Source organism: Sus scrofa, chromosome 6, assembly GCF_054392235.1.
Source record: "Sus scrofa isolate SSC_HxYL_T2T_F1_AM1 chromosome 6, Sscrofa_HxYL_maternal_Yorkshire_Landrace_v2.0, whole genome shotgun sequence".
NCBI lineage: Eukaryota > Metazoa > Chordata > Mammalia > Artiodactyla > Suidae > Sus > Sus scrofa.
This window is the reverse complement of record NC_139388.1, coordinates 93,621,926-93,682,873: the sequence shown is the minus strand read 5'-3', so window position 1 is coordinate 93,682,873 and position 60,948 is coordinate 93,621,926. Positions and strand designations below refer to the sequence as shown.

Below are 60,948 nucleotides of genomic sequence, written 5' to 3'. Positions count from 1 at the left end.
CTGAGTGAGGCCAGGGATCGAACCCTTGTCCTCAGGGATACTAGTCAGGTTCATTGCCGCTGAGCCACAATGGGAACCCTGGGCTCCTTCTAGTACTACCATATTCAGGAATCAAGATTAAAAGGCTATTCCAGGGAGGACTTAATTCCTTTAAGAATGAAGATTTGGGTCGCCACCCCAGATAAAGAGCCTCATCCAACTGGGGTACTGGCTGTGGGAAAAGGAATTTAAGTAGTGGGGAGAGAGAGATTTATGAATATAAATAATTCATGAAAGGTTGAGAAATAAGGACTATATTAGCATTTCATATTTTCTCCTTGCTCTGATGTGTATATATTTTTAGATATCAACCCATTTCTTCCTCACCTCCCACATTTTCCCTAGTATTAAAAGGTGTGTTGGTAACTTGATCAGTTAGTCCTTAGGTTACAGGTTATTCAGGTAACATTGTGAGTGATCTGGAATGAATATCACCCAGAGCTAGATACATGCCTATTAGGATTTGGGGTCTCTCCTATTTGGAAAGGTTTTTTTGTTTGTTTGTTTTTGTTTTTAAGGCCGCACCTGCAGCATATGGAAGTTCCCATGCTAGGGGTTGAATTGGAGCTGCAGCTGCGGTCTATACCACAGCCATGGCAACACTAGATACTTAACCTACTGAGCGAGGCCAGGGATCAAACCTGCATCCTCACAGACACTGTGTCAGATTCTTAACCCTCTGAGCCACAAAGGGACTCCTAGAGAAGGTGTTTAGATTCTTAAAAGGCCAAAAGGTGAATTTGTGTAGATATGGTGAATTAGTCATCAGCATCCATGCCAATCTCTTTCTCATGCTGCCAAGGCCAAGATATTAAATGCTTCATTTCCCAGAATCCCTTGCCATTAACATTATGCATGGAAATTAGGATCTATAAATTGCATCCATTTATATGAGAGTTGAGAGGAGAAAGTAAGGCGAAGGCCATCTCCCAGCTGTGTGGTTATTGCTCCACATTTGTCGCAACCTTGAGTTATTCCAGCAGCATTCCAGTGTCCAAGTACCAGCCTCATCAAAAAGCAGTGGCGGGCAGTTCCTGTTGCGGTGCAGGGGAAATGATTCCAACTAGTATCCATGAGAATGTGGGTTCAATACCTGGCCTTGCTCAGTGGGTTAAGGATCTGAGGTTGTGGTGAGCTGTGGTGTAGGTCCCAGACATGGCTAGGATCTTGAGTTGCTGTGGTGATGTAGGCTGTGACTGTGACATAGGCTGACAGCTGTAGCTCCGTTTTGACCTTTACCCCTAGCCTGGGAACCTCCATATGCCGCAGGTGCGGCCCCTAAAAAGCTAAAAAAAAAAGAAGAAGCAGTGGCAGCAGCAGCAGAGGTAGCCTTCTGAACCCTAGACTGTAGCCATAATGGTGGGGTGTGTGTTTTAACCATCCTGTTTCTTTATGGAGATATGACTCACATAACATGAAATTCACCATTTTAAAGTGTACAACTCAGTAGACTTTAAATATATTCACAAGGTTGTGCAACTATCACCACTATAGAATTCCAGATCATCACCGTCACTCTCAAAGAAACATATTGTGGAGTTCCCTGGTGGCTCAGTGGGTTAAAATCCTGCATCGTTACTGCCATGGCTCAGGTTGCTGCTGTAACACAGGATTGATCCCTGGCCCTGGGACTTCCGCGTGCTGTGGACACACGCCCTCAAAAAAACCCAAACCTGTTATCAGTCAGTCCCACTTCCCACCTCCCCCCAACCCTGGCAACCACTAATCTACTTTCTGTCTCTATGAATTTGGACATTTATATAAGTGGAATTATACACTATGTAGCCTTTCGTGTCTGACTTTTTCACTCAGCATAGGTTTTCAAGGTTCATCCATGTTGTAGTATGTTATCAGTACTTCATTCCTTTTTTTGGCTGAATAATATTCCATTTGGATATTGCAAGCATTTTGTATGAATAGACCACATTTTTTTTTTTGGTCTTTTGTCATTTTAGGGCCACACCCACGGCATATGGAGGTTCCCAGGCTAGGGGTCCAATCAGAGCTACAGCTGCCAGCCTACACCACAGTCACAGCAGCGCAAGATCCAAGCTGCATCTGCGACCTACACCACAGCTCACTGCAACACTGGATCCTTAACCCACTGAGCAAGGCCAGGGATCAAACCCTCAACCTCATGGTTCCTAGTCGGATTCATTTCTGCTGTACCGCAATGGGAACTCCAAGGATAGACTATGTTTTGTTTACTCATTCATCAATTGATGGACATTTAGGTGGTTTTCACTTTTTGGCTATTGTGAATAATGCTGCTATATATATTGGCATACAGATATCTGTTCAAGTCCCTGCTTTTAGTTCTTTCGGGTATATGCCCCGGAAATGGAACTTTTGGATCATATGGAAGTTCTGCATTTAACTTTTTGAGTAACCACCATCCTGTTCCCACAGAGGCTATACCATTTTACCCACCAGTAATACACAAGGGTACCAATTTCTCTACATCCTTCTTAACACTTGCTATTGTCTGTTTTTTCATTATTGCCATTCTACTGAGCATGAAGTGGTACCTCACTGGACTTTGATTTTCATTTCCTTAACGGCTAATGATGTTGATCACCTTTTTATGTACTCCTTGGCAATTTGTATATCTTCTTCAAAGAAATATCTATTCAAATCCTTTGCTCATTTTTAAATTGGGTTGTCTTTTTTATTGTTCAGTTGTAAAGACTTCTTTATATATTCTGGTTATAAGTCCCTGAACAGATACATGATTTGCAAATACTTTCTCCTCTCCCATTCTGTAGGCTTTTACTTGGTGTAGGTTGGTTGGTTGGTTTGTGGTTTGGGTTGGTTGGTTTGTGCTGTTTTGGCCGTGCCTGTGGCATATGGAAGTTCCCGGGCCAGGGATCGAAAGTGAGCCCCCACAGCAACCAGGACTGCTATAGTGACAATGCTGGATACCTAACCCCCTGTGCCACAAGGGAACTCCAACCTGGTGTGCTCTTTAACACAAGAATTCCAGTAATGGCCTCCTGACTCATCATCTTCATAATTGTGCCAATTAGCAGCTATTCTGGGGTCTTGTTCTGGAAGTCATTTCTGGATCCCCCTCCTCCAACCCTCCCAACTATTTTTTTAAACATCCAGTTCCTTTTATTAAATCCTTTCCTAGATGAAAATAATGAGTGGCTTCTGTTTCCTGCAACTGATCCCTGACTAATAAATAGCACAACTTGAAACCTTGGAGCAGGGATATGACCTGTCATTTTGCTAGAACAGATATGCAGCCAAACTATAATAATAAATTCCTGGAAAGTCAAATTTGGAAGCATCTTTGAAGATCAACCAGTCCAACTCCTTCATTTGTCAAATGAAGGAAGGAAATGTAGACAAAATGAGGAAAACACAAAACCACGAAGCTGAGGGCCTGCATGTCCTTCTGCCTTCTCCTGAGGCCAGCAGACCTGAGCTGACCTTGCTTCGTGAAATCACTGTGATCTAGGTTACATAAACCCAACAAGGCCAGCCCTACCAACTGTACTGCAGCTGATTGGACACAGGATTTGGACCTAAGCCAGATGCTGCTGTGAAAAACCCGGATGTGATGGAGGCCATGCACCCATATGAGACCGTGTGGAAGGGGAGACACAAGTGCTGGGAACACACCCCCCACACATCGCCAGATCATTGTTCCTGTTTTCCAGGGACCTGCTTGCGGCCACTAAGGTGACTTTCCCTGACACCCCGCTTCCTCTGAGTCTGTACCTTGGCCCCCACTCCTGAAAGTCACCTGAGCACCTGAAGAAGCTCAGGAATGTACCCAAACATGGCCACAGATTTCCTGGTGATCTCAGCCAGATCAGAAAAGAAGCAAGGGGTCACTTTGCTGTACAGCAGAAACTGAAAGAACATTGTAAATCAACTATAATAGGAAAAAATTAAAATCTTTTAAAAAAAAAAAGAGGGGTTCCCATCATGCTCAGCGGTTGATGAACCCGACCATTATCCATTAGGACTCGGGTTAAATCCCTGGCCTCGCTCAGTGGGTTAAGGATCCTGCGTTGCCATGAGCTGTGGTGTAGGTCACAGATGTGGCTTGGATCTGGTGTTGCTGTGGCGTACGAAGGCCAGCAGCTACAGCTCTAATTTGACCCCTAGCCTGGGAATTTCCGTATGCCACAAGTGCGGCCCTAAATTTTTCTCTATCCAGAGAAAACCACAACTCGCAAAGACAAATGTGCTCCGATGTTCATTACAGCACTATTTTCAATAGCCAAGACATGGAAACAACCTAAATGTCCATCGACAGAGGAGTGGATCAAGAAGATGTGGTACATATACACAATGGAATATTACTCAGCCATTAAAAGGAACGAAATACCAGCATTTTTAGCAACATGGATGGACCTAGAAACTATCATGCTAAGTGAAGTCAGCCATAAAATGAGACACAGACATTGCTGACTCACAGACATTGAAAAACTTATGTTCTCCGGAGGAGACGGTTTGGGGGGTCAGGGGAATGTGCTTGGGTTATGGGATGGAAATCCTGTGAAATTGGATTGTGATGATCATTATACAACTACAGATGTGATAAATTCATTGGAGTAATTAAAAATAAAAAATAATAATTAAAAAAGAAGAAGAAGAAGAAGCAGCAAGCCACAAACCCAGATTTGGAATTCCAGATATCATGCTCTTCCCATTCCACCTGGCTGTCCCACGTGCAAACACGAGAAGGGGCTTCACAAGTGGAGGGTGAGAAGGAGAGAAGACTGTCGGGGCTGTGCGGGTGAATTCTGAGGTCTGAGCTGTCATCAGAAGGATCCAGCAAGGGCAAGAGAGCCGCCCCTCCTCTTTGGTTCGTTCATCTGCCTTTGTGAGTGGCTTGGGTTATAGTCCCAGCTCTGGATACCTCCTTGGCCTTCCTTGGGCACTGGCCTTTGAGGAAATCCACTCACTGCTCACTACATATGGGCACTGTGCTCTGTGCACGCTCAGTGAAATGAGCACACAGAGATGGACCCAGGCCCTGGAGATGGAAATCAACAAGGGAAAAAACAGCCCTTGAAACCATAGATATGAATGAAAGGGGAATTGAACTTTTCCTTTCATAACCCCCTAACCAGTAAGGGCAGGGAAGGAACAACCAGAAAAGGGAGGAGGAAAACCAGGAACAAAGAAAGTGGTGGAAGCCAAGTGGGATGAGTATTTCAGGAAGGAGAGCAGGCCTAGCTGATGTGTGAGACGGGTCAAGCCAGCCAAGGGCTGGATTGGTCTCTGGGTAAATAAATGGTAACCTTGGAGAAAGCAGTTTGGGAACATGGCAGTAATCAGAAAGTGATTTCATTTATCGGCGTTGTGAATGAAAAGGGAGGAGGTTAAGGAATTCCCGTTGTGACGCAGTGGAAACGAATCCAACTAGTATCCATGAGGATGCAAGTTCGATCCCTGGCCTCGCTCAGTGGGTTAAGGATCTGGCGTTGCTGTGAGCTGTGGTGTAGATCGCAGACATGACTTGGATCCAGCGTTGCTATGGCTGTGGCGGAGGCTGGCAGCTACAGCTCCCATTCAATCCCTAGCCTGGGAACCTCCATATGTTGCAAGTGCGGCCCTAAAAAAGCAATAAAAAAAGAACAGGGAGAAGGGAGAAATGGTAGACGATTCTCTCCTAAGAAGGAGTGGAGATTTTTTTTAAGTAGGAGTGATTCAAGCATGTTTGGAGGCTCAGGAGAAAATAGGGTGAAGATGGAGATAGTGAGAATATTAAGAGAGGAAGCTCTTTGCTGGTGCTTTGTCTTTAAAAAGACAGAGGGATGGGCGAGGCGGGGGGGGAGTAGACAGGATCAAGGGCACAGGCAGGGGGGTTAGCACAAGAAGGGGCCCCCCTGCCCACAGCTTGGAGGGAGGCAGAGACCACCATGAGATTTAGTTTCCTTCCTCAAAAGGGATCATCTTCACCATGAGAAGCTATAAAATGCCCACTACAGACAGATGGTTGATAAATATCAATCCTTTCCTCCCTTTCTTGGCTGTGCAGTTTCAGTCCTCTGAGGACACATGTGACATCTCTGTGGGATGTTACAAGCTCAAGCTGGAGAAATTAAAGGCGATCCCGAGCCTTTTTGGTCTTCCAGGGGCATTGAGGCTGCTTTCCCCTGAGGTTCCAACGCTGGGAAGTTGTAAGCATGGATCTTCCACTTTGTGAACAGAGACTGCCTGATTTCAAAACCAGCCAGGAGGAAGGCAGAGCTGAGACATGGGGAGAGGACAAGAGACAGAGGCACCTTTGAACATACCAGATGACACTGGGGGTTTTTTTTGTTTGTTTTGGGGTGGGTTTTTTCTGGTTCTGCCCATGGCATGCAGAAGTTCCCAGATCAGGAATCAAATCTGTGCCACAGCAGCGACCCAAGCCTCAGCAGTAACAACACTGGATCCTTAACCTATGAACCACCAGGGAGCTCTCCCAGATGACACTATTTTTGTTTGTTTCCTTTTTTCTTTTTAGGGCCAGATCTGCGGTATATGGAAATGCCTCGGGCTAGGGGTCAAATCAGAGCTGCAGCTGAGGCCTGCACCTCAGCCACAGCAACACCAGATCCTTAACCCACAGAGCAAGGATCGAATCCACATCCTCACAGAGACAGTCAGGTCCTTAAACTGCTGAGCCACTGGGGAACTCCCCAAGATGACATTGTTTTAATGCCAGGGTCTAACCACGCCTAAGGCCCCCTTGAACTTGCTCAGAATGTAATCCAACAAATTCCTTCTCCCAACCCAAAGCCCATTTCTGTTAGGAGTCTGTTACCTGCAACTGAAGTTCTGACTAATACAGGATATGTGGTTGTACTAGTGGTATCCCTAACATGTGGGGTATAAATGAGGTGAGGAGTTTCCCACCACTGAGGAAATCCTGCAATTTTCCATTCCTAGGAGGCTAGGAGGTCAGCTTTCCCTGTGATGCCCTGCAAATCCGGGGTGTCCTGAAGCTCAGACCATGTACCTGACATAGGCAGGAGCTTTAAGGGACTTGGTAAAATATGTCAGGTGGTTGGCTGCGTTGGCTATTTTCTCAAGGCTTCAGTTCAAAGAGACTAAGTTTGCAGAGAGAATAATGAAGAATAAGAGCTAACATTTCTGAAGCACTCATCATGTGCCAGGTCTAAGTGCTTTACACATAATTAATTCATTTAATCTTCACAATAACACAAAGAAATGGGTATTATTGTTATTCTCCATTTTCCATTTGAGGAACTAAAGGGCAGAAGAATTTGCCCAAGATCCCAAGGCTAGACAGGGCTGGAACTATGCCTTGAATCTGGGCAGCCTGAGCTCTGAGGTTATGGTCCTATAGCTTTGCTAAGAGAGACAGCCTGAAGCCAGCCATCCAAGCTGATGCAGTCTGATGGTCACATGCTTTGCAGGATTGAAAAAGCTTGTCTATTCATGTCCAAGCTAAAGTGAGTAGGAACAAAGTGAATGAGGCAAGAAACAGCCCTCCCTAGCCCTTCCTACCTGTCCCCACTAAGGGAACAGTCACCCTATGTAAATAGCCTCTCACTGGAATACAGCACAGTGGTCAGGGGCAGCCAGCAGTGCCTTCCCCCAATGCCTGCTGCTCACAATTGCTCCAAGACAGAGAAGATGGAGGCCCTGAGCTGAGGACTGGGAGATCCTGTTGCTAATACTCTGCGTACCAAGATCAAGGTCTGGGTTCAGAGACCATAAAAAATTCATCCTTCTTCTGACTTGGTTATTAGCCCATGGGGTTATCCAGATGTGAATAGCCAGGGAGTTCCTGTTGTGGCTCAGCAATAAAGAACCAGACTAGTATCAATGAGGATGCGGGTTCCATCCCTAGCCTCACCCAGTGGGTCGGGGATCCAGCATTGCCACGAGAGCTATGGTGTAGGTCCCAGATGCGGCTCAGATCTAGCGTTGCTGTGACTGTGGTGTAGGCTGGCAGCTCTAGCTCTGAATCAACCCCTAGCCTGGGAACTTCCATATGCTGCAAGTGTGGCCATAAAAAGGAGGGGGAAAAAATAAGATGTGAATGTCCAGAAAACTTACCCTTGTTCAGTTATAATAGTTCTTTATGTATTCTGGCCCACGCCACAGCCACAGCAATGCCAGATCCGAGCCTTGTCTGCCACCTACACTGCAGCTCATGGCAACACCGGATCTTTAACCCACTGAGAGAGGCCAGGGATTGAACCCGTGTCCTCCTTGACACTGGTTGGATTAAGAACTCGCTGAGCCACAATGGGAACTCCTGTGTTTACTGAAAACACTTTTTTTCTCCTTAGAATCATCCTGATACCCTAGTCAAAAATCAGTTGACCATGTGTATATTTTTATTTCTGATTTATTTCTGGTTTCTTTATTTTTGGACCATCTGTTTTATTCCATGAAACTATCATGCAGCACTATATTGTCTTGATTACTGTAGCTTTGTAGTAGATTTTGAAACTGGAAAGTGTGATTCCTCCAATTTGTTTCTTTTTCAAGATTGTTTTGGGAGTTCCCATCATGGCTCAGTGGTTAACGCATTGGACCAGGAACCGCAGGTTCGATCCTTGGCCTCGCTCAGTGGGTTAAGGATCCGGCGTTGCCGTGAGCTGTTGTCATGTCACAGATGCAGCTCAGATCCAGAGTTGCTGTGGCTGTGGCGTAGGCCAGTGGCTACAGCTCCAATATGACCCCTAGCCTGGGAGCCTCCATATGCTGCGGGAGCAACCCTGGAAAGACAAAAAAAAAAAAAAAAAAAAAAAAAAGATTGTTTTGGCTCATTCTGTTCTTTTGTATTTCCATATGACTTTTAAGGTCAGCTTATCAATCTCTGCAAAAGAAATAAAAAGGCAGCTTGGATTTTGATAGAGATTGCAATGAATCTATCCATCAGTTCTGGGAGAATTGCCACCCTAACAATATTAAGGCCTACAATCCATGAACCCAGGATGTCTTTCCTTGTATTTATGTCTCCTTTAATTTCTTTTATGTAACTGATTATAAGCAGAGGAGTGACATGATCTGATTTATACTTAGAAAGATTACTCTGTAGTATGAAAAAACAACTGGGAGAAAGAGATGATTCATGAACAAGGGCAATAGAACCAGAGATAAAGAGGAAAAGCACTAGTTACAGAAATATTTATGATGTAAATCGGCAGGACTTGATTTTGTATAGAAAGAAAGGAAAGAGGAGAGAATGACTGCCAGGTTTTGGGCTTGGGTAGCTGGTGATGCCGCCAACTGAGAGAGAAAATATACAAAAAGCAGTTTGGGGAGAAAGTTGGTACATGTTGAGCTTGAGGTGACTGGACACTCCGGTGAAATAGGTAAAATAATTGGATATTTGTCTCATCCCAAGGGGAGCTTCTGGGAGAATCATCATGCACAAGGGGAGCCATGAGATTACATGAATTAACCAATGGGATCCATAAACAAAGCAGAAAGGATGCAAGGGAATATCAATATTTAAAGGTTGCGCTGACGACAAAACGTCTACACTGGAGACTGGGAAGGAACTGTCAGAGGGAGCAGGAAAACCAGGAAGGAGGCGTGCCCCAGGAGGACAGAGAGAGTGGCTGATGAGAAGTTATGCACTGAAACGCTTCCTTGGATCCTGTGCAGTTAGAAGTCACTGGTGACCTAGGGCTTCTCCAGCAGAGGCTGAACCACACTGCTGTGGAGGAGGAGGTCGCTGATAAGGTGAAAACAGCATGTAAAGACGAACTCATTCCGGAAGTTTGGAGGGGAAGGGAGAGGAGGTGAAAAAGCAGTAACTAGACATGTAACAGGAGTCAAGGGGAGGGTCTGGTTTTCAGGCTAGAAGAGAATTGGCTCTGCGTATAGGCTGATGGGAAGGATTTGGCAGAAAGGGGGAGGATGAGGGATGGAGGGTGGTCCATACGGAGCTGGAGGAGCGACTGGGAGGAGGAGCAAGGAGGTGAGTGGGTCTAGAACAGAACTATTCCCATTTTAACATGCATCGAGGAGTTCCAGTTGTGGCTCAGCAGTAACGAACCTGACCAGTATCCATGAGGATGCAGGTTGGATCCCTGGCTCTGCTCAGTGGGTTAAGGGGTTGCTGTGAACTGTGGTATAGGTCAAAGATGTGACTCAGATCTGGCATTGCTGTGACTGCGGTGTAGGCCGACAGTCGCAGCTCCAATTCGACCCCTAACCTGGGAACTTCCATATCCTTCTATATCCCGAGGCCCTAAAAAGGAAAAAAGGGGAAAAAAAAAAAAAAAAAGGAGTTCCCATCATGGCTCAGTGGTTAACGAACCCGACTAGCATCCATGAGGACAAGGGTTCAATCCCTGGCCTCACTCAGGGGGTTAAGGATCCGGCGTTGCCATGAGCTGTAGTGTAGGTCAGACTCGGCTCAGAGCCCACATTGCTGTGGCTGTGGCATAGGCCAGTGGCTACAGCTCTGATTGGACCCTAAAAAACAAAAAGACAAAAAAAACAAACAAAACAAAACAAAACAAAAAGACATGTAGGAGTTCCCCTTATGGCTGAGTGGATTCAGAACCTGACATAGTATGGCTGCGGGTTTGATCCATACCCTCAGTGTGTTAAGGATCTGGTGTTGGTGTGGCTGTGATGTAGGCCAGCAGCTGCATTTCCAATTCGACCCCTAGCTGGGAACTTCCATATACTGCAGGTGTGGCTGTAAAAAAAAGAGGGGGGGATGTAAAAGAGAAAATACAAAGAATAACAAACTTCCCTATTGAGGCCATGTAGACTCTGACGTTAGAAACATGCAGAAGTCCCCTGCAGCCACCTCCTCCTCCCAGACAAGCGTGATCACTTGGCTTTTCATTTTACATATGTGTATATACATATACAAAATTGAACACGGTTGAGTTCGCATGTGATTGTTCTACTTACAGGGAAGAACTGTTCTGATAATCAGGGAGGAAAAAGCCTTTCTAAGGTGAAAAAGACTTGTACTGGGATTGAAAGCCTGAACCTCCTTCCCAACTGAGCAGCCCCGTGGAGAAGCTGTGCCCTGGGAAGACCCATCCACCAATGGAAGAGTATCGGACCACACCTGGTTGTTAAATGTTCCAGGAAGGGGAGAATTTCTATTTGTATTTCCCTGGCTAGGTTTCAACCCACTCTCATATCTCCCAAGACTTTTTACCCCTCAGAAATCTGGGAAGGCGATCACTATCTACTTAACAGATGAGGTGCAGGGAGGGCAGCGAGCTGCCAGGGTATCACAGTGAGTTGTGGAAGCACAAGAAACTAGTGGTCTAGCCTGGGCTTCTTCCCAGAACCCCAAAACCCCAGAACCCCAGGCCAGGGTGTGGAAGGGTGAGGCGCAGACAAGGGACACTGGGCAGCTCAGAGGATCGGACTTTGGCCTCTTGGCAATAAGGAAGAGATATGGCAATACCTTCGGGCTGCTAAGGCTGGGCCAGGACTGGGAGGCTGTGCCAGAGGAGAAATAGGTGGGCAGTTTCCTCCTCAGGGCCCCAGAGAGCAGGCCTACTCCCTGGAGGCTACAGCTCCCCTGTCCCTCGTCCCCATCCCACCACCCCCAACACCCAGAAGCAGCCCTCACAGTTAAACAGATCTAGATTCAAGTCTCTGTCATTGATACATGCTGTGTGCTCTTTGAAAAGTCCCTTTAACCTTTCTGGACCTCGATTTTCTCACCTGTAAAATGGGGTAATACTCTTTAACTCTCAGTATTGTTCCAAGGACAGAAGAGAGAACCCTCATTTATGCATCTAAAAGCAGAGACATTTAAAAGGACTGGGTCCCCAGCCTAATTCCAGATGGTCCAAGACTGGCTTAAAGAGACTGCCTGACACTGATAGAGAAGCCATGTGCAGGTCACATGCACATTGTATGCCCAACATACAAAGCATACGCATTCAGTGGACATCTGGTATTAGATGCTTCAAGCCAGCCCCTGCCCTCAGGGCCACTGACCACTGGGGTGGGGGGTACAGACTGTGAACTGATGCTGCCCAGATACCACAGAAGTGCCTCCCAGAGGCCTGCTCTAGGGGCTGAGAGCCCAGGGAAGGAAGCCGCAGCACAGCCACATTGGAGAATGTGGGCACAGAGACCCACTACTCCACCACTTCCCATTGGTCACTCTTACTGAGTCCATTCCTACACGTTGTGGACAAAGAGGACTCGAGTCATCCTGGCACACTAAAGGGGCACAGTAACCAATAGCGGGTAACAGTAAAGCTCCTACTATGTGCTCCTGCTAGGTCTACCCTTCATCTGTAAAGATAATCTAGAGGGTTTTCAAAGCGTTTGATCTCATTTTTGTAGCTCACCACGACTTTAGGGAACAGGAATTATAATCCCTGACTTTCTGACGAGGAAACAGAGGTACTCCCCATCCCCCACACCCCCACACCCCAACACATAGTGAAGTAAAGCACCTTGCTAGGCGTGGGGAACTGAAGGCCAGGGCAAGGACAAAATGTGATTTTCTTGAGGTCACACAGCAGGTGCAGGACAGACCCTGGTTCTCCAGAGAGTTGAACTTCCCCATCCTCTAGAAAGAAGTGGATTCCCAACTTTCACCCTGGGGCTTTCCTGTCCAGGTGCCCCCACCAGGTCATGGCAACCGCGCATCTGGCCCCCATCTCACGCCCCAGCCCAGACGATCGCGGCTCCTCTAGGGCTCAGTTTTCATCTGTAAAATGGGCATCCCCGAAGCCGGGCGGGTTAGGAGCAGAGGGGAGCGGCCGGGCGCCGCCGGCACCCGGGGCTGGCGCGGGGAGGTGGGGCCTGCTCCGTGATTCAGCCGGGCGGGCCAGGAAGGGCTGCCCAGCCAGTCAGACCGGCCCGGGATGCAAACGAGCAGTCAGGTCCCTCCCGGGGTCGGGCCGCCCGGGGGGTGACGGGAAGGGAGGCCGGCCGGGCGCCGGGAGCCCAGGGCTCGAGGCGGGAAGTGGGCGCGGCGCGGGCTGTGCTGGGCGAGCGGCGGCTGCGGACCAGGATGAGAGCCGGGCCGCCCGGCCGCCCGCAGCGTCTGGAGCCCCGCTGAAGCCGCCGCGGGGACGCCGTGCGGGAGCCGAGATGTGCCAGCGCCTGGGTGAGCCGCGGGGGACTGCGGGGCTGACGAACCCGCCCCACATCCTTGGCAGGGGCGGAGCAAAGGAGTGGGAGCCCGGAGCCCCGGGGTTCAGGCCGCCTTCTCTGCATGTCACTTTCTGCTCTGGGCCTCAGTTTCCCCAGCACCGAGCTGGAGCCGGGGTGGGGGGGGCGGGGGTTTGGCTGCCGGAATCTTCTCCAAGTAGCTCCTCGCCCGCCCCCACTTTCCTGCGGACGAGGGACCCCCAGGTGGGAGGAGAGCAGCGCCCCCTCGCTCAGAAGGGAGAGCAGAGGGAGGGGGGTTCAGAACCCAGAGAGTTCCGAGCCCGAGGCTACCTGCTCTTTGCTTCCTCAGCGTCGCCAAGGGCTCCCGCTTCCATAACCCTCCCACTCCCCCAACCAGGCGGAGTGGGAGGGGCCGTTGGCAAACAGGATCCAGGCCGAGGAGTGAGACCGATGTGTCCCCTCCTCTCACTCCCTGGACACAGAGATGCTGCTCTTGGGCATCAGACAGACCTGGGGGTGGGGGGCGTCCCTACTCCAGTCAAGAGATTGTGTGAGCCTTGGTTTTCTCATCTGTAAAGTGGGAAGGGTAGCACCACCTCCTGGGGCAACAGTGAGAATGAAGTTAGCTCCTATGGGGCAATCACGGGCTTGCCACTCTGCCAACCCCATTGCTGAGGGCTCCGAGGGTGGTAACGTAGAAGCAGAGAAGCCTGGGGCTGTCCTGAGACTCTGTCCAGTGCTCCAGGCACAGCTCCAAGCTAGTCTGACCTAGTCTTGGTCGTGAGGCGCTGTTGTTCCTGAGCCCAGCCCTGAGCTGGGTGGTGTCTGGGTGGCCAGGTGGGTGGGTGGTTGGGATAAAGTGGGTCAGGCCCCTGGGATAAAGCTGCCTTGCCTCTTCCTGTTTGCCCAGGAGTTAATCTTTACAATGCCATCCAGTGCCACAGTGCCTGCTCTTTGATTTTCCTGAATGTGATGCAGCTACAGAGGGTCCTGTAGGCTCCCGAGGTCTCAGAGACCCCCTAGACCAACCCCTTCCCATTTTATACATGGGGAATCTGGGGCCCAGAAAAGAGAGAGGCCGGTGTCACACAGAGGGGCTGTGACTAAGTAGCCCCAGGCCTCCCTGCTCCCTGGAGACCTGCTCTTGGCACCTGGCGCCCAAGAACATCCAGTCCAGGGATTTCTTTCTTCCTTTCTTTTTAACTACAGAGTTCCCTTCTGTGAAATATAACCCAATTCTTTCTGCCACAGCTGGGGACACTGAGGTCTAGGAAGGGACGCAGGGATTTCCCAAGGAGTCGCTAAAGGAAGAGCGGGGGGGTGTTTAGCTCTAGGGGCCAGGAGAGACTTCCATCTCACAGAGCTGGCTAGAGTGAGGGTGGTGGGCCCAAGGGGCCAGTATGGTGTGTGTCCTAAGGGCAGAGCCAGGACCCATGGGGGACATTCCAAAAAGCAGATCTGAAACAGCCAGGAAGAGGGCTCCCTGGTCCTGAGGGCATGTAGCCACTTGGACACTCAGAATCTGCACGTGAATGCCTGATGTTTTTTTGATCCCAGCCTCCCCAGCTTACCTTGTCCCTGAACCAAGAGCTTGGTTTTCCCAGCACCCTCAGAGTATGGCCCACTTTGCCATCAATGTCCTCATGGGGCCCTCCTTCCCCACCGGGAAACAGGGGTTATTCTTCCCATATGACAGATGAGGAAATGGAGACTCAGAAGTTTGAGCTTCTTGGGAGTTCCCATCGTGGCACAGTGGTTAATGTACCCGACTAGTATCCACGAGGAGACGGGTTCGATCCCTGGCCTTGCTCAGTGGGTTAAAGATCCGGCGTTGCCGTGAGCTGTGCTGTAGGTCGCAGATGCAGCTCAGATCTCTGAGTTGCTGGGGCTGTGGTGTAGGCAAGCAGCTGCAGTTCTGATTCAACCCCTAGCCTGGGAACCACCATATGCTGCAGGTACAGCCCTAAGAAGACCAAAAAAAAAAAAAAAAAGTTTGAGGAGTTCCCGTCGTGGCGCAGTGGTTAACGAATCCGACTAGGAACCATGAGGTTGCAGGTTCGATCCCTGCTCTTGCTCAGTGGGTTAAGGATCCGGCGTTGCCGTGAGCTGTGGTGTAGGTTGCAGACGCGGCTCGGATCCCGCGTTGCTGTGGCTCTGGTGTAGGCTGGCAGCTACAGCTCCGATTCAACCCCTAGCCTGGGAACCTCCATATGCCACGGGAGTGGCCCAAGAAATGGCAAAAAAAAGACCAAAAAAAAAAAAAAAAGTTTGAGTTTCTTGCCCTGAGTCACTTTAGCAATTATGAATTGAGTATCCTACTGTGTGCCAGGCCCAGTCCACTGCTCTGAATCCCGCACTGGACCTGACCCCCGCCCAGCGAACTAGGGGGCTCTTTGGGGCCTGGACAGCTAGCTCTCTACGGTACCTTAGGGTTTGGTGTGGAGCGGGCAGTCAGTGAACATTGATGTAACGAATGTATGACTGACAAAATCAGTAGATGTGAAGCTTAGTGGAAGGATCATATGTCTTGAGCTAGAGATCTGGGTCCAAATCCTGACCGTGCCACTCATGACCTTGAACACTAATAAGGACTGTTACCCTTTATAAAGTCCCACCTGTGTGTTTTTCCAGCCTTAAGAGTTCCAAGGATGCTCATGAAAGCACTGTGAACCCCTTTTCCTGATGAGGAAACTGAGGCTCAGAGAATACAAATCACTGGCCCCAAGTCATCTGGTAATAGATTTAGAACCCATGTCTATCACTCTTGTCAGGTTCTCAGTTTCCTCCCCCGCCCAGCAGGATGTGCCCCACCCGTGACCCTGACATGGCTGGCTGTCCCTCAGGTGGCCTGAGTGCGAGTGACTTCCGGAAGGTGCTGATGAAGACGGGGCTGGTGCTGGTGGTGCTGGGCCACGTGAGCTTCATCGCAGCTGCGCTGCTGCACGGCACCGTGCTGCGCTATGTGACCGCCCCCCACGATGCCGTGGCCCTGCAGTACTGCGTGGTCAACATCCTCTCTGTCACTTCGGCCATCGTGGTATGGCCAGCCGGGGAGGGACCCGGGAGGAGGGGGCTGCAGGGGGCTGGAAAGGTCTTCGAGGAGTCCCCACCCAGAGCCTGGAGTGGGCAGGCAGAGAGCCCCAAGCACGAACTCCTGTTCTGCCACTTACCAGCTGCACGGGTCACCCAACCTCTATTTGCCTCGGCTCCCTCATCTGTCAGATGAGGATGGAAATGGTGTCCACCTCAGAGGGTCCTAATGAGTGTGGATTTGAAATCATCCACATAAAGGGCTAAGCCTAGTGCCTGGAACGTGGTTAGCACACCCTGCTGTGAGCTCGGATTATTATCACCATAAGGAAATGGTCAAGGCACTGCTGGACAGAAGGAAGGAGCATCCGCTCCATTCAGGAGGGTTCCCAGATGTGGAGGCCCCTGAGGTGGGTTTTGGTGGAGGAATAGCAGTGCAGCAACAGGCTGCAATGACCATAACCCAGGCCTGCTGGGGCCAGCAGGTAGGAGGGGAAGCTGGGATGGCATTTCAAGTACAGAGAGTGGCAGGTGCAAAGGTGTGGAGGCGGGAATGGATACGGTCTGTCCTGGAGACACCGACAAAACCAGTTTAGCAGGAGCTTAGCATGGGGCCTGGTCTATAGTAAGTTCTCAATAAATGGTAGCTGTGGTGATGACCGGATCAATACATGAATGAAGGGGCCTGGTGTTCTCAAGTTCATAAAGCCGTTTCCCACCATCAGAGGGAACATCTGCCCTTCAGTGTCTGCGTTCATCCCTGCCATCTCCTGGCTGAGGGACTTGTTTCTCTCTCTGAGCTGTTTCCTCCTTTGCAAAATGAAGCTTCGAGAGCCCCAAGGCTAGGGTAAGCAAGGAGCACAGGCCCCAGCAGGTAGGAGAGCCTCAATGGGTGGGCCAGAGCCAGGCTGTGCAGATATGTGCATTGTCCCTTGGAGTTACTCTTATTGTTGTTTGTTCCTCTCACCAGCCTTGTGAGGAAGGCAGGGAAAGCAGTGAGCTCGGGGTTAGGAGGTCTCCCAGAGATGGGCTCCAGGCTGGACCACTTCAGGTGTGCCCTTATTTCCTCAGTGAATCCCACAGCTCCCTGCAACATGGGGCCATTATCCCCACTTTACAGAGGGGGAAACCCAGACACAGGGATTCATCCAACCTCCTGCCGATACAGAAAAGCCACGCTGGATGTGAAACAATCTGTGACTATCGCCAAAGCCAGTAACCTTTCCATGAGCTCATCCTGCTGAACGGGACTCAGCCCAAAGAGTTTGTGGCATTTACTTGTGGCTGCACTGGGCATTAGAGGCATTGCTGGGTGCCCCCCCCCCCCGCCCCCATCATCTCACCTGCCTCCTGTGGATCCAGCCCATGCCTAGTAGAGTGATGGCGTGAAGTAGTGAGCCTGGCTGAGTAGAACCCAAAAGATTCAGAGGCCAGCTGGTGGGCTAAACAGTGGGGTGGGTTCCCCTCTGGGGACCAGGGTGGTTAGGGAGGCCTGCAGGAGGAAGAACCGAGCAGGTAAAGAGCAGGAAGGCCATTCCTGAGAAGACTCTGTGTAGGTAGCGTCAAGGGCAGGCTATGAGTGTGTGTCCATACCCGAGATGATAAGAAAAAGAGACCGGTCCAGGATGGAGCTGAGAAACTGATGGGACTGGGACCAGTCACTGAAGGCCTGGTCTAACTTATCTTTTTACTTTATTTTACTTTAGGGCTGCACCTGCAGTATATGGAAGTTCCCAGGCTAGGGGATGAATCAGAGCTGTAGCCACCAGCCTACACCACAACCACAGCAATCCTTAACCCACTGAGCAAGGCCGAGGCTGCATCCTCATGGATACTAGTCAGGTTCATTACTGCTGAGCCACAACAGGAACTCCTGGGCCTGAAATAACTTAAAATACTCCTAGGGATTTTGATTTCTGCTCCATAAGGTATCCTGGTTAATTTTCAAATAACACGTTTGTTTTTTAGTTCCTTGCCAGTTGAGTTACTTAGTCTTTCCCAAAACCTTTTCCAGTCCAGGGAGACATGAAATATATGTCCTGTGACATGGCCCTGTGGATACACAGGTCCCCATTTGAAAACAGCTGTAAGCAGTGGGGAGTCATGGAAGGTTGTAGGCACAAAGTGATTGTGTTTTAGAAACATCACTTCAGGGCATGAAGAGACAGAACCCCTGTTCAGATGGAGGTAATGAGACCAAAGCTGAGCAGGGGCTGGGGGCTTGGAGGGCAGGACTAGGCTTTGGTGGAGTCTTTATTGGAGAGTGGCCCTGCCCCCTGCCCACTCTCCTGCAGCTGGGGGGCCAGAACTGACTTAAGCCTCCTCCACAGGTCATCACCTCTGGCATTGCAGCCATCGTGTTGTCACGCTACCTCCCCAGCAGCCCCCTGGTATGTGGCATCTCCTGGGATGGGGCTGTAGGGTGGGGGCAGCAGCCACCCCCAAGAGCCTGGCCCCCTTGGAGGGGCTGAGGCTGATCCCATGGGGGCCAGAGCTGCCCATGGAGCTGAGCCCAATGTCCGCTGACCAGTGGCCTCTCTCATCCAGCGCTGGACAGTGTTTAGCTCGAACGTGGCCTGTGCCCTTCTCTCTCTGACCTGTGCTCTCGGCCTCTTGGCCTCAATCGCTGTGACTTTTGCCACCCAAGGCCGGGCACTCCTAGCTGCCTGCACTTTTGGGAGCCCCGAACTACTGGCACTGGCGCCTGACTGTCCCTTCGACCCCACACGCATTTACGTAAGTGCTTAGGCCTAGCCTGGGGGACATCAGGTGCTCATCAGAGGTGGGAAGTGTTCTTGGAGTCCCACCCTCCGCTTTGCAATCCCAGGCAGCCATCTCTGATCACTTGTCCCCCCACAGAGCTCCAGCCTGTGCCTCTGGGGCATCTCGTTACTGTTCTGCGTGGCAGAGAGTGTGTTTGCGGTGCGCTGCGCCCAGCTCGCCCACCAGCTGCTGGAACTGAGGCCCTGGTTGGGGAAAAGCAGCCACCACATGGTAAGGCCTGCCACCCCCCACCCCAAGTCCTGACTCCCCATATTTCCTGGAAGCCCCTCCTGGGAAGCCCAGGCCAATCTGCCCCCACTCTTCTTGAAAACTGGGGCAACAGCTTTCTCCCCAGGACCAAAGGGAGAGACTTGGAAGTTCAGAGAGCTCAGATCTCCCAGCTAAGCCATACAGCTGACACCTGGCTCTCCCAAGGCCCAGGATGGGAAGAGGTATCTGGGCTGGAACGGGGGGCACTCCAAGGGTACGGCCTGCCTCTTGCGTAGTGGAGAGTAGTGACGTCCCTTCACCTTGAAGGTCCTCCCAGCCCCGCATGTTCTGGATGTCCTGGAGGAGGAGACCCAGACCCAGACCCAGCAGGCCTGGCAGCCTCCGTTGTCTCCACAGATACAGGAAAGCCCAGAGCCTGTGGAGGACCGTGACCTGCCAAGCTGCACTAGCTCTGGGCCATTGACCCTCTGACCACAAATGCCTCGCCCCATGGCCACTAGGGCCCTGTACCCAAGTCTGCACTGTGATCAGGCGGGGATTCCTGGAGCCAGCCAAGAGGACTCAGCCGCAACTCCAGGACCTGGGTGGGGCTTTCACCCCCCTACTCCAGCCACCCAGCCCACTGCACTGAAACGAGACTTTATTCTGAAGTTAATAAAAACAACAGAGATGCTCCATATGGATGCATGCAGTGGGGGAGGGGCTCAGCCAAGGGGGTCGTGCTTTGTTCCCACACAGGACGCAGAGGGTGGGGCTCAAGGTGTTTATGCCCATCTGTCTGGGGCCTGCGTGCATGTGTGTGTGTGTGTGTGTGTGTGTGTGAGAGAGAGAGAGAGAGAGAGAGAGAGACAAGATATACAGGAGAGGGGTCCGTGGATCTGTGTTCATCCAAGTGCTGAAACGCAGGCAGGGGTTCATGGGATGCACAGCTGGGGGGCTGGAATCAGGAGATTTTCCTTTTGCATCACAGCCTCCAAGCCAACAAGGGCAGGAGCAGGCAGGGTTGGGGCCCTCCTGGGAGGAAGGATGGCTCAAGGAAGGTTTTTCCTCAAACCCCCACACATCTAGAATCTTTCTCTCGGCTCCAAATAAAGAACACACTCCTTACCTGGGTATGATTCCCAATTCCACCAAGGCTGAGATCTACCAGGGTGGGGGTAGACGTGAGGGAGCTTGCCCCATGGCTGGGGAAGGGAAGTCTGGCCTCATGGCTGGTGGGGGCGAGGGAGAGGCTGGAGTTCTGGTATCTAGGTAAGGGAGGGTGGACTCCGAGGGGCAGACCAAGCCAGAGCCTGTGTCTATCAGTGCCAAGGGAGAGACTGACTCTTGAACTGGGCGTTGCTAACCACCGGCTTGCTTGGACGTTGAGGGGACTGCAGGATTCCTTTCTCCGTAGGCTTCCCAGAGGGCAGACCCTGGGGCTGGCAATCTGACCCCAGCCTGGAATAGACACAAGGGCGAGGAAGCTGAGAGCCGGGAGAGGGCCAGTGACGGCGGGGAGGGGAAACCCGGCTCCTCTTGCTCAGAACTGGGAGGCGCTGCTGGGGTCGCACTGCAGCAGACGCACGATGGACGGGTCGCTTTTGGCCCCGCGGATGAACTCCTCCAGGGACAGCTTGCCTGCGAGACAAGGGGCGCAATGATGGGGGAGAAGGCGGCAGCAAAGAGAGGGGACGCAGAGCAGGACCGCAGAAGAGGAAGGGGGAGTGGCGCCCGCCCCGCCCCGGCCTCCTCACCGTCGTTGTTTGTATCCATTTGGCGGAAGATTTTCTCCGTCCTCTTTTCCGGGGTCGACTCGTCCTCTGGCATCTTCATCACGGAAGAAACCATCTTGTAAATGGCCTAGGGGTTGGGTGGGGAAGGCAGGGAGTGAGGGGAGCCTGCCTGAACCCTCCACCCCCAACTTTGCAAAACGCCTCCAGCTGTGCCGACGATCGCTGCTCCCGCCGTGGTGAGGCGGAGGGGGGGTGACGGAGGCGTGGGTAACTGGGGAAGGAGTGACTGGGATGGCTTCCCAGAAGAGGGGGCTCTTGGAGCTGGCCCGGACCAAGTTTCCTCGGGGCACTCGGTGGGAAAGGGATTGCTGGCAGAGAGATCTGCGTGTACAAAGGCCCCGAAGCGGGAAGCTCTGAGTGGGCGCTGGGAATTTGGAGGTGGCTGAATGCAGGCGGTCAGGAGAAATGCTGGAGGACATCGGGGCCCAGATGGCGAAGGGCCTGGCACCCAGGACTTAGGAGCTCTTGCCAAGCGCCACAAGTACCGGGTTAAGTACCAGGTTCGAAGAACTACTCTGAAATTCCAGGGCTCCAGGAAAAGGCCCGCACTCGATGGCCGACAGGGGGCGCTGGTCAAGGTGGGGGTGGTGGCACTGGGCTGCGATGCCACTCTGGCCAGCAGGGGGCGCAGGGTCGCCCTGAGGGCTGGGGGCCTGAGGCTGCTGGGCCCACGGGGAGCGGGGATATAACGCAAATAAACGCATAGGCGCATCTGCTGGGGGCGAGGAGAGCTTGGGCTGTGCTGGGCCCAGGACCGCAGCTGCCAGGTGCAGGAGCTCTGGAGGCGACTCAAAGGAGGGATTTTCGCGGTAAGTGTACACCGAGCACGTAGGGCTTGGTCTGTGGGCTGGGTCCTGGGGCCCAGAGCTCAAGGACCAGACCGGTCATCTCACTCTACCAGCTTTTTACTACTGAAACCTCCAAGAAGTCTGCCTTCTTCTCCTGTCCCATAAACTTCCCTAGCCTCAGATTCGGCTTTGGCCTCCCGCAGTGGTCTCTTCTGGCCTCTCTCCCTCGGGTCTGTTCCCTACGCTGCCTCTGAAAGCGTTTCCCAAACGCAGATCTCCATCAGCAAGTCCCTAGCCCAGGGGCCGCCCCCTCGTTCCCATCTTACACAGGCCTCCCTCCAGGACTGCCTTGCACCCGGCTCCTTCTGGATGCTGCCCCACGCTCCTTCTGCTGCCTCCCACTCCTCCTTGGGGCTCTCTTTACATGGTGCTTTGTTAGGGAGGCCTCCTCTGATCCAGGGTGGGTCAGGGCCCATACGCTGCCCCAGAGTCCCCTTTGGAGACGCCTCGCCGAAGAAATTATGCCTTTGTAGGAGTGCTCCTTGCCCCCAGCATACAGATGAGAACCGTGGACATCTAGCTAGTGCTCAGATCCCCAGAACGTAGGCACAGTGCCTGGCATCTGGCAGGGACTCCCTTGTTTAAAAGCTGTTGGCACCTCCCACTGCCTTCCTTTACCAAGTCCAAACATTTGGCCCTTGGCATTCAAGGCACTTCACACTCTGGTCCCTGCTGACCTCTCCATCAGGCCTCCCCCCGTAAGTGATTTTGCCACAACCAGACACCCCTGTGCCTTTCAGGATTCCCAGCATTTACAGTTTCTGCCTGGAACAATAACACTAGCTACCATTTACAGACCCCTACTATGTGCAAGGGACTTAACATGCATTATTCTCATGCTTGCAACAGCTCTGAAAAGCAGGTATTGAGATCGAGACAAGAAACTGAGGCTCAGAAAGAGAATTGATGACAGAGACCAGATTAGAACCTGCTTCCTCTTAGCGGCTGGTTAGGTGCTTGTGGGATGCTGATGACCCCTCCAAGCAGTGTGTTTGAAGTAAGGCGGACAAGGAGTGGCATCCTGATTCCGCTAATCACTTGCTGTGTAGCCTTGGGCAAGTACTTAACCTCAATTTCCTCATCTGTAAAATGGGGCAATCCTAACTCCCTTATCAGGATATATAGAGTATTAGACTATCCTGATAAGGGAGTTAGGGTTGGATAGTTGGCAAGACTAGGTGGTCAGTAAATAGCAGCTAATATCATAATCATTATTCATCCACCACATCCTCAGGTCCTCCCTGCCCTTCAGTCCCCGGGACTCTCAGATGTCATCTTTTCACTTCTGTCACCGAGCTGGCCAGTATGGCCTGCACACTTGTCTCCCAGCAGAGTGGGAGTTCCAGGAGGCTCAGGTAGAGTCTTTTCCCTTCCAGTGTGCCCACCATCTGACACAGGCCTGGGTTCTGAGAAGGACTGAGCAAGTGACCTAGACAGTGACGGCTCCCCTGTGACAACCGTTCTCCTGGGCCTCCTAATTAATTGTCTGGAATTACTGCTCACTCATTGTTTCTCTGGAGCCGACTTGTAATTAATCAGTCGCTAGGGTTTGCAGAGTTCTGTCTGCACTCGCCGTCTGGGGCCTCTGGGCTGCCATAGAGGAAACCAGGGCCTAGATAGCCGAGGCCAGCCAGGGAGCTTCCTGAGAATGCCCAAAGAATGGTGCTGGCTTGAGTGATGCCCTGGGCTTTGAGCCTCCAGCAAGGCTGAGATTTACTAGCATACGCCAGTGCAACCACATGAAGTGGTTAAAGATATGAACATCCCTCCGAATTGGTGGGTATCCAGCTGCTGCCTGATATCCCTGAATGATCTTCCCCAGAAGGTTGGCTACCCCAACCCTTCCACCAGGAACCCCAGAACTCCCCACTATCCATCAGCTAGAGAATTAATGCCTGGCCCATGGGAGTCATTGACAAACATTAAGGTGTTCCCCTAGCGATAGGCATAGGGAAGATACCACATCTCAAGGCAACCCATTCTACTCTCGCTGGAGAGAGCACATCTGAAAGCCAAAGTCAAGAGTCCAGTAGGGCCTAGATACATGGGGGGCAGGGGGCAGTCAGCAGATTTGAGGGACCAGAAGGGAAAGGATCCAGAGAGGCAGAAGGAAGGGAAGCAAGAGCCTGTACAAAGCAGCACATTCCAAGGATGTTGAAAAGGTGATTCTGGCTGGAGCAGAGACTGTGCAGAGGAGAAAATAACTGACAATCGCTAACATTTACCAAATACCAGTAATATGCCAGGCCCTCTGCTAGAGTCCCTATCTTGCTTTGTTCCCACAATAGCCTTTGAAGAAGGGGGTTAACATCTTCGTTTTACAGGTGAAGAAACAGAGGCTCAGGGAAAAAAGTGAACAAGGTACTGGACAGGTAAAATGGAACCAGAAGGAGTTGCCGCTGTGGCTCAGTAACAAACCCATCTAGTATCCATGAGGACGCGGGTTCAATCCCTGGCCTCCCTCAGTGGGTTAAGGATGTGGCATCACTGCGAGCTGCACTGTAGGTCACAGACATGGCTAAGATCCCACTTGCTGTGGCTATGGCATAGGCCAGCAGCTGGAGCTCCGATTTGACCCCTAGCCTGGGAACCTCCATATGCTGCGATGTGGCCTTAAAAAGACCAAAAAAAAAAAAAAAATAGGAACCAGAGCCCTGATGGACCTCAGTGTTGCTGAGGGGATGGATGATGTGTGGAAGGTTTTCGAGATAAAACTAACACGTGTCAAACCTGTACTAAGAAAAGACACTCCTATCAGGCTCTTGTTTCCCTGTGAGGTCAGCCTCCCCAGCCTCATTGTACAGATGAACAATCTAAGAGTTGAAGCCAACTCCCAAACTGAAGGCCAGACCCCTTTTTAGAGGCAGCTCAGAGGCATTGCAGCCAACTTGAACTTGACTCTACTTAGATGCTGTGTAACGTTAGGCAAGCCACCTCACCTCTCTGAGCTTCATGGGGTTGATCAGGAAGGATGCACTGATCTCATGAGTATAAGCATCTCACTCAGTACTCGGCTCTTAGTTGGAAGGTGGCTGGGTACCCAGATGGAATGTGGGCGATAGAACTGGGTGGCCCATTCCCAGGCTGTGTGATCTTGAGCAAATGTCTTTACCTCTCTGAGCATCCGTTTCCTCCTGAGTAAATGAGGATCAATGAAACATAACTGGCCTGTACTCTGCAGAAATGTCAAGTTTTGAAAAACAAAAACTGAAGAACTGTTACAGATTAAAGGGGCCTAAAGAGACATGATGACTAAATGTAGGGTGTGATTCTGGACCAGGGCAAAAAAATGCTATAAAGAACATTATTGAGACAGTTGGCAGAATTCAATATGGTCTCTAAGTTAGATAATAGCATTGTTTCTATGTTAAATGTCCTGACTTTGATAATCATATTATGGGTTATGTAAGAGAATGTCCCTGTTCTGAGGAAATCTATCCTGATGTGTTCATGGATAGAGGGTCATGTTCACAACAACAAAACATTACACACACACACACACAAACACACTCAATGCTAAAGCAAATGTGGTCAATGTTAATCAGCAAACCCCAATGTTAATCAGGGTAAAGCGTATATGGAAGTTTTCTCAACTTTATATTGGAAATTACTTCCTATTAAAGACTTTTTTAAATGGGTAGTAAGAATAGCAGCTGCCTCTGCCTACCCACAAAGCTCTGGAGAGGATAAAGAGGGCTGGTGGGTGCAAGCTGCTGGGCCCTGCGCCTGGCAGTCTCAGGGGCCCCGGGGGCCCACCTGCACGATCTCCAGCATCTCCTCGCGGCTGATATAGCCGTTGCCGTCCAGGTCGTACATGCTGAAGGCCCACATGAGCTTCTGCTCCAGGCGGCCACGCGAGGTCACGCTCAGCGCGATGATGAACTCCCGGAAGTCGATGGTGCCGTCGCTGTTGGTGTCGAAGGTGCGGAAGACATGCTCGGCGAACTTGGAGGCGTCGCCGTAGGGGAAGAAGTTGGCGTAGATCTTCTTGAACTCGTCCACGTTGAGGATGCCTGTGGGGCAGTCCTTGAGGAAGCCCTTGTACCACTCCTGCAGCTCCAGCTCCGAGAACTCCGTGTTCTCCCGCAGGTCCTGCAGCATCTCTGGCCGCAGCTTGCTGTTCTGCTTGCCCATGGCCGCGGAGCCAAGTTCCACCTGGGTCCCCGAGGGGGTCGAGGAACAGAGAGGAGGGGTCAGGCCCTCTCAGTCCCTTGACAGCACTCCAGAAGGGCCCCCAGGCACCAGCCACCTCAGCCTCTCTTTTGACCCAGGGAGAGAGAGGAGCTGGCCCAAGGTCACACAGCCTGCACACACCCAGGCACCCTGACTCTGCGTCAGCTCCACACCATTTCCCCAGACCTTCTACTTCCCCAGGGGACAGACCTGGAGACAGAGGAAGAGAAGGGGGGTTCACCTTTACTGAAGACCTAGTCAGTGCCAGCCACTGAGCCTCCACAGAGGTACATGTGTTCACCCTCAGAATATGAAGCCTTGGGGTTAGCACCCGTTTTACAGATGAGAAGGCAGGCTCTGGAAGAGAGGTGACCTGGTTCAGGTCACATAGCCATGGAGTGACAGGGCTGACTCCCAGAGTCACCTGGGAATATGCAAAAAGGCCCTCTGGTCCTGTTCCCTCCTGCTCACTGCCCCCTCACTGCCTCACATACACCTGCTCACACAAAAGACACCTGAAGCCCAAACACATGTGTCTGGCAAGAGGCAGCATAAGATAGGTGTTCGCCTGGGCTCCAGAGCCAGACCACCCAGATTTGAATCCTAGCTCTGCTTCTTTCCAGCAAGGTCACCTTGGGCAAGTTCCTTAAACTCTCTCTACCTCCTGTAAAGTGGGGTAATAATAGCCACCTAATTATTATTATTATTATTGCTTTTTTAGGCATTATTTAGGTGTATTGCATATGCCTCCATAACCTGCGGCATATGGAGGTTCCCAGGCTAAGGGTCCAATCGGAGCTACAGCTGCTGCCCTACACCACAGCCACGGCAACACAGGATCCGAGCCATGCCGTGTCTGTGACCTACACCACAGCTCACGGCAATACCAGATCCTTAACCCACTGAGCAAGGCCAGGGATCAAACCTGAAACTTCATGATTCCTAGTCGGATTCATTTCCGCTGTGCCACAACAGGAACTCTGCTACCTCATTATTGTTGTGGGGGTTAAATTAATTAATTCATGTGTAACACTTCAAAAGATGCCTGTACATAAAAGTGCTTCCTAAGTATTAAATAAATAAAAATGATTTACATGTATCCAGAATTCAACCATTAAACAAATGAATATCTACTGACACATATGATACTACACAGCCCACAAATCCACACACTGGGTCCCACGCCACTCACATACGAGTTCACACCCACCCAGGGTCACCATGCCTCCACACGCGACACCATTCCCTCTGCTCCACAACTCACACATACTGACACAGCACCACGCACGCACAACTCCCATACCCTGTGCATCAAGACACACCAGCCCACGACCCCACATGTCTCACACATGCCATCACAAACCAGCTCCTATGCTGACACCTCTCACATGGCCAGCTGCACGTGGGACCCTTCGGCACCCTTGCCATCTTTCTTTCATTACCCAAGGGTGCTGCCAGGTGCCAGAAGAAGGAGCTGCAACCCTTTTCAGAATCTACGAGGGTCCCCTCTTCCAGGGAGACCCCCTAGCCAGTCAAGCCTCCCCCAACACTTACCTTTCATCTAGTTCAGAAAGGTCCCCTCGGTCAGGGCAGAAGGTTAGACTGTGGAGGGCTAAGGGGAAGGCATCGGAGAACAACCAGGCGGTTCTGGGCAGGGATGTAGGGTGTGTGCAGGTGAATCTCACCCCAGCTTGGAGCTTTGAGACAGAGCAAGGGGGTTTCTTGTGGGTGCATGTGCACACGTGGGTGAGCGTGTGTGACTGCATGTGCTCATGTGTGCATGTGTGTCCCTGGCTTCTGCACTGCATTTGGCTCCTTATGTGTTTCAATTCATATCTGTGCATGTGCATAAATGTGCATGTGACTAGACATGCACCCATCAGTGTGAGGGGAATGTGCCTGTGTGGCCATTTGGGGGACCCGTGTGTGTCCTCAGCACTGTGTCACATCCATGTTTCTGTAAGTTAGTGGCCCCCCCTTTCTAAATCAGCCTCTTCTGCCCCAGGCTGAGGACCCACTGAACAAGTGTGTGGGAGGGCACTGAGGAAACGCCTGAGGCTAGGGCGGTGGAGTGTGTCCCTGAGTCCCCTCCTCAAGGTCCAAGGAACTGGGTCATCTGGGCGGGGGCAGAGAAACGTGCTCGGCAGGAGAGATCTTCCAGTGCCCCCTCCTCCCTGCCACCCTCAGAGTTGCCCCTCCCAGTTGGAAGACTTGGAAATGAGGGTAGCGGAAGATTCTGCCGTCTCCGCTAAGACCCCCAATCCCCCAAATGGGAAGGACCTAAGCTCGGGTCATCGGGGAGAAACCCCGCCCCCAGGACCCTCTCGAACCCTTCATTCAACCCAGCCCCAGCTCTCGCCCCGGTCCCCCGGTTCAATCCTTCCGGCACTCTCGGAGAGCGCCGGGCCCGTGGCCCCTCCTCGAGGGGGCGCTCCGAGGCGTCCGAAACGCGACACCCCGGGCTGGCCACTCAGCGGTCAGGACCCTGGAGAGCGCCGTGTGTTTTCCCCGGGGCAGCCCCCACTCCCTGCGTCCCCAGAGAGAAAATTCCCGGGAGGCACAGGAGCGGCGGGGTTGGGGAGCCCTGGACGTGGCCCCTACCTCCAGGATGTCCCCTCCTTGCACCCCCCAGCCCCGACCGAGCGGCCCCCACTCACCCAGCGACGCGGAGACACCGACTGCGCAGGGAAGGCGGCGCTGCTGCGGCGCGCGGCGGCAGAGGCGGCCGGAGGGGCGGGCGGGGGGCGGGGGGCGGGACTGCGAGGGAGACGCCCCGCGGCGTTTGCCCGGAGCCCCTCCCCTGGGGGGGTCTCCGTTCCTCGCTTTTCCCTCCAGCCCTGGGAGTGCCGGGAGCGTCGGGCTAGGCTCCGCCCCCGCCCCTGCCCAGGAGAGGGAAGCGGACGCTCTCAGGTCCCCGGCCCCCTTCACGAGGGAGCACCCCGCGGGGAGAGGAGGATACAGGTCCCCGTCTCCTCAGCATCTCGACTCAGGCCTGAACAGGGTGGGGGATCTCCGCCCAGAGACCTCTTTCCTAAGCCGGGGACAACCCCTCTACCCGCCGGCCTCCCCCATCCCTACCTGGGCTGGGAGCCGCACGTCGCTCCGAGAGCGGAATTCGGATCCTGAGCGGTTCCGTAGGCACCCTCCCTGCCCCCGCGCCTCAACTCCGGAACCAATGGAGCTCTTCAGAGAGGGGGCAGCGCCCACTCCTCCGGTCCGTGAGGTCTGAAGTGGGGGGGGGGGCAGACACGCCCCCCCAACCCACCTCTGCCTTAGAGAGCCCCTCCCCCATCTCTTGCCCATCACTATGGATTTCGTGCCCAGGATAGCTCCGAGAAGGAATCTCACCTCCTAACATTGATCAAAATTGGTCCTCCCACCCCCCCACCCCCAACACTCTAATCAAGAGGACCCCCCCCTTCCCTCTCTCCGCAGCCAATGCCTGCACTGGATTTTGATATGTGAGGACTGGGGAGAACCTGAGATGCGTAGGCCCCCTGCCTGCAGACAGAACTGTTCCTCTCCGGATTCACTGACCCCCATCACAGCTCGTCCTGCCAGGATGAGGGCTGCTTCTTCCTTCGCCCAGCCTCGGCAGCAATCCCAACATTCTGGGCTTGAATTTTGCCCTTTCTCTATCTCTAGGGGGTGGCCCTTATTGTCCCCACTTCACAGATGAGAAAACTGAGGTTTAGAGGGGATAAAATGATTCTTCTAATGTCTCACAGCAAGCGAGACATTGGGCTTGAGCTTGAATCCATGTGCCCTTATCCATTCATTGCATGAATATTTATCGGGCACTTCCCAATGAAGTTACAGGAGTGGACAGTAAGAATGGATTCCTTTCGTGTATTATCTAGTGTATTGGATAAGTGTTTTGGGAAAAGTCGAGATCAGCGTGCAGAGGCTGGGATGGTGGCAGTGCTTAAGACCGTGCCAAGGACTTTAGGTTTTTTTCCAGGTAAGATAGAAAGATCCTGGGGCTTTGAGCAGAGTGGAACGGTATCAGCTTATTCAGCCATTCTGCTTTTCAACAGATGTGGAGCAGTAGGGGCTAGGGTGGGATCAGTGGGCCATCTCAGAGATGACCAGGGTGGCAGAGATGGGTCTGGCTTCTGGACCTACTTTGAAGTTGAGGCTACGGCAATCATCAGCTGACTGGACAGAGGTCCTCCCACTTCCATGGCAGCAGCTGGGACCCTCCTGGCTCCCCAGGGCTCAGACTGCAGCTCCACTTACAGGTTCTCAGACCAAGTCTCTCGGGTGGTCAGGTGGCCTTAGTCTCCCCTGCCCGAGGACAAAAAGGGAGTCTCAGCTGGAAGAGCTAGGGAGCCAGGATGTGGAGAGTGGGGGCAGCTGGGCCCCCCAGAACATCAGTTCCTCTGTGTGCCTTGGCTCTGGTGTTGGGACCCCCATGGAGGCGCCAGACATGCGTGGGTGGTTCCCAGCTGCCTCCTGTGTGAGAACCTGGGGGTGGGGAGAGACATGCCACTCAGGCCCCTCAAGTGACAAGCTCCCTCCCCTCTCCCCACCAGGCCTGGAAGACCCACTCTGCCAGGGGCAGGGAGAGGGACCTGCCCCTGGCCCCTCCCCCCTGCCCCCTCCTTCCTCTCTCCCCTGCCTGAAGCCTAAGAATCTTTCTCCTTCTTTCTGTCCTTGCGGGGTCTTAGTTTTCCCTGATGGGGGCTGCTGAGCCACTCTGCTTCCTCCCACTTCCCCAGCCCAGCTTCACCTCCAGTTAGGCTGACTCCTTGGCTCAGCTACCTACATCTCCCCAACCCCACTGTTTTTCTTCTCTGTGAGACTGATTCTGATGCCCTGCCCTCAGGGCTCTCACTCTGCCTCCTGTCTCCCCAGTAGACTGGGCTTCTGAAGACAAGACTGTGCCTTCTCCTCAGCCTGGCCACCTCGCCTCCCTCTGACTTTCCTGTACCTCCAATGAGTAGGGCAGGTGGAAGGGAGAGGGCAGAGTCTGGGCTCTGCTGGTTACTTCCCATCAGCCACCCCTCCCCTCCTGGGGCCCTAAGAAGTGCTGGAAGTCCCCTGAGCCAATGGGAAGGCTTGGGGCTCCCCACATTGTACACCAGAGCCTAGGACCTAGTGCCCAGAGATAGAGCCCAGCAAAGGAGGGCAAAAGGGCAGCTGTCAGGAGGCCTAGGTCCCTTAGTTCAGATGACCTGAAACAAGTCTCTTCCTCTTTCTGAGCAGAAAGTTTAGACAGGTCACCTGGGTATTTTGAAATCCCCCATCAAAAGCCTTAACCAGGAGTTTCTGTTGTGGCTCCGTGGGGTAAGAACCCGACCATCATCCATCATCCATGAGGATGCAGGTTCAATCTCTGGCCTGACTCATTGGGTTAAGGATCTGGTGTTGCCACAAGTTGCAGCGTAGGTCGCAGATGCAACTCGGATCTGCTGTGGCTGTGGTGTAGGCTGCCAGCTGAAGCTCCAATGGGACCCCTAGCCTGGGAACTTCTATATGCCACAGGGGCGGCCCTAAAAAGAAAAAGAAAAAAGAAAAAAAAAAAAGCAGAAAGTCTAACCAGAGTACAGGCAAGAGAGTCCTCACTTACTGCCAGTCTGGGCCCTGGGGGAGAAACTTCTGTACATGGGCATACCTAGATGAGGCACCATGGAACCCCGCAGACTTGAAGGGTTCTATGAAGGTCAATGGCAGGGGTGGGGTGAGGGGTGACCTTGCTGATGATACCCATCCCCCTACCACCCCAGACAGAGGCATCTGGGAGGAAGGAAAATACAGAAGGGGGTTACTGAGAGAACCGTGCAGGAGAAGAGCCACCCCCCACCTGAGGAGCAAGGCGAAAGGTACAGAAACCAGAGGCGACACCCTCCTCCAGCACTAAAAGGGGACAGACCAGCTCCCAGGATGCCAGAGAGAGAAGCAAGGGAGGAATGAACGGTGAGGGGACTGCGTATCTCTTGCGCAGCTACTGTATACAGAGTGCTTTGCATATGTCACTTCCTTTGATCCAAACTAATCCTGAGGAGTCCGGAATGTGACTGCCATTTTACAGATGTGAAGACTGAGGCTGCCCAAGGAGAAGGGAAGCCACGTGCCCGAGGTAATATAGTGAGAAAGGGACACAGCCAAAATTTGAAATCAATGCCGTGGGACTCAGGAGCCCAGGCCCCTCTCTGGAACCTCTCAGTGAGGTAGGCAGATGTAGCCCCTCCCCAGCCCCCTCAGAGGCACAGCCCCCACCCTCCCCTCTTAGGTCCCAAATGGTTTGGAAAATCCTGATGGGAGCAGATGGTGGGGACAGATGGAAGGAAAAGCATCTCAGGGCTGAATTACACAAACAAACATTGATAAAGTGATTAAAACCTCAAGCCACCCCTTTCCAAAGGGCCCTGCCCACCCCAGCCTAGAGCACAAAGGACTCTGAAGTGGGAGCCTGGGGGTCTCTGAAAGCCACTGCATCTTAGCCCAACCCATCTCAGCTTCTGCCCGCCTCCCTCCCTCCTTGCCGGGGACCACCCCCGGACCAGAGCCCAGGGCGGCACTGCTGCCAGGAGCACAGCCCGGGAGGGGGAGGGGGCGAGCCTGGCTGTTCCCAAGGGAGCTGGGCCGAGAGGAACAGAGGAGGGGGAGGCTGGGGGTGTTGGGGGAAGTCCTGGGAGCTGGAACGCAGACCTGATGTCAGCGGAGGGGCATGGGGGGTGTGGCAGGGCTGGGGACCCTTTACGGACGGGGGGGGGGCTCAGCTCCCATTGAGCAGGGCCCAACCTTGTCCCACCACCCACCTCTGCAGTGGAGGCGGGCAAAGCGCTTCACCTGTGGAAGATGTGGTTGGTTCCTTCATCTGTAACACGGAAACAATAACATTAGCACCTCCCCGGGAAGGGGCTTGTGAGGATTAAGGGAGAGAGAGCCAGCAAGTTCAGGGCACTGGGCCTGCACTCATCGGCTCCAGGGAGCTAATAGGGCCTCCCTGCTGTTGGAGGATCAGGAAGGCTGCTCTCTACAGAGCAGAAGTCTGGGCTTGAAGATCCTGCCCGAAGAGCCCCTGAGGCTGCTGGGCTCTGCGGCAGAGGGATCCTCCTGGGTAAAGGCAGCTGATCCCTCTGCCAAGCGCCCTACCCCATCCCACTCCCCCCCACCCCTGAGAGAGAAAGGGGATGCCTCTTTGTCATTTCTGACTAGGAGCAAACAGACTTTGGAGGGCAAAAGACCCAGGTTCGGGTGTTCTCTGGTGACTCAGTGATTTCAGGATTCAGCATTGTCACTGCTGAGGTTCAGGTCGCTGCTGTGGCACAGGTTCCATCCCTGGCCTGCGAACTTCCGCATGCCATGGGCCCTGCCAAAAAGAAAAAGAAAAAGAAAAAAGACTCAGGTTCAGATCTGATATGATCCCTTCCCAGCTTTGAGAAAGTTGGCAAAAACAACCCCTCTGATCCTCTGGCTCCTTCTCTAGAAAACCTGTATTTCCAGCTGCTTTCTGGACTTGCTCTCAGAAGCCCACAGACACCTCAGACTCAAGCCAGCTGGTGTCCGATTCATGGCTTCCTTCCCAGCCTGGCCTGTGCCTGCGTCCGCGTCCCCCTCCATGGCCAAACAGGCCAGAGGTCCACCATCTGGGACCCGACCCTCCTCATCACCCCCATACCTGCTTCCTTCCCAAGCCTGCCTGCCTACTTGAGGATATTTCTCAGGCCTGCCCTCCCCACTTCTTGTCACCTCCCTGGTCTCATACAGACTGGCCCTGAATTACGGCTTTGGTGGCCCCGCCTTTGGTATCTCTAAATCTAATCCCCTTCCCCTCCGCTTAATAACCTTCCATGGCTCCCCACTGCCTCCCAGAGGTGGCGGACCTTCCAGGATCTCCACGACATGCCTCGACCCAGCCCCCCATCTCAGCTCTTACCCGCCCCCCCCACCTTCCTTCAACCACTGCCCATCAGCCAGCAGTGATGGGAGCTCTCTACACCAAGAGAAGGAATCTAGGATCAAGGCTGGGGTAAGGGGGCTCCCTGACCCCACAACTCTGCATATGGGTTTTAACCTAGTTGAGGATAGGGCGAAGTGAGGCAGGCAGCTGGGGTCATGTTCCAGTCAGCTCTTGCCTGTGCAATACTCCTTCCACTGGTGAAATCAACTCTTAGCGAGAAGGGCCTCCAACTCATCCAGAGAGGGACAGCGGCTTGCCCGAGGTCACCCCCCAAGCAAGAGGAGGCCCCCCTCCCCAAGGCATAAGTGGCCCCTCCTGTGACAGATAAGCATTCAGCTATTTCTCACATATTTTCATTTCTGGAGACTGCTCCTCCTGGTCCATTGCTGACTATTTGAAAGTTATTCCTGGCGGAAAAAAAGAGGATTTCCCTGGTGGCTCAGTGGTTAAGGATCTGATGTCACTGCTGTGGCTCTGGTCAATGCCGTGGTACAGATTCAATTCCTGATCCAGGAACTTCTGCATACTGTGGGCAAGACCAAAGGAAAAAGAAAAAGAAAAAAAGAAAAAAAAGAGGAGTTCCTGTCACGGCGCAGCGGAAACAAATCCGACTAGGAACCATGAGGTGGCGGGTTCAATCCCGGGCCTTGCTCAGTGGGTTAAGGATCCTGGCGTTGCTGTGAGCTGTGGTGTAGGTTGCAGATTTGGCTCAGATCCTGAGTTGCTGTGGCTGTGGTGTAGGCCAGCAGCTACAGCTCTGATTCAACCCCTAGCCTGAGAAGCTCCATACACCGAGGGTGCGGCCCTAAACAAAAAAAAAAAAAAAGAAGGAGTTCCCGCCGTGGCACAGTGGTTAACGAATCCGACTAGGAACCATGAGGTTGCGGGTTCGATCCCTGCCCTTGCTCAGTGGGTCAAGGTTCTGGCGTTGCTGTGAGCTGTGGTGTAGGTCGCAGACGCGGCTCAGATCCTGCGTTGCTGTGGCTCTGGCGTAGGCTGGCAGCTACAGCTCTGATTCGACCCCTAACCCGGGAACCTCCAACCTCCATATGCCACAGGAGCGGCCCAAGAAATGGCAAAAAGTCAAGAAAAGAAAAAAGAAAATTGTTACTTTTTCACAGCAGCAAATGGAATGGTCACTCTTGGAATAAAGGGCAGAAGGCAGAGTGTTCATTGTGACGTTTTTTTTTTTTTTTGCTTTTTAGGGGTTGAATCTGAGCTACATTTGCCAGCCGTGTCTGTAACCTACATCACAGCTCACAACAATATCGGATCCTTAACCCACTAGACAAGGCCAGGGATCAAACCTGCATCTTCATGGATGCTCGTCAGATTCATTTCCACTGAGCCACCATGGGAACTCCCACTTGTGACTTTATAAAGCAATTCTGCCTGGATGTATGACAACCTACATGCAGGACATTTGAGACTTGAGTCAAAATCTAAAGACTCAAGATTTTTAAAAGATGGCTCTTCCTCCAGAAGTCTTCCGACGGCACAGCTCTGCCTTAGGGAGCTGTCCAGGCTGAAAGCTGCACCCAGCACCTGTGGCGAGTGTGACTCCTCCTAGCTGTTCATAACCCAGAAAAGCAGTTGGAATCCCGTCACCTGTGGGTGTGGCTCCACAGGCTGAGGGACCACACATGCCCTGCCGGGCTGGGCCCCAGGGGCAGTGGAGGCCATGGACTTCCCTTCACTGGCCAGCTGTGTCCTCCTAGAGCCTCGGTTCTACTTTTGGGAAAAGCCTCCCTCCTGGAGCTGCTGCGAGGAGCCCACAAGACACTGTGGAGGCTTGTGCACATGCAGGAGGCTGCTCAGTGACACACCAGGGCTCTGAGGTGCATGCTCAGACAGCCCTGAGGGCAGGGGCCCCCAGGAAGAGGACAGGTAACAATCCCAGCTCAAGACTTCTGCTGGCACCTGCATTTACTCCATTTTATAGCAGAGGAAACAGGCACAAAGAGATCAAGTTCCCTGCCTGAGACTGCGCATGGGGTGAAAGCCAGATCCAGGATGGGACCCAGCTCTGTTGCCTGAGCTCTGGCCAGTGGGCCAGGAAGCCTTGGAGAAGTGAGAGCTTCCTAGAGGGCTCAGAGGGATGCAGAGTCCCAGGACCCAACCTGCAGAGGCTCAGGTTGCCAGATCCCAAGGGCCTCACGCTCTGGATCTACGTCCCTGGCTGGGAAGACTGGGACAGCTCTCATTTCTGGCACCTTAGGTTCTTCCCAAGCCTGGGGATTGCCTCTTCGTTTCCATAGTAACAGCGAACAGAGGGGCCTCCCAAATCCGCACAGGGACACTGCACGGCTACCCGCAGGTGCACACGTGCCCCGGGAAGCCCTGGGATGGACAGCCTGAGGTGCATGCATGCATGCATGCCTGCGCACACTCACACACGCCTTTGCACATGCATGCACACCCAGCACACATATATGCACACCTATGCCCACTTGCACATGAAAGCACATGCACAATGAGCCCGCTAGCTGAGAAGTGGGTCAGGACATCCCCCTGCCTGACAAGATCCACTCCCACCCTGGCCCACTCAGGCACAGGGAGTGTCCTGGAGAAACAAGGGACTTCCACTCTATAATAATACATTCACTGATACTTACTATGTGCCCAGTATTGCGTTTTCCTTTTCATATATAACATCTCCTGTACTCCCTACAATGCCACTCTGAGAGGGGTGCCTTGTGAGGAAACAGGCTCAGAGAGGTAGTGTGATTTGCCTGAGGTCACAGAGTAGCCAAGATTTGAGCCCAGGAGTGTTTAGCTCCTGACCTCCCCAAAAGACCCCTTGGTGCCAGACCCAAGCGCACTCACCCTGGGATCCACAAACACAAATGGGGGTGCCTGCAGCAGGTGGAACCAGAACTGAGGCCTCCCAACTAGGATGCCAGTGTTCCTGGGCTTGTGGCTCTGAGTCATTGGATTCCCTCTCTGGCCTCCAGCCATTCCTGAGACGGAGGAGTAAAGGGAGGCCCAGAGCACTGCAAGGCTTTCCTTCCGCTACTTCTCCCAGGCAGCAGAAAAGGAACTCTGAACAGCAAGACGGCCACTGGGAGTCTTCTGCTGGTGAAGCCATCTGGGGGTCCTGGCTCCCCGATTGCTGGGGCCTCTCGGGCAGAACCTAGGGAAACAAGGGGCCCTGAGTCTGGAGGCTAGGCCAGCAGGATCATTCTGAGCAGGGAGTTGTGTGGTGGGATGTCTTCCAGGAGGCAGCTCTCAGCAAAAGTTGATGTGACAGTGAAAATGGGCTGCTGGGTGGGGAGTGAGCAGCCTGTCACTGCAGGCATCCCAAGTCGCTAGGCATTGGAGGCTCCCTGGTTAGGAGATTCAAGATAAATAGTGACTGAGGGCTACATCATTCTCATCATCACTGTCTTCATAGCATCACTGATTGGATACCTTTATGTCAGGCACTTTAAGATATGATACCACTAGAGTTCCCGTCGTGGCTCAGTGGTTAACGAATCTGACTAGGAACCATGAGGTTGCAGGTTCGATCCCTGGCCTCACTCAGTGGGTTAAGGATCCGGAGTTGCCATGAGCTGTGGTGTATGTCGCAGATGCAGCTCAGATCCCACATTGCTGTGGCTGTGGTGTAGGCTGGCAGCTGTAGCTCCAATTAGACCCCTAGCCTGGGAACCTCCATATGCCGCAAGTGCAGCCCTAGAAAAGGCAAAAAGACAAAAAAAAAAAAAAAAAAAAGACTAGAACTGGAGAGCTCTTGTGGCACAGTGAGTTAAGAATCTGGTGTTGTCACTGCAGCAGCTCTGGTCACTGCTGTGGTACAGGTTCAATCCCTGGTCTGGGAATATCCACATGCTGTGGGCACAGCCAAAAAAAAAAAAAAAAAGATGGATGCACCTGCCACCACTGCTAATAAAAATAGCAGCAGCTCCTGGAGTTCCCGCTGTGGCTCAACAGAATTGGCAGTGTCTGGCAGCACCAGGGCACAGGTTCAATTCCACGTCAGGCACAGTTGATTAAAAGCTCTAGATTTTCTGCAACTGCAGCGTAGGTCGCAGCTTTGGCTGGGATCCCATCCCTGGCCAGGGAATGCCATCTGCTGCCGGACAGCCAAAAAAGGAAAAAAGGAAGAAAAAAAAAAAAGCAGCTCCTCTGTATTCAGTCTTTATGTGGTGGATCTTCACTAACTCCTCACAGAACCCTGTCAGGCAGGCACTACTGTTAGGCCCATTTAGAGATGAGCAAACTGAGGCCCAGAGAGGTTCCGTGACTTGTGCACAGTGCAGGGCAGCAAGATTTAGCCTGGCTGCTGAGTCTGTGATCTGCCCACCTGGGAGCTGGCCAGGGGCGCAGGGAGCAAAACCAGAGGTAGGGCGGAAGCTAAGGCTCCAGGTACACTGAGCCTTCTAGGTTCTGGGCAATACTGGCTTCACGATGGCTGAGGTGGGCGCCCTCTGCTGGTCGTACCCTGGTTCTGCAGAGCCACGCTTTTTCAGGCTAAGAGAGACCCTCCAGAACCTGAGACTTGGGAGATGGCTCAAGACTTGGGAGACTTGGACTTGGGTGGCTCTTGAGTCTACATCCTCACTTTTTTTTTTTTTTTGGCCGCGCCCACCGTGTGCAGAAGGTCCCAGACTGGGGATCAAACCTGAACCACAACAGTGACCTGAACCACTGCAGTGACGAGAGATCCATAATCCACCGAGCTACGTGGAAATTCCTAGATCCTCCCTATAGATGGGGGTACCTGAGGTCACCCAGCCAGTCAGGGGCTAAGCTGAAGTTTGAACCTGATGGCTGTCTGATTCTCAGACTCTTGTCCTTCCACCCTTCCCTGGTGGGGAAGTTTTACTCCAGCAGCCTTCATCCTGCCAACGTCCCAGCACATCTGGACCCCCTAAAACAGAGCCTCTAGGATTTCCCGTCATGGCGCAGCAGAAACAAATCCGACTAGGAACCATGAGGTTGCAGGTTGGATCCCTGGCCTCGCTCAGTGGGTTAAGGATCTGGTGTTGCCATGAGCTGTGGTGTAGGTCTCAGACGCAACTCGGATCTGATGTTGCTGTGGCTCTGGCGTAGGCTAGTGGCTACAGCTCCGATTAGACCCCTAGCCTGGGAACCTCCAATCGATTGGATCCGATTGGACCTCCATATGCTGCAGGTGCAGCCCTAAAAAGCAAAAAAATTAAAAATAAAGTAAAATAAAACAGAACCTCTTGGAGTTCCCGTCGTGGCGCGGTGGTTAACGAATCCCACTAGGAACCATGAGGTTGCGGGTTTGGTCCCTGCCCTTGCTCAGTGGGGTAACGATCCGGCGTTGCCGTGAGCTGTGGTGTAGGTCTCAGATGCAACTCGGATCTGATGTTGCTGTGGCTCTGGCATAGGCTGGTGGCTACAGCTCTGATTTGACCCCTAGCCTGGGAACCTCCATATGCCGTGGGAGAGGCCCAAGAAATAGCAAAAAGACATAAAAAAAAAACAGAACCTCTAGTCCCCTGATCTTGAGGGACCTCAGTGACTGTAGTTTGTAGCTAAGAGTCTGTCTCCAAAGGCAAATCTGGGGTTCAGGGTTTGAGGCAATTTTAGGCATAGAGATGCCACTGATTGGCTGTGTGACGCTGGGCAGGACGTGTAACCTCTCTGAGTACCGTCAGATGGGATTCTGTTCCTTTGCAGACGCTGAAGAATTGAAGACAGTTGAGGAGGTCTCCTTTCCCCGGTTAAAACGCCCGTCCTCAGACCCCGCTTTTTCCTCCCCCTCCCCCTCCCTCCTCCTCTTTACCGCCCCTCCTCCCTCTCTGCCCTCCTTTCTCTCTTCCTCCTCTTTTCTATGCCCAGCTATCACTTTCACCACCCTGCGGTGTGGATGGTATCATCTTTCTTTTCAAGAGGAGGTATTTGAGGCTCAGAGAGGTGGAGTAACTGGCCCAGCAACACCCAGCCAGGTTTTAGGCTTAGAATTTAGACTTTGGTGAGCTGACCCGTGCCCTGTTCCCTCTTCATCTCCTCTCCACTGCTCAAATGTTGTCCATCAGGCCCTCCTGCAAAAAGTGTCCCCAAATACTCCATCAACTTCTCTCCCAGTGCCTTGCCACCACCCAGGCCAAGCCCCATCACTTCTGGCCTGGCAACTGCAGCAGCCTCCTCACTTCCTCACAGGTCACCTGGCCCAGTTTTCTGCAGTCTGGTTTACATACTGGAGCCAGTAAAGTGACCCTTTTAAAATGTAAATCAGATCACCTCGCATCTCTCTTTGAAGCTTTTCACCGCAAGTGGAATTAATCTAAGCTCTGTCTCTACCCCCAGGCCTTGTGCTATTGATCCTAGCCACCTTCCAGTCTCACTGTCCTCAGGTTTCCTGAACCAGCCAAGCTTGCTTCTGCCCCAGGGCCTTTGCACTTGTCGTTCCTATTGCTGGGGCACCCTTCCTCTGATGTGTGTTATGCCTGCCCCCTTTTCCTTCCTGGTTCAGATAGGTTACCCCTTCAGACCACACTACCTAACATTCCCCCAGCCAGCCATTCTCACCATATTTCTCCACATTTTCATAGCCCTGTGAGTCTCTGATGATAATTCACTCAGTCATTAGCTCACTTGTTTATTGCCTGACTCTCCCACTGGAATGTGAGATCCATGGGGGCAGAGACCTTGTCATCCTGTTCACAGATATGACCCCAAGACCTAGCACTGGACTTGAGACTTAACAGGTGATCCCTGAATGCAGAAAGCCCTCCCCAGCCTGGACTTCTCTTGCAAGCCCCCAGCACTCTTCCAAATCCAGTCCTGTTTTTCCTGTTCCCACTGTCCCAGCCCAGAGCTTGTAGCAACCCCTCCTGCCCCTCCTTGCCACCTTACTCTGCCTCTCTTGCTTCCCCTCCACAGAGACACTACGCTCTCCCAGGCGTTTTCCCCTCTGTCTTGTTTCCCTCATTTGATTAATTTCCACCTGACCATCAGTACTAATTAACTCAGGTATCACCTCCTCCCAGAAGCCCTCCTTGCTTTCCCTTTAAGTTAATGCTCTCTCCTGGCCCCTGAAGATCCTTGGTCCCTCCTGGACCAGAGGGCAGTCCTCTCCTTGCATTTTAAGAGTGTTTCTCTCCTTAAGGAGTACCTCAAGAACTTGGACCCATCTGGTTCATTGCAATGTCTTTGTTACCCAGCCCCAGGGGGGCCTGGCACAGGCATTCAGCAACACTGACCTGGGCTGGCCTCATCACTGCTGCGATGGAGATTTTGGGGGATTCGATAGGCCAGACCAGTGTCTCCCAGCTGGATGACCCATGGCAAGCCACTTCCTCTCTATGAGACTCAGTCTCCTCATCTGTAAAATGAGTCTAACAATCTCAACCTCTCAGAGTTGCGAGGATTCAAAGGAGGCTTCTCTTCTGTATGTACTGTGCTGGCACTTGGACACTGTTGGGTGAATGGTGGGTCCCTTTTCCAGTATGGTCTTGGGCCTGGGCTTAGCAACGGCCCCCTCAAGTGAGCAGCCAGTCCCCTCAAGCCCTCGGGGAGGACTATGTATATCCTTTAGGGAGCCCTGGGCCTGGGACGCCTGAGGAGCCCCCAGAGCTGAAGGGAGGTGCAGGCAGACTGGAGCAAGCCCTGAACTTGAAGTCACATAACTGAATTTGAGACACAGCTCCGTAATTCACTGGCTGTGTGACCCTGGGTGAGTCCTCCCACCTCTCTGAGCCTCAGCTTCCGGATCTGGAACAGGAGTTAATAACACTCATCAGCCCAAGACTCAAAATAAATGGACAAAAAGCCAAGTTTTGAGTAGGTGCTTAATATCTATATCCCCGAAGCCATCTTCTGCCCTTTTCCTAATCCTTCCTGAGACTTGGAGTGTGTGTATCTAGGGGCCCCCTAGACAGAACCTTGACCATTTTAGGTGATAAAGAGGAGCCTTCCCATTCTAAGGGCTTACCTGCAGCCTGGGTTAGGGGCTGGGGCTCTAAACAGCTCTGGACACTCAGGAGGATTCAAATGCGCTTGACTTCAGCAGCTGCCAATGTGTAAGTGACCAGTCAGCCCCTAAGAGATGTCTGGAGTCCTCCAAAAGGAGATCAGCACAGCTTTGGAGGACAGAGGCCCTTCCCTCAGCCCCCACTCAGATCCCTGTTCATGCATTCATTCACTCTTTCACTGCCGCCTTTCCAGAATGTTGCAGAGTCTGGTACATAGTAGGTCTCAATAAAATATGTTGGAAGAACACGGTTTTGTTTTTTTTTATTCAACACACACTTAGTGTCTACTGCTCTCAGCCCTATGCTAAGAGGTACAGGTGGTGTGCATAAAAGAACTGGTCCTGACAGCACTCTCCAAAGATCACCCAGGGGGCCTCTAAATCTCCCCAGCTTTTCCCACCTGGAACCCAGCTTCCAGGCTTCAGGCATCAAGACTTCCCAGGAGTTCCTGCTGTGGCACAGTGGAAACAAATCTGACTAGCAACCATGAGGTTTCAGGTTTGATCCCCGGCCTCACTCAGTGATTGGGGATTCAGCATTGCTATGGGCTATGGTGTAGTTCACAGACACCACTTGGATCCTGTGTTGCGTGACTGTGGCATAGGCCCGCAGCTGTAGCTCCGATTTGACCCCTAGCCTGGGAAATTCCATATGCCACACATGTGGACCTAAAAAGCAAAAATTAATAAATAAAATGAAAATAATTAAAAAAAAAGACTTTTCCCAGAATCGAGGTAATTCCTCAAGCACTCCATGTATCACGGGGCCTGGGGCAGGCTGCATTCCTACAGCCGCAGCTCTCCAAATTCTGTCTTTCATCCCCCCCGCCCTCCAGCCACGCTTCTCCATCCGTCTCAAGCCCTCAGACGCAGCCATCTCCCCCCTCCCAATGCCCTACATCTACCTGGGGTTATACCCGACACGGCCAGCAGGTGGCGCTAAGACCCCCTTTTCCCCAGCGCTGGACTGGACTCCAGACGCCACCAGGACCCTGTCCCTCCCTCCTTTTCTCCCCAGCAGGGACAGGAGTGGACTCTGTGACCTCTAACTGACCCCTCTCGTCTCTGCTGGCTCCTGTGATGAGGCCTGAGGAGACTCCAGTTGCTCCTGCGGGCCCCTGGGTTGTGTTTTCCTGCCTGGTGGGTGAGGAGGGTCCCTAGGGGCCAAGCTGCAGCTGGTGGGGCGGGGCTGGGCGGGGTGGGGCTGAAAGCAGCTGCTGGGAGAGAGAAGGGAGCGGGGAGAGAAAGAAAACAGAGAGAAGAGAAAAAGGAGAGGGAAGGAGAGGTGTTTTGGTTCGCTGGCTGCTCTCCCAAACAGGTGGAGGCCCCACCTGAGGCTCATCTCAGGAGAAGGTATGTGGCTGAGGAAGCAGAAGGGGCCGGGGTGTGGGGGGGTGTTGGCCTGCCCAGCGCAGCAGGCCTGGGGGCCTGAGGGGTTAGAGGGTTAGGTTGTGCTGCTCAGCAAGGACCCCCTGAGCCCCCTCCCATCTCACCCCTCCCAGGGTGACCAAATGGAAGCTTGGGGGGCAGTGTAAGGAGTCATGGGATGGGCATTGGGAGACAGGGGCGCCATTGCTGCTCCTCACTTGCCCTGTGAATTCGTACCCAGCTCTTCCCATCTCTGGATCTCAGTTTCTTAATGGAAAATGGAGGCAGGGCAGGGATGCTTTGTGGGACAAAGCTTGACAAGGTGTCACCCTTTTCAAAAAGAATAAGGGCTTCTGGACGACCTGAAGGCCTTTAAGATGCAAAGGAATGCCCCTCTAATGGAATTTCAGACAGTGGAGGAGGGGGCTCATTTGGAGAGATGGGCCCCCTGGTCTATGCTTCTCTCCTCAACCTTGTTTCTCTGACTGGGACTTAGGGCGGAGAAGGTCCCTGGGGTGGGGGTCGGGGCTTCCCCAGCCCAGTGCTCCAGAGGGCCTCTTATTAGGGAAAGGGCAGTGGCTGCAGCCTGAGGGCTTTTCTCTGCCACTCCAAGATCAGAAACAGAGTGGCTTAGGCAGGGTGTGTGGGACCGAGGTAGGGACGGTGGTAAGCATATGGATGTCCCCAGGGTAATGAGGGAGGGGTCCCCAAGCCCTTTCTGAACTGTGACTGCTGGCCATGTCGCCAAAGCCCCCTGCACCTTGGAGTCATTAGCTCATTCACTACTCCTAGCCTTCAGCTGCGCCAGAAGGGTGGGGGCAGCGGTATTGGAGCCACTTCTCCCTCACCCAGCTTTTGGGAAGAGACGGTGCCAGAAAGCTCTCTGGCTCCAGAGAAGCTGGCACAGACAAGTTCTAGCATCTCAGGGATCCCTGGGTGGGAGACAGTCCAGTCACGCACACATGGGGAGTCAGCTCAGCCTGTGTTCAAATCCTGGCTCTGCTGTGGGTCCTTGAGCAAGTCAAGCAACCTCTCCAAGCTGCAGTCTCCTATGCAAAAGGCAGACAGCAGAGCGCTCAGTCTTCCAGGGCTGCAGTGAGAGGGGAGGTCATGAATCAAGAACAGCCCCCAGGCACTTAGGAGATGCTGACGCTTACTCCCATTAAGGAGAGAAATGAGGAGCCCAAGAAGGGGAAAGACTGGTCTGGGGTCCCAGAGCTAGGTCCTCCTAGCACCCTCTTCTCGGCCCCATGGTAAACAGCACCTCCTGTCTGCACCCCGGCACCTACTAAGAACTCTGTAGTCACCCCCATCCCTACTAGCATTGCTCCCCTCTGCTCCCTCCTGCCCCAGCCTGCAAGGCCTCGGGACTGGGGCCAAGTGAGGGGTGGGGACCCCCAGCAGAGGGAGGGGAGGTCAGCTTTGGGGTGGGATGCCGTGGGGGCACAGAGGAGCATCTCCGTGCCACTTGCCCTCCCTCTCCCTCCGGAAAGGCCAGAGGTGGGGGCCGGGTCAAGGCTGCGCGGCGGGGAGAGGGACTTGGCACCGGGGAGCGCAGAGAACACCCTCGGGCTCCTGTACCGACGAGATGGCGGGAGGGGGGCCGCGTCGCGGGCTGTCGGGGTTGGGGGGGGCGCGGGGGCGCCCTCCGCCCCTCACCCCGCCCCCGCGCCTCTCCCCGCAGCGGGGGCGCCCCGCCCCCCGGGCGCCCGACGTGGACGCGGCCGCCGCCGCTGCCGCCGCCGCCGCCGCCGCCGCCGCCGCGCGGGAGTCGCTGTCCGCGGAGCCGACATGCCAGCGGCGCGGGGCGGCGCGGGGCGGCCGAGCCGGGCGGGTCGCGGGCCGGAGCGCCAGTGCGAGCGGCCGCCGGGCGCCGGAGCCGCGTCCCCCTGCGCCGCCCCGAGCCGGCTGGCCGGAGCAGCCGCCATGCACCCCGGGCCGCCCCGCGCCGCGCTCCGCCTGTGGCTGGGCTGCGTCTGCCTCGCGCTGGTGCAGGCGGGTAAGGGGGCCCGGGGCGGGGGGCGGGGGGCGCGGGCTGGTATCCTCGGGTCCCTTCCCTGCTCCCTGAGGACCCAGTCTCTGGCCCGCTCACTGCTCCCCTTGCTCCACCCGCAGCCCCTTTCCTGCCTTCTTGACCCCCAGACCTGACCTCCAGCTCTCAAAGCCCTTCCTTTCACCCCTGCCCTGGTCAAGGGTCTTGGGATGCCCCAGTCCCCTCCTCCCATTGCCCTGACCCCAGACCTTTCCCTCAGAAGCCCTAGCTCCTTTCGCTGGCCCAGGGAGCAGCTGAGGACACTGATCTCCCCACCTTGGGCCTCCCTCCCTGTCCCCAAGCCTTGCAGGCCAACTCTGCAGGTCTGAGCGGGATGGGGTTCTGCTGTGTGGGAGGGATGGGACTGGCACCCGAGGGCGCGCTGGGACAGGTGGGGGTGGACCCTGAGCCTGGAGTCTGGCCTGCCCCCGGGGCCTGGCCTCCTCCTCTCCCAGCCTCTCCTGACGCCCTGTCCCTGTCCCTTCTGGCTGCCGCCCGTCTTGCTCATCTCTCCTGCCCGTCTCTCCTTGGCTCAGTGCTCTCTCTGCTTCCGCCCCGCGTCTGTCTCTGATACCCCACTTGTCAGTTCTCTGGTTCTGTGTCTGCTGCCCCTGCATGTGTGTCTCTGTCTCTCTCCGACTCCACCTCTGGCTTTGTCTCCCCAGGCTCTAGGCACAGCCCCTGGGGTCTCAGGTTCACTCGCTTGTGGGGTGAGAGGTGCGGCTTCAGCTTAGGTCTTCCCCTTTTAGAGCCTGTCCTTGGGGCTATAGAAGCTGTGTGAGTCTGCTGCCCCTCTCCTAGAAGGTTCTCCCCTCTCTGACCCCCATCATCCCCATCACTGCCTTCTCATCTGATCTCCTTCGTCCTCTCCCCCATCTAGAAGGCCCTACCCTGTACTCTTGACTCCACCGAGGGGCCCTGCTCCGAGTGAACCCATCCTCCTCTGCCGCCTCCCCACCGGCCTCTCGGGGTGGAGAAGAGGCCCTTCCCCACAATACTGGGGGCTCCTCTTTTGATCCTCACTCCCATCCCAGGGATCCCCCAGCTTGGCTCTTCTCGACCTCTGGGTCGGTCTCCTTCCTTCAAGGTCACTCACTTGACAGTGCATTTCTCTAGAAAGAGTGCTGGACTGGGAGGCCTTCTGCCTGCTCTGCACCAGGCTAACCTTCAGCTCCTGCAACCCTGGCCACCTACATCTCCCCCAGGCCTGTCCCCCCACCTCTCATTGCCCCTCCACCAGACCTGGCCCAGGCTCATCACTTTTAGCTTGAACCCCGGTGGGGCCAGCTGTGGCCAGCAGGGGCTCCCGCCCTGGACACAAGGAGCCTGGGGCCTCTCAGGCCTGGCTCCTCAGCCAGTAAGGAACTGAGACCCAGGTGCCAGGCCCACTGGAGGCCCGGGCTTCTTCCTTCCCACCGCATGGCCATCCCCAGGCTCCCCTTTCACACTTAGGAGACAATGGGCCTGGGCCTCACAGCAGGGGATGCTCAGGCTCAGGTCCCTCCCCACCCCCAGAGAGCCCCTCAGCCCCTGTGAACGTCACTGTCAGGCACCTCAAGGCCAACTCTGCGGTGGTGAGCTGGGACGTCCTGGAGGACGAGGTTGTCATCGGATTTGCCATCTCTCAGCAGGTAACCCCCGAGGGTTCCTGGGAGGGAAGAACACATGAAGATAGAAGTGGAGGATGCAGGAGGAAGAGGGGCAGAAAGACAGGAAGAAGCAACAAGGAGCCAGAGAGCTGATGGGCGGGAAGCTGCACATGTGGCTGGGAAGGGAGGCCCCAGGAGGGACTCCTTTGATTAGAACCTGGCGCTACCAGCATGAGTTTTGGGGTTTTTTGTTTTTTAGTGCTTTTTAGGGCCACATGTGCAACATATGGAAGTTCCTAAACTAGGGGTCAAAACAGAGCTGTAGCTGCCAGCCTACACCACAGCCACAGCAATGAAGGATCCTTAATCCACTGTGCGAGGCCAGGGATCAAACCCGCATCCTCCCTAATACTAGTCAGGTTCATTACTGCTGAGCTACAATGGGAACTCCAGCATGCGTTTAGTCTTTTTTTTTTTTTTTTTTGCTTTTTAGGGCCGCTCCCGCGGCATATGAAAGTTCCCAGGCTAGGGGTTGAATTGGAGCTACAGCTGCTGGCCACAGCCACAGCCACGTGGGATCTGAGCCGCATCTGCCACCTACACCACAGCTCATGGCAACGCTGGATCCTTAACCCACTGAGCGAGTCCAGGGATCGAACCTGCATCCTCATGGATCCCAGCCGGGTTCATTAACTGCTGAGCCACAACGGGAACTCCAGCATGCGTTTGGTCTTATAACAGACCGGAGTGTAGGACCTGGCGCCAGTTCTCACTTGATGGCCTTGGCAACTTCCCTAAACGTTGGCAGCCTGTCTCTTTACCTGTAAAATGGAGATGTTGATACCCACCTGCAGAGGGGACGGGGTGCTTAGGTCAGACTGCAGATGTCGGGGGCTTAGCATGGTCGCCTGGCGAGACCTCGTCGGCCCTGGAGACGGGGCCGGGTGCTGAAAACTGGGGCCTGGCTTTTGCCTCCCTTGGCAGAAGAAGGACGTGCGGATGCTGCGCTTCATCCAGGAGGTGAACACCACCACCCGCTCGTGCGCGCTCTGGGACCTGGAGGAGGACACTGAGTACATTGTGCACGTGCAGGCCATCTCCATTCAGGGCCAGAGCCCGGCCAGCGAGCCCGTGCTCTTCAAGACGCCTCGCGAGGCGGAGAAGATGGCCTCCAAGAACAAAGGCAGGCCTGGACCCCGGGGGTGGTCAGGGCCAAGAGCAGTGGGCAGCTCGAGGAAAGCACGACCCCCCCCCCCATTCCTCCCCAGACCCCTGCTGCCCAGTAAACTAGCCCCGGAGGGAGGGGGCGAGCGTCCTTCTGGGATACGCACTCCCAAGGTGGGGTCACGTCCAGTCGCTGCCACCCAAGCAGCCATCAGCATGTTCCCGAATCTTTTTGTTAGCTCTGTGTGTGTGTGGGGGGGGGGGTAGCTGTAGAAATAAGCCCTGAAATATCTGGGGCCCGGACCTAGCGGGGTGGCTGGGGGAGGAGAGGAGCCCCAGACCCAGTGTCTCTCTCCCCCCAGACGAGGTGACCATGAAGGAGATGGGGAGGAACCAACAGCTGCGGACGGGCGAGGTGCTGATCATTGTCGTGGTCCTGTTCATGTGGGCCGGTGAGTCTGGCCCTGAGCCCTCCGCCCTTCACCCCCACCAGACCCTTTTCCCACAGAAACGAAGGGTGGGGCCGTTGGAGGCGGTGAGAGAAGAGGGCTTAGGAGCCCAAGTCCTGCTGTGGGTGCCAGGTCTGACTGATCCCTCCTCCGATCCACCCTTCAGCAAAAACATAAGAGTTTCAGGGGCTGCTTTGTAGGCGTGTATGAGTGCTTGCCTGTCCCCGCCCTCATAAGTGCCCATGGCCCTTGGCCTTCTAGCCATGGCTGCAGCAGCCTCTCCTTCCTCTTCTGGGGTTGCTGTGCTCAGGTGCTTCAGGCCCGGGCAGCTCAGGCTTGGGACACCCTCTTAACCCACTCATCCTTCTAGACATGCCTCTGAGACCGCCTCCTTGGAAGCGCCCCGCTCCATCCACTAGACCGTCCCTCTGGTCTTGATGGCCCCACAGCGCATTGTGTGCCCCTCTCGAAATTTAGACCCTTTTAGGGAGTTCCTGTCGTGGCTCAGTGGTTAACAAATCTGACTAGGTTGCAGGTTCGATCCTTGGCCTTGCTCAGTGGGTTGGGGATCCGGCGTTGCCGTGAGCTGTGGTGTAGGTTGTGGACATGGCTCGGATTTCGCGTTGCTGTGGCTCTGGCCTAGGCTGACGGCTGCAGCTCCGATTTGACCCCTAGCCTGGGAACCTCCATATGCCACGGGAGCGGCCCAAGACATAGCAAAAAGACAAAAAAAGAAAATAGAAAAAAGAAAAGAAATTTAGACTCTTTTAGATAAGTTAGTTGGGCTGCTATCTTTCTCTTTTCCCATTCGTCTATGAGCTCTCAGAGTATAAGACCAAAATCTTTGTACTCAACTCAACCAGAATGTACTGAAAAGACCACTCCATTCCAGAAAGTAGTGCTACAGTCGTAGCTAAGAAGGGCCTTGTGCTTGTAAGGAACTCCATCTGGGAGACACCGCGCCTGCACTTAACTGTGATTCAAGGTGACGAGTGCTGTGATAGTACAGCATCTGGGAGCGGAGGCCAGGGAATTGATTCTGGGCCTAGGAGTAGAAATCAAGAGAAACACAGAGAGGAGGTATATGGGAATTGAGCTTTGAGGAATGAATAGGAGTTCACCAGGCAGCCAAGAAAGGGAAGGGTATTCTGGGCCTGGTGTGTTCAAGAAGCAAAGTAAGCTCAGTCTGACTCAGTGCAGCTGTGACCCGAGAGAGAGAAGGTAGAAAGTGGGGGAGTAGAGGATGGCGAGGCTGCCATGTGGACGGGAGTCCTTTCTGAGGACTTAATCACTGCGTCAGAGCTGCATCGGCATCGTGGTTGAGAGGGCAGGCTCTGTTGTAGAAGCATATGGAAAAATATGTTCCGTAGGCACAAAGGAAAACAGGCACTTGGGGGAGAAAAGCAGGGAAAACAAAGGATTGGAGAAAAGGGGAGGTTTGCTTATGGTGCATTATTAGACTTGGCACAGGCTGTATGCACATAATCATAACAATATAAACATAGTGAATTAACCCACAACTGTGATGTGATTCTGTTAGCAGGATGGGGAAGAAAGTAGAGAGAGTTGTTAGGCTCTATCCACCACAGTGGGACGTCAACAGATAATCTCTAAAACAGATGGATCAGGAAATAGCACTACAGGAGTTTCCTGATGGTCTAGCCGCTAAGGATCTAGCATTGTCACTGCAGTGGCTTGGGTGGCTGCTATGGCACAGGTCTGATCCCTGGCCTGGGAATTTCTGCATGCTGTGGTCATGGCCAAAAAAAAAAAAGAGAGAAAGGAGTTCCCATTGCGGTTCAGTGGAAACAAACCCGACTGGTATCCACAAGGATGCATGTTCAATCCCTGGCCTTGCTCAGTGGGTTAAGGATCTGCCATTGCCATGAGCTGTGGTGTAGGTTGCAGACGCAGCTCAGATCTCAGTTGCTGTGGCTGTGGCCTAGGCTGGCGGCTGTAGCTCTGATTCAACTCCTAGCCTGGGAATTCCTGTGTGCTGTGTGTGTGGCCCTAAAAAGCAAAATAAAATATTTTTAAAAAGTAAAAGAAGGGAAGGGAGGAGGCACAACCAGAAGCATGCTGTAGGAGGATCAACCTAGCAGCAGGGAGGCGGGGGCAGGGAGGGGACAGGTAGACACAGGAGCCAGAGGCCAGAGGCTGACTCCTGCAGTCGTGCAGTTGAGAGGCCGCTGGAGCCCGGTACCCCCAGGGGCTCAGCTCAGTGAGGTCTCATGGGAATGAAGCAGAGGGGCAAGGACCTGGACTCTGACCTCTGACTGTGCTCCCTGTCCTCTTCAGGTGTCATTGCCCTCTTCTGCCGCCAATATGATATCATCAAGGACAATGAACCCAATAATAGCAAAGAAAAAACCAAGAGTGCGTCAGAAACCAGCACACCGGAGCACCAAGGCGGGGGTCTTCTCCGCAGCAAGGTGAGGGCAAGCCCTGGGCCTGGGTGGGTGCCTGGTGGCTGGCGCACTGTTGTCCCTGGGCTGCAGGAGGGGTCCACTCAGGGCCTGGCATGGCAGCAGCTGGACAGAGCCAAGCTGGGCCAGTGTCTGTGTGACACAGGGGAACACTGCAAGTGGATTTGGGATTCTCTCCTTTTGCAGGTTTTTTTTAAGGGCTGCACCCACAGCATATGAAGTTCCCAGGCTAGGGGTTGAATCAGAGCTAAGCTGCTGACCTACACCATAGCTCACAGCAACACCAAATCCTAAACCCACTGAGCAAGGCCAGGGATTGAACCCACAACCTCATGGTTCCTAGTCGGATTCGCTTCCACTGTGCCAAGACGGGAACTCCATTGTAGGGGTTTTAAATAAGGGCAGCGAACAGGGAGGGCATAGTTCTTGGTTGGCGGGAACGGCATGAGTAGGGGTTCTGGGCTCATTCATGCTCCTGCTGTGCTGTGTAGCCTTGGACAGGTGCTTCACCTCTGTACCTTCATTTCCTCTTCTGTAAAACAGATCTGAAAACCTTTTCAGGGCTCGCTCTGAGCAGCTCAGAAGAAAGACGTAGAGAATGGGAGAGGATCTCATGGTTCTGACGATGATTATCCACCAAACGCCTGGTTCTCTCTATACTTCCTCCTCCTCCCATCTCCTTACACCCTCTGGCTTCCTGTCCTCTCTCTTGGCTTCTCTCTTTCTGGCGCATTTTCCTGAAGCCTCTTGTTAACCCCCATCTCCAGAAGCACCTCAGCAATGTCAGTGGCTGGGGCTGCACCCAGAGGCAGATCTGCAGGATGTGAGAGAACCAGCCAGCAGGGTGGCTCTGCTGGGGCCCAGGATCCAGTCCTGGCTATTCAGTTGGGTGAGGCCGAAGGCTGGGTCTGCGAAGGCAGAGACAAGACGTCCAGGCAGGGCTCCTCCTTTCCTTCCACCTGAGACAAGAGCCTGGCTTTTAGGCTGCAGCCCTGCTGCTCCCTTCCTTCTTGTATCTCCTCCCCACTTCCAACATTGCAAGAAGTCTATTCCATTAGCCCTGGCTGCTTCTCTCATTTTTTTCCTCCCAGTTTCCAAACAAGCCCTCGGTGAACATCATTGAAGCATGACTGCTGGTCTGCAGGGAGAAGGGTTTCATTTTTCTTCTCTGCTGGTTGCCAGGTCCATGAGCACAGGGAGAGAGGGGACTGCCAGGGAGGGGGGCACAGCTAGCTGCACAGTTCTCCCTCTGCCCCCTGCCCTCCCGCCCCATCCTAGTCTGGTGAAGAAGGCTGAACTACAAACCCAAATTCTGCAAAAAATAAACAAGCCACAAAACTAAAGGCCTGGCCCTATTCTGGAAAAGGCAAAGCTGCATGAGACACAGCCTTCTTTCTGCCTCCTCGCCTCTCCTGGACTGGCTTCCTTTTTGAGAAAATGCACAAAGCTCCTGGGAGATGACAAGCACCTAGGCTGACAGAAGCTGTGTCTTTCAGGGAGGCTGTGGGGCTGCCTGCCGGGCAGCGTCCTGGCTGCCATCAAGCCTTTGCTGGATCCAGTCATCAAGGAAGGACTTGCTTGGGGTGCGATGCACAACTTTGCAAGTGTATAAGATGATATCTGTTCTGTCTTTTGGAAAATACAATCGAAGGGCTTTACTCCAGAGGGCAGAAGGATTTCCTGAGCTGGTTGCCTGCATCCTCGATCTTCTCTGGCCCATGTTTTGACTGTAAGATCATCGGTCTGGGGTCTGAAGAAGACAAAGTGGGAAAGAGACCTGGAAGGTACTGGCTCCGTTTTTAGGAAAAGTCTCTTGGAGTTGCCACAATGCTGGCTTGCACAACTGAACAGGTATGTCCACGTGGGACACCTGGGGGCTGCTAAATCACCCCTCTGGGGTGGAAGCTGCTGGAAGGCAGGCCTGAGCCATTCACTGCGGACAGTCAGAGTGGGCCTGGCCTCTGGGGTCTCCATGTCTTGCCATCTCATCCGGGGGTTCTGTGAAAGCTCCCCAGGGGCCTCATGTCCTCCCCTAGAGCCTGAGTGGTGTGAGGTGACAGGTCTCTCTCCACTGCCTCTTTCTGGTTTAAAACACAAATGGTGCTTGCTAAGCGAAGGCAGACCCTTCCCTCGGACTGACAAGTTGTGACTGCTGAATGCCTGCGTGGGAAGAGACGGACCTCTGCGTCCCCATTGGTGGCTGAGATGAGAGTGCGGGCAGACGGCGCCTGGCACAAGCCTGGCACACAGTAGGCGCCCACTGAGTACCAGTTGAACTGAAGGATGAGAGCAATGGCCCCCAGTCGGAGAGCTGAAAGCCATGACCCAGCGACCGCCCCTTCCTTCCGGTCTCTAAGCGCTCTCGCGGCTGGGTCAGCCACAACTCTGCGTTGCCGGAGTGTGAAGCACAAGGAAGGAGGAGAGACAGGGTAAAAGGCAGATGTCAGCGACACTAAGGGCTTCCTCATGGGAGGGCATGAGGCTCCACTCATTGTCTTGTGACTTCCATCCCTGCTGAATGGGGCTGCAAGGCCAAGTCTCCTTAGGGGGAGAGGTCCTTACCTCCGATCCAGTTAGAGCAATAACCACTTTTTAAATGTAAAATAAAAAGACAAATGAAAAGGCACATCCTTGTCTTCTGGTAAATGCCCAAATGTTGCCCTCTTTTTCTGGCAGTTGGCAGCAAGTCAGGATGTGTGGAGGAGGGAGTCAGTTCTCTCTCCATTTTGGCCTGCAGCTTCTCAGGGACAAGCCTGCCAGCCAAGCTGGAGCTGGAAGGGAAATCTCGAACAGATGGGGGTGCACGTGTAGGAGGAGAAAATAGCTGCTCTCTCATCCTATTACTGAGCCTCTTCCCCCCCCCCGCCCCCGCCCCACAAACCAAGCTGGGGCTGCCTCACCGTATAGGTATACAGGCTGGAGCTCAGTTGTTTAAAACAAAGGGTTTCCCCTCTGGTTGGGGTTGGTGCTTTCCCTGGCCGAAGGAATGCCATCCTGCTTCTCCCTGGTGGGAGGGGGAAGGAAAGAGGAACTGCAAAAGCTGTTTGCTGCAGCTCAGGATTCACAGCATGCTGTTTGGGCTGTTAAAGGAGCATCATTCTGATCCCGCAGCAGGCTGAAAGGTAGACTGATGATGCCGTTAGCCAATGAGCGAACCAGTAAATGGGGCACCTTGAACATTTCTGTCCAGAGCCAGGAGAAGCTTAGAGGGAAAATGTCAGGCGAGCAGAGCTTAGGGTAGGCTGTTCTGGAAGGTAGCGCAGCGGGAAGCAGGTCTTGGAAGCAGGTCTTGGAGGCTGGGTGGGAAAGTGGGAAATCGATTCGCACACAGACCTCAGAGAGGTACTTCCCAGGCCCTCTGTGCTTGTCTAGGGCCAGGTGAGGAAGGAGCCCCAGGTCAGCATCGGGGACAGACAGCTGTCAGTGAGGTCCAGGGTGCGCCGCAGATGGCAGTTTGCTGTCCTCCCCTCCTCTGTGGCTGTAGTACATCATCTGAGAGTGTGAGGGGAGTGGAGGAAACCATGCTCCTACTAAACTCCATTCCCTTTCATCACTTCCCTAAACCCCCAGGTTCTACAACGGAGCTCTTCCTGAATTAACTGCCGTTGCACAGGGGATCCCTATGGCTGCGACTCGGGCTGTGGTCCTTTCTTCCCCCCTCACTTAGATCTGCAGATTCCTCACAGCTTAGGAAGGGCCCTGGCAGGTTCTCTGAGACTAGGACAGCTGCCTGGCAGACGAGAGCAGGCCTGTGGGAGGGATGCTGCTCTGACTGGGAGACCCTCCCTGGTCCCACCTCAGGTCAGTTACTCCTCTGATGGGGGTCCTGGTCTCTTTATCTGTCACAAACAAAGGGGTAAGAACAGAGGGTTTCTAGAACTCAGCCAGTGCCTGGAGTAGGAGCCGGAGGGCTTCTTTATGGGAACAGGAGGGAGACCCCAGGGTCCAGGGAGGAGGAGGAGGACTGGTGTTTCTGTAGGGCAGGAGTCCTCTCCTCTCTCCAGTCCTGGCCCCGAACCCCAGCTCTTCAGTGTGGGCCTCATCTAGAGCCCACTCTTCAGATCTCTAGTTCACCTCTTCGGATATATAGATAACATTGCCCCACTCCAGTCACGTGATGCTTCAGAATTCTACTTTATTTCTCACCGTCTTTAAATCTACTTGACACTTTTACGGATTTAGCTTTTTAAAAGTAGCCTCCCCCCCAAAAAAAAGGGCGTTAAAGGAGTTCCCTAGTGGCTCAGTGGGTTAAGGATCCAGTATTATCACTGCTGTGGCTCTGATTACAGCTGTGGTGCAGGTTTGATCCCTGGCCTGGGAACTTCCACATGCCATGGGTGCAACCTCCCATCCCCAAAAAGTAGCCTCTGAGAACAAAATGCTTCTGTAAATGGAATATACACCTGCCCCAGCTTCAGACCCACCAAGCTCCATCGGTACAATATTCCCAAGCCCTCATATGTTATTTGAAGCTAAACTGAAGATCTTCGTATACAAATAATTCCCTAATGATACAGCATTTCAAGACGAAAAGGCTTAAAGGTTGTTCAGAAGATTACATTCCAGCCCTTCTCAACAGGTGCTAGGTCCCATTTTCTGTCTGTGGCATGTTCCAGCTGTCGCAGGGGGAGGACAGGTGGGAACGACTGACAAGGCGGGAGCTTATGGTTAAGGAATTCCACTACCGACCAGCTGATACTTCCTGGACAAGTGGACATCCCCCCCTCCACCCCCCGACAGGTGCTCTGGCCTACAAAGCAAGCATAGGCTAGAATCAGCTTAGGAATCATTGTTTTCGCTTAGAAAAGCAGAGCAGCACTGAGAAAAGCAGGAAACTCTGCTTTCTAGTTCTAGGTGGTTGGGGTTTTTTCTTCCTATAAAAACTCACAACAGGCTGGTTAGAGAATGAGCTTTTAGAGAAGGTTCATTTCTCTCCCTCCTCCCTTCTGCACGACATGAGATGAACTGAGGGGAAGGAGCACCACCATCTCAGAGAACTCAGACCGGTCTCTGAAACCTTTGATGCCTATAGTAACACATTGCTAAAAAGGAAGTAAGCAATTACTGGACAAAGGAACATCTACCCGACAGGACAAAATGGATATATATAGGTATAGAGAATCTCAGGCTCCGACAAGAGTGTCAAATAGCTGAGTATTGTGCAAATATATACGGAGCCTTTCGCCTGGACTGTAGAATGCACAGTAGACGCAGCTTACAGAACAGCAGGACAGAGAGCCTGTCCAAACATGTTGCTGCTTATTTTCTCAGCACGAGCTGAGACTGTAAAAGCATTGGCTAATACGGGTGACAAACTATTACTGCCTCCCCTTTCATCCTTGCTCCTGGGGTGAGTCTAAGAAGCTTAGGTTCACAAAAGAGACCTAAGGAACACCGTGTCTCCCACATCGACCCACACATATTCAACCTTCACCCCAGGTTCTAAGAGCAATTTTTGGAGAAGTCGGGCCAAGAACAACTATGGGTTCTGGTTTCTCACATCCCTTTCAAAGGGAGAATGCCCCAGGCAGCTTGGTTTCTTCCTTCATCAGTGCTGGCTCTGGAGAGGCAGAAAGACACGGGGGCCAGCCATACAGCCAGAGGAAGGAATGCGAGGCAACGACGCCTGTGTGATGGGGCCAAGCCATCAGGCCCCTCTGCAAAAACAGCAGCACGGTGATATTTCAGGCTCTCCCTATGTCAGGCTCCTGACATGCACTATATGGAGCTGCAAATCCCAATCAATTTCAACATTTCTGAACTACTGGAACGCCTTTCTCAACACTGTAATTTACCCTCAAAAGAATAGGGCGCACACACCCTCGCCTTCCCTATACCACGTTCTCCTAACTGCCGCCCCCTCCCACACCCCACTAACCTACCTATGCAAAGAAGGAAGGAACCCTCTTTCAAAGCCCGAAACAGACAGCCACAGTACATAAGCCACTGACAAGAACTTTTATTTTCTTTTTAATGACATTAAACACAACTGCTACAAGGGGAAAAACATGATAAAGAGGAGGCGCCAAACTTCAGTTTCATAACTGATCCTGACAAGTAAATCGGGGTCTGCATTAGATGCAAAACTACAGGTTATTGCAGGCTCTTTACTTACAAGTAAACCATGTAAACAGCACATTTCTACTCTGCTTTGTCAAGACCCCTGTGGTGAAATGTCATCACAGAGGAAGAAAGCTAGGTAGGCCGTTAAACGCACACAATCCTTACTCAAATAAAACAACCCAGCAAGAATTCTACATGAAAATTAGACTGAGAGGCCAAAACCAAATATGAGAAATGTAGCTTTAAAAACAGATTAAAACTCCAGATTCTACCCACTACCATCTTTAAGGCCAACATGCCTGATAATGAGTTTTCTTTGGCTTTGTTTTTCTGCTTAAAGAATACCATGTTAACCGTTAGGGAACAGTTCTCTCCTCCCCCAGTCCAACAGATTTAATTTAGCTGCTAAAGCTTTGGGAAAAACAGAATTATTTGAGCAAAAGGAAATGTGATTGTCACATTTTCTAGTTAACCCGTCACTCATTTGATTTGGCAAAGGCTATGCTCCCATTACACATCAGACTTAGGCCCTCCTGTACCAGGGAGGCAGGAGCCTGAGTCTAAGCAAAAGGCTGTCCCTTTACTCCTTGGTTGTCTGTGGGGAACCAGACAACTGCAATGCTAGCTATCCTAGCTACTATTAATTCTAACTATGCTACTGTTCCAAAGGTGGATGTCTGTTTCTCTCACTCCATCAAGCTAATTTAGGGAAACCCGGAGAAGTGACTGAGATAGTAAATGCCAACTGCAATAAAAGATTTTGACTCTTGCCTTTGAACAGAACTTCTCCTTTGTATTTTGGCCCCACATTCTAAACCAGATATCCAAGGAAAAGAGAATACTTGACGAGATAGAAATAGTTAACATGTAAGGACATCCAGCTAAATTTACTGGTAACTATGACCAAGCTTTTCCCAAGTCAGTTTCTAAAGCAGGGTAGGGTGTTTAAGATGGATTACTTGCATACAAAGACAACAAAACCAGACACAGGCAGCGAGCCCAGTGTCACAGGCTATGCTACAGCAACCAGGTACAATCTTCACAGACAGTGAACAACAGCAGCACAAACGCCAGACTACAAAATCTCCCAAGAGATGTCTACAGCTGTCTGTAAAGAGAATAACAAACTCCTAGGACATCCATTAAGACGGCTGCACAAAAAAAAAAACAAAGCCTGCCAGCTTGGGTTGGAATACCAGTCCTTAAGATCAGGTAAGGCTTTGTGCACAGGCTTAATCAAAACTATATTATATCCACTCTAGTAGTCTTGTAAACATATACATCAGAGGTTTGACCAAGTGAGATGGTAACATCCAGGATCAAAAGGCACCTCTTATTAACTAACAATGGAGACAAAAGACCGCCTCTCCAAAGTCTCTCCTACAGACGGAGGCTCACTGACTAACACGCCAGCTCATATTTGAGGTTGGGGTTGGGGTTCACCTTGAATTGACACCTAATAGGCTAGGCCTCTCAGGCTTTCTGGCCTGTCCTAGAGTCAAGACTCTGGGTGGGTAGCTTTTCAGGAAAGAGTGCAGGTAGGCTGTTCCTAAGAGGCATATCTTTGTCTAACAGGATACAGGAATGTGCTGGTAGAGCCATAAGGTCACTGGAGGAAAAAAAAAATCCTTGAAGAAAGGCAGAAAAGGTGACCAGACACAAGATCACAAATCAACAGGGGTTATTTGCTAGTCACCAGTCTTTTGTCTCAGCTAAGATTATATAAGATTTATAAACACTATTTGCAAAATAAATTTAAAGAAGAATGAAAAAAAATAATAAAGGCAGCTAGTAGGTACAAAAAGAAAAGATACACACTTTTAATTTGTCTTTTCAAATACTTCAAATGTCCTGGATTACCAACTTTAAAATATTCAGAGACTCAAATAAGAAAGAGGGGCTGTTAAAAGTGACTTGTATCCATTTACGATTAACAATTAGCAAGAATTAACACTGGCTTGCAGCCTGATAAAGAATCTCTTCCTCACAGGAGATTAAAAGATAATTTCTTTTGGGCACCAGAAGTAGACTTCACCTCTGCAGAGAGACAGGTGTTTTGCTCGAACCTGGGTGTTTCGGCTTAATGCTGGCTTTCGAGAGGCAGCCACCTTCAATTTAAATTAAAAAATTAAAACTATATCAACTCAACACTGCTTAAATGCATACAAACACACACACACGCACACACACAAACAAGAAGCACCTTATACAAAAAAATTTCAAGTCAGCAACGGGCATTTCCAAAAGGTGACAAGTTCTTTAAATAAAATGTTGTGAAAAATAAAATTCAGCATCTACATAGCACGAAACAACAGAAGAAGATGAGATGCTGCTCTGGACAGGACCCTGGATAGGGACCTTCACTGCTGATGGGAGGAGACAAACGAACTGTATTGGAAATCCGGTAGACGCTGGAACCGATGGTGGCTTCTCATGTTCCTGTCAACCCACTGAGTCAGACTGTATCTTTGCAGAGACTTCTGTCGGAACCGGGCGTAGTTACTAACAGGGGAGAAAGAAAATGAAAAGAGGAAAGATAAAGGTTTCAGTTGGAATGGCTCTCTGTACACAAAAGAGGCCAAGACAACTATTTAAAGAATATCATTACTTTTGGAAACTGAATATTCATTTTATATTTCGATTTGCACGATTTTATATAAATTTTATATTTATAAATTTTATACTATTTCACCTATATGAAAATGACATTATAAGTATTACTTCCTGGGGAGTTCCCTGGTGGTCTAGTGGTTAGGACTCAGCACTTTTACCACTGCAGCCTGGGTTCAATCCCTGCTTTGAGAACTGAGATCCCACATTAAGCTGCTGTACACCATGGCCAAATAAAAAAAACAAAAACAAAAAACAAACACATGTATTATTAAAAAAATAAACTTAAATACTATTTCATTCTAACTTCCAAAGCAACCTAATTCCCATGCAGGTATTATGGTGATATGGTCCATATAGACCCATATTCTAAGAAAACCCAAAGTATAATGTACAGTGATGTTTAAGCAGAAAGAGAAATTTTGTCCCTCTGGAAACATGTAGAACAGGATCTCTATTTCATTGCTTGCATCAGACCTGTGCCTCCTACAGGACCACACCGTCTGACACAGCTCAAGATTGCTCAGGACACAGCAGTTAAAATTAGAATAAAATTCCCAGAGAAGGTAAGGCATCATGTGAGCATCACACCACAAGTTCAGAGACTGAACAGACTCAAAGTTTCTTGAGAGTCTCCCTTAGTCACGTTCTGGGCTGGGGTTCTGAACAGGACCCTCTGTGTCCATTCTCAACTCCAGCTATTCCTAACAACCACCTGGGAAGCTTTTTTTTTTTTCTCCTTTTTCAGCCACACCCACAGCATATGGAAGTTCCCAGGTGGGGGATTGAATCTAAGCCAGAGCTTCAACCTACACCACAGCTGTGGCCAATGCTGGATCCTTAACCCACTGTACTGGACAAGGGATGGAGCCCACACCACCTCAGGGACAATGCCGGATCCTTAACCTGCTGCACCACAGCAGGAACCCCAAGCTTTTTTTAAAAATACATATTCTTGGCCCTTCTCTCCGCCACCCCAAACTTAATACCTTCAAATCCCTTGAGTAAAGCCCTGGACATCTGTATTTTTAGACATCTCCATAGGTGATTATGGGGAACAGCCCAGGTTGAAAATAATAACAGTACCTGACATTTATCTAGCCCTATATGTAAAAACTTGCTGAATTCTTTAAACACCTCATCTCAGGTAACACTAATGACAATCCTATCAGAAAAAGTACTTTCATTAACTTCTTGTACAGGTTGGGAACTGAGCCTCAGATAAAATAACTTGCCCAAGGTCACACAGTGGAATAAGTAGAAGAGCCTAGATCTGAATTTACATCTGAGTGCAGAATTTAATAAGCATTAAACAAGACTGCCTTTCTGAGAACTCCTGTCATTTTTGGCAACTACAGAGAAAATACCAAATGTAAAGGCCTTGATGTGGGACCATGAATGACATACTTGAAAAATAGCAAGGAGTTCCCTGGTGGCCTATTGGTTAAGAACTTAGTGTTGTCACACCTGTGGCTCAGGTTGGA

The 60,948-nt window shown here is 52.6% G+C and overlaps 4 protein-coding genes across 50 annotated transcripts in view; 2 read left to right on the top strand and 2 right to left on the bottom strand.

Moving 5' to 3' along the window:
• Positions 1-12,879: 12,879 nt before the first annotated feature.
• On the top strand, positions 12,880-19,787 carry TMEM54 (transmembrane protein 54). 10 transcript variants are annotated; one of them, XM_021095835.2, is made up of 7 exons: positions 12,880-13,081; positions 15,930-16,123; positions 18,447-18,506; positions 18,664-18,852; positions 18,976-19,110; positions 19,223-19,331; positions 19,507-19,787. In XM_021095835.2, the coding sequence occupies exons 1-6, from the start codon at positions 13,066-13,068 to the stop codon at positions 19,295-19,297; spliced, it is 669 nt and encodes a 222-aa protein (XP_020951494.1). In that variant the 5' UTR covers positions 12,880-13,065; the 3' UTR covers positions 19,298-19,331; positions 19,507-19,787. The 10 variants fall into 10 exon arrangements, with proteins under 10 accessions (XP_020951494.1, XP_020951495.1, XP_005665253.1 ...); XM_021095836.2 differs by having other exon boundaries at positions 19,417-19,787; XM_005665196.4 differs by having other exon boundaries at positions 15,886-16,123.
• On the bottom strand, positions 19,734-29,063 carry HPCA (hippocalcin). 3 transcript variants are annotated; one of them, XM_005665171.4, is made up of 4 exons: positions 28,985-29,063; positions 25,490-25,888; positions 20,847-20,952; positions 19,734-20,730 (listed from the first exon to the last, which is right to left on the bottom strand). In XM_005665171.4, exons 2-4 carry the CDS (start codon positions 25,865-25,867, stop codon positions 20,633-20,635), a joined length of 582 nt encoding a protein of 193 aa, XP_005665228.3. In that variant the 5' UTR covers positions 25,868-25,888; positions 28,985-29,063; the 3' UTR covers positions 19,734-20,632. The 3 variants fall into 3 exon arrangements, with proteins under 3 accessions (XP_005665228.3, XP_005665227.1, NP_001116597.1); XM_005665170.4 differs by lacking the exon at positions 28,985-29,063 and adding an exon at positions 28,564-28,610; NM_001123125.1 differs by lacking the exon at positions 28,985-29,063 and having other exon boundaries at positions 20,633-20,730; positions 25,490-25,867.
• Positions 29,064-42,988: 13,925 nt separating this feature from the next.
• FNDC5 (fibronectin type III domain containing 5) lies at positions 42,989-53,417 on the top strand. 6 transcript variants are annotated; one of them, XM_021095830.2, is made up of 7 exons: positions 42,989-43,116; positions 44,816-45,130; positions 46,679-46,794; positions 47,737-47,935; positions 48,279-48,368; positions 50,664-50,797; positions 52,288-53,417. In XM_021095830.2, the coding sequence occupies exons 2-7, from the start codon at positions 44,923-44,925 to the stop codon at positions 52,516-52,518; spliced, it is 978 nt and encodes a 325-aa protein (XP_020951489.2). In that variant the 5' UTR covers positions 42,989-43,116; positions 44,816-44,922; the 3' UTR covers positions 52,519-53,417.
• A 3,318-nt stretch (positions 53,418-56,735) lies between these two features.
• S100PBP (S100P binding protein) overlaps positions 56,736-60,948 on the bottom strand; it is a 41,009-nt gene continuing 36,796 nt past the window's right edge. For all 31 annotated transcript variants that reach the window (XR_014807423.1, XR_014807422.1, XM_084963710.1 and 28 more), the window contains one exon: positions 56,736-59,356. Coding sequence is in view for 29 of the 31 variants with exons in the window: in XM_084963710.1 (XP_084819836.1) it covers positions 59,215-59,356 (142 nt within the window). In the remaining 2 variants the exon portion in view is untranslated. The remainder of the gene's footprint in view (positions 59,357-60,948) is intronic.

Bases quoted from the DNA above. Each gene is read 5' to 3' on its own strand.
- TMEM54 (XM_005665194.4), top strand. From the start codon at position 15,887: ATGTGCCCCACCCGTGACCCTGACATGGCTGGCTGTCCCTCAGGTGGC. The intron at 18,853-18,975 runs GTAAGTGCTTAG...GTCCCCCCACAG, and splicing joins TCGACCCCACACGCATTTAC to AGCTCCAGCCTGTGCCTCTG. The intron at 19,111-19,506 runs GTAAGGCCTGCC...TTGTCTCCACAG, and splicing joins GGAAAAGCAGCCACCACATG to ATACAGGAAAGCCCAGAGCC.
- HPCA (XM_005665171.4), bottom strand. From the start codon at position 25,867: ATGGGCAAGCAGAACAGCAAGCTGCGGCCAGAGATGCTGCAGGACCTG. The intron at 20,953-25,489 runs GTGGGCCCCCGG...CCCAACCCCTAG, and splicing joins AGATGCTGGAGATCGTGCAG to GCCATTTACAAGATGGTTTC. The intron at 20,731-20,846 runs GTGAGGAGGCCG...CTTGTCTCGCAG, and splicing joins AATGGATACAAACAACGACG to GCAAGCTGTCCCTGGAGGAG.
- FNDC5 (XM_021095830.2), top strand. From the start codon at position 44,923: ATGCCAGCGGCGCGGGGCGGCGCGGGGCGGCCGAGCCGGGCGGGTCGC. The intron at 45,131-46,678 runs GTAAGGGGGCCC...CCCCACCCCCAG, and splicing joins CCTCGCGCTGGTGCAGGCGG to AGAGCCCCTCAGCCCCTGTG. The intron at 48,369-50,663 runs GTGAGTCTGGCC...TGTCCTCTTCAG, and splicing joins GGTCCTGTTCATGTGGGCCG to GTGTCATTGCCCTCTTCTGC.